General features: G+C 33.6%; 1 protein-coding gene across 3 annotated transcripts; it reads right to left on the minus strand.

Moving 5' to 3' along the window:
• Positions 1 to 18,282: 18,282 nt before the first annotated feature.
• On the minus strand, positions 18,283 to 28,650 carry LOC132278910 (probable dolichyl pyrophosphate Glc1Man9GlcNAc2 alpha-1,3-glucosyltransferase). Of its 3 annotated transcripts, XM_059780813.1 has the most exons (7): positions 28,540 to 28,650; positions 24,950 to 25,002; positions 23,837 to 23,885; positions 22,627 to 23,573; positions 21,737 to 21,943; positions 21,303 to 21,540; positions 18,283 to 19,126 (listed from the first exon to the last, which is right to left on the minus strand). In XM_059780813.1, exons 4-7 carry the CDS (start codon positions 23,389 to 23,391, stop codon positions 18,723 to 18,725), a joined length of 1,614 nt encoding a protein of 537 aa, XP_059636796.1. In that variant the 5' UTR covers positions 23,392 to 23,573; positions 23,837 to 23,885; positions 24,950 to 25,002; positions 28,540 to 28,650; the 3' UTR covers positions 18,283 to 18,722. The 3 variants fall into 3 exon arrangements, with proteins under 3 accessions (XP_059636796.1, XP_059636797.1, XP_059636798.1); XM_059780814.1 differs by lacking the exon at positions 24,950 to 25,002 and having other exon boundaries at positions 28,540 to 28,619; XM_059780815.1 differs by lacking the exons at positions 24,950 to 25,002; positions 28,540 to 28,650 and having other exon boundaries at positions 23,790 to 23,837.
• Positions 28,651 to 72,089: the final 43,439 nt, after the last annotated feature.

Genomic DNA, 72,089 nt, shown 5'->3' on the forward strand with positions numbered 1-72,089 from the left:
TATATTGCCGTTGGGAATTTAATGGATAAATTAAAAAGGTTGGTGAGTAATATAAAGTAGTAGGATTAATGCACCCATTAAAAGGTGGATTTTCATTGTAGCTTAGAATTTAAAGCAGTCTGAAATTTAATGGATAAATTAAAAAGGTTGGTAAGCAATATAAAGTGGTGGGTGAGGGAATAAGAATTTTTTTTTTTTTTAATTTTAAACTTACTAAAAATATAGATAAGAAATTAATGTTCCCATCAAAAGGTGGATGGTGGATTTTCATTGTAGCTTAGAAATTAAAGTAGTCGGAAATTTCATGAAAGGTGGATTTTTTAGCTTAGAAATTAAAGCAGTTGGAAATTTAATGGATAAATTAAAAAGGGAGGCGAGCAATATAAAGTGGTGGGTGAGGTAAACTGATTATTTTTTGTAAACTTATTAAAAGGGTAAGTGAGAAATTAATGTACTCATGAAAGATGAGTTATAAATTTAACTTTTTAAAAAATCAGTGAATTGTCTAACCGAATAATTTTTAATTGGTTATTTATATTAAATACAATTAAGTGGAGGGCTCTACTTATCTGTTATATAATTGACCAATTAAAAGAGTAAGTCTAACAATTCACTGCAACTATTCAAAAATATTGTATTCTTCGGTTAACATCTGTCTTCTCATTATTATTCGGTTGCATCTCAAATTTTATAATTTGGAGTGACTAATTATGTTAGGATTAATAGTTCTTCATGTAAAGAGTAATGTGTTTATCTGCTGTTCCAAAAAAATGTTTTGTAGGTTTAGTAATGTGTTTAAACATGTATAGAAGAAGCTAGAAACCTCACTGAAATGAGTGGAGTGGAATCACTTAGCTTGTTGATATGTTATTATTTTGTTAACCAGTATGTATGATAGAATTGAAAATTTATTAAGCATAAAATTGGTGCAAAATTTAATTCAATTCTTAATGAAGCCTGGTTTGATGCAATTAAATTATTTCTGCTAAAAGGTAATTTTGATGATATAAGATTGTTGATTATTCTTCTTCATCCTTTCTTCTTCTTTTTTTTTTTTTTTAAATTTATTTTATCCACTTAGTTTACTGCTTAAATTCAAACTCTACGATATATTTAAATTGTGTGTTGACGAGTTCAAAATAAAACATCTTACGTATTACTTTCACCCAATTTTGAATTTATTCTTTTTGTACAATCACGCACAGCATAATTGTTCTAAATGCAAGCTCTCTTTTTGAACTTTTGAGTTAGATAGTCAAAGGTAGGTTCTTGAACAAAATGAAGATAATATTGGTTAATTAGTCTGGAGACTAATCTCCCTAAATTCAGGAGCAATGAACTTTGTCCTTTATGCTATGAATTCATTATATATGCAATCAATTAAGTTAGAATCACTGCCTAATAGTAACGATTTCGTTTTTTATTTTTGCAGTCTCAATAAAGTAGCAACATAATTTGGTTTCCTTAAGTGACAATAAAAGTTTTCTGTTTTTGCAGTCTCAAAAAAGCGAAACATAATTTTGTTGTCTTGACTAACAATAAAAATAAAAAATGACATTTATTAACACTTGTTATCACAATTTTAAAAGCAGAAAATAATAATAGTGTCTAATAATACATATTTTTTTTTTACAGATTTACATAATATTTTTTAATTATTTTATTTTAATTTAATTTTTTTATTAGTACAAAAAAAACCTTAAATATGTATGCAATTCAATTATTTCACAAATATTAAAAATATATAATAAAGGATAATAAAATATAATATTAAATTTAAAATTACAAATCATAATAATATTACATAAATAAAAAATAAGATATATCTGAACAAAAGCTTTCATCAATTATGTACATGAGTGCATGCATATGCATCAAAATATATAATATATTTAACCTATATTATATTAAATAATATAACTATAATATAATATAATATAGATATGGTATATAATAATATATATCTGATGCATAATAATTTAATAATATTATATAAAATAAATTATAAATATATAATAAATCATAATTTTTTTTGCCAAAAAAATTATTTACACTATTATATAATATATTATATTTTAAAAATATATTTTTGTTAAATAAAATTCAACTACATTGATATAACAGGCAAAAAGAAGAATTTTAAGAAGAAAAAATGAATGAAAATTGAGATATATTTGAAAGAAAAAAAAAAAATAGAGTATGATTCAATAAAGGGAAATTTGACTTTTTTTTATAAAGAATTTAAAGAACAAAAGAGAGAAAAAGTTAATTTTAGAAATTAAAAATTTAGGGGGGGCTGGGGGCATTTCACACATACTAAAAAAAAAAATTACAAATTAACTATATATATTCTATTGAGCAAGGCCAGGTAGGTCAAGGGGCATCCCCTTAGGCCTTAATTTGAAACGAACAGTGTATATGTAATAATAATAGTAAAAATGTTTTTGTTCAATAGTGTCGAAAACATGATAAATATCTTTTTAATGTTTCCTCCTTTTTTCACAAAAATGAAAAACATTTTGTGTTATAGGAAAATAAAAACATATTATTAAACTTATTTTTTGTTTTGACTTTTTAGGAGTTGACAAAAAAAATAGAAAACGTTTCAGCCTTACAGTGTTCTTGAATGGTCTATCTCAAATTGTTTTGCTTCATTCTTTGTAATTGAAAAAATAATTCAACCACGTCCTGCTCAAAAGTGCACTTTTGACAGAGTTAGAAAACCCAACATTAATTTCAGACTAACCAATCAAAAGAAAATTCTAATATGAGAACTAAAGGAAGTGACATGTATGGTGAAAATTGGGATCCCATCATATATAAGTGTTTGATCATTACTTGACCATTTTGAAACAAAACCTTCAAGTTTTTTCTCGTTTCTTTTCTTTTTTTAATTTAATTTCTCATAACAATTATACTCCCTTTGTCTCGACCAAAATAAATAAATAAATAAATATATATATATATTTTTCAAACGATATATTTTACATCTTTTCATATATGTTTATAGAGTTAAAATTTTAAAATTAAATATTCAAAACTTTAAAGTACGAGTTAGTAATGATCAATCCATGCTCTACATATTTCTTTAAAAAATTTTACTCCCCAAACAAAATAAATTTTTTTTTTTGGAGACGGGGATTATCTAAATTCGCACAAGCAAACAATTTTGATTTTTTTCTTTTCTTTTTTTTTTTTTTTTTTATGTTTTCCTTTTTCTGTTTGGTTCCTTACACGGATCTGCGATGACAGAATTTGGGATAGTGACATGTCGCATTGGGTCCACCATCACATAAAGAATAAATTATTAAATGATTATGGTGCATTAATATTTGGTGAATCACTTAAGCACAAATAAACAAGGGTAAAGTACATTGACACCCCCTGAGGTTTGAGGAAAGGACAAGCAGATGAAAGTTAGCCTGTTTTTGGACAATGACACCCCTTCAAGCTTGAAAAATGGACAAAGAGACCCTGAAGATGGTGAATTGACCTTATTACCCTTTCAAATAAAATTAACATTTTAATTGACTTAAATACCCTTTGATTGAACCCAAACCCAAACCCAAACCCAAACCCGAACCCGCCTTATACAGTTCACCAGAGGAGAGAGAAGGGAGATCAGATGGATGGTGGTTGTGGCTGCGGTTGTAGTGGTGGGTGTAGAGAGAGGGGGAAGAGAGGGGCGGCCTTAGTTGAAGAGATGAGGTGAAGAGGAGAGAGAGGAAGAAGATAGGAGAGAGATTGTGGTGATGGCTGCGACAGTGGGGGTGGGGGTGGCGGCGGCGATGACTGCGACAGTGGCGGCGAAACCCAGAAGCATCGGCGAAAGAAATTATTGGCGAAACCCAGAAGCATCTGTATGTGTAAATACACACACTACATATACTGCCACTGCCATCAACATCACCCCTCCGCCGTCGCAAACATCACACCTCAAACTCTGCCACCGCCGCCACATCATCACACCTCAGTCGTCGGGGTTCACCCTTCACGCTCATCATCATCACACCTTCACGCGCTCCTTCTTCAGCGATGTTTTTTCGAAGCTCACCATCTGTCGCTGGGGTTCACCACATCCTTCATGAAACCCTTGTAAGTTACAGACGAGGTTGTGGTGCTCACCATCTGCCACCGGTGCTAACCACCTCAATTTCTCGGCCTTAGAAACCAACCGAAGCCACCTTTGCTAACCCTTGCTCCGGCTTCACCTCCTACCAACAACGGCCACATCTACAAGCTTTCTCTCACATACAGAGCTCACAGCAACCTTTATCGGCGGCGAAACCACCGATTTCATCCTCAACTGTCCACATCATCCAGATCTAAAGATGACGGAACCAATTGTAGAGTCAAGCCAAACGCCCCTCCTTCAGCAATCACTCCATACTCAAAGCTTCACTCTACACTCAAACATCAACTCTCTGCCGCCGTTAAGAATCAAAGACGCTGGCGTAGGGAATATGTCTCTGTCAATCCTTGATCTGTCCGTTTCACGCCAGAAACTTGCGGCGGCGGCTGAGGAGTTATTTGAGGGGTTCTTGGAGGATGAAGGTGTCGGTGAAAGAAGTAACCAACATGTGAACGAAGGAGATGGTGAACCACTCGTCGGCCGGTGGTTGGAAGGTGTAGAAGTGGTGTCATGGCTGGGTTTGGGTTTGATAGGTTTACAATATACATATAGATATATAAATATATATATATATATATATATATATATATATATATATATATATATATATATGTATTGGTGTAATAAATGTATAAGGGTAAAAGAGTCATTTAAAAGTTTTGATATTTTATAATTTAAATTAATAAAATATTAAAGGGTAATCTTGACTTTTTACAAAATTTAAGGAGCTGTTTGGATCAAGTTTTTGACCAGGGGATGTGATTGTCTAAAAATAAGCTAACTTGTATTTATTTATCCTTATGCCAAACCTCAGGAGGTGTTTGTGTACTTTACCCAAGAAACAAAGACGGGGTCATTGGTGCACAAGTTCGAAAAGGCTTTTGGCAGTTAGAAAAGATTAATGGCTATGCAGAGTTTTTGTAATAAAGCGACATTCATACTCGATGATGTATATCTACGCCGTCCCTATCATGCTTAGCTGTTTTTCGTCACTTAATTGGAATGCATTGAGTGGGTTTGGTTTGGCTGGATTGATGTGCTTCACTATTTTCACCATTTTAGTTAATCTTGCAATAACAACCCAGGCATGAAATCCCACGTCCATTTTGGTGTATAAGTTTATTCCCGCATTAAGTTTAAATTTTTATATTACTAAAATTTGTTCAGTAAATAAATTAATTCCTAGTTAAACTGTTTTATGAAAAACACATAGACAGACTAACAAAAATGGGCATGGAAGGCATTCGTGGAAGACTTTATGCGATTGTTTGGCTTGAATAAAATTGGCATTTACCATGTTCTTCTTTGTTTTCTTTTCTTTTTCCCTCCTTTTTTAATGTTTTTTTTACTGGGTTAGTAGTGCTCGCACACACGTTACTCACTCTAGATGTGGAACCCCTTCCCTCTCTTCAAAGGGATTGGCATTGTTTATTACGCTGTTCATATAGCATTACTTTAACATTTTTTTTTTTTTTTTTCCTATTGTGGTTGAAGACTTTTGGTTTATCTTTAAATTTGGTTTGAGCTTGAATTTTGATCGGAGATCAAATTTCAATGAAAATTACATCCTCATCTATCAAATTTGGCTGACTGAATTTTCATAATGTTATGGTCAGATGAGGAAAACAATGCGGATATGGTTTACTACTGGTGCAATGAATTATATAACCAAGGTTGAGAGTAATGATTTCCATACTAAGGATTCATTTGGATAAACACGCGAGAAAATAAAAGAAAATGATAGCATTTAAAAAAAAAAAAAGTCATAACTTCTATTTGTATTTGGATAAATTATGAAAGAAAAGAAAGAAAATAATAGTATTTATGTTTTAAAAAGGTATATATTGAGTGTGTTGTGACATACACTTCATTAATATGCCTACTTAATAAGAATACTCATTTTACTTAAAAGATATATACTCATTGGGTGAGCATAGCTCGATTAACATAAATAAACTTTCGCCCATCGTGAAATTTTTTATTTTTATTTTTTATCCTTAAAACATAAATAACTTTCAATTATCAGATGATCATTCAAAAATATGTCCATGACATTATGCATATTTGTTGAACTATTCAATTGATAGCAGTCCACCGAGACATGTTGATATTTAAAAGCCATTATTCTATAACCAGTTTATCACTCCTATCAATGGAATTACAATGCAACAATCTGTCATTAGATTATCGAAGGATGAAAAAAAAAAAAAAAAAAAAGACGACTCCCCACGAGCAGCCCAAGATTCCCCACTCTCACACGCGCCTCCAAGCTCTCCCACACGTTTTTGGGATCTAGCACGCGCTGCCACGCGAGCGCATTGGCCCCTGCTGATGCGGCGCCTCTTGGTTCATTGGTTGCATCCGCTCCCTATATGCGCGTCGCACCAGATGGATCTGATGATCATCCATTAATCCTACGGCTACCGATCTGCGTGTACAGTAGTAGCATAGATTGCAATGCACTGGATCCATCTGATTTCCTTAATGGCCAGGATGCGCGTACACACTAACCTACAGTGCATCGCATCACACCGGATTACTCCGGTCATCTCTACCAATGCCGGTGGCCGGAATCCGGCCGGAAAGTTCGCCAAAAATTCCAAAAAATTCCCAAAAAAATTTAAAAAAATCCCCATAGCCTTAATTAATTATTCTAAGCCATATATTAATTACATAAGCCAATATAAAAATATCTAATACCCTAAATAATTAAAAACTCATTATTTTGCTAAACTAAATAATAATTTCATCATAGTCCTGGCATGGTTTCTAACCTCAAAAAAATAGCCAAATAAATTCAATTAATAATTTATGGATTTAAAGGAGAAGAGTAGATAATAACTTGCCTTAAGGATTTAAAACAAATCCGCCCGTTGCGTATAGTCCAGTTAAATCCTCCTCCTTCACCAGTCCGAGCTTAATTCTCACACTTTTTCTCTCTCTCTCTTCTAAGCTAACACTTTTATTTTTTTCTATGTTTCTAACTCCCGTAACTTACTAACTATCCTAACATACTTATAAACTAATATAACATATAAATAATATAAGTATCTAACTTTAATTTAAATATCTAACTTTAAACAAAAATTTAAGAAATTCTATCTAACTATCCTAACTTTAACTAATTCTATTTAACTTTAACAGCAAAAAAATAAAAATAACAATCATGCAATTTTAACTAATCTAACTTTAAATAAACTTAAATTAAATATTAAATTTAATACTAATTTAACATTAAATAAATAATATCATTAAAATTATATCTACATACCTATTCTAACCTTACTTAAAAACACATATTACACATTACTACTAAATTATATAACACAACAAATAATTGTATAATTTAACATTATATGATACACCAAATAACACAAATGATTTACATGCACAAATAATTAATTAATAATTAACATATTCAACTAATAGGTGATTAAATTTACACATTAAATAATTAAACTAATACCAAATTTAATTTAAATAAACTCTTTTAAATATGGGGTATTACAATAATATAATTATAAAGTTGTGTAAAATTTTAAAATTTCATCTATCACTTTTTGATTAAGTTTTCCAAACTGAACTTCTTCATTTTACTCTATTGTATAAGAAAAAAATTAAGAAACTTGGGAAGAGTTTATCAAGGGTTGGAAAGAACTACTATTTGATGAAGGTTGAGAAAATAATAGAATTGTGTGAGAGAGTTGGGGGATTTGGAGAGAGCTACTTGATGAGGTTCAGAGGAGATGTGAGAAAGAGTTAAGGGTTTGGAGAGAGCTACAAGCTACTTGATGTGTGAGAAGAAGAGTTGAGGTTGGAAAATTATAAATATAGACAATTTTATTAAGTATGCATATTAGTAAGATGTTATATATGGTGGCAGTTGGCATAATAAATGTGTTCTCTGGTATATTATTATGTCTATGCATGTATTTTTTTTTTTGGAAGGTAAGTTAGTAGTATATATTAAATACAAAATTACAAAATAATTGTTAATGAGCCCACGATTGTGGACAAGCTAGCAAAAGCAGTAAGGAGCTACAACCCAAAAGAGAACAAAAGTAAAACACCACAGGCCCAAGCCCAACAATATAGCACAAGACATTCCTTGTCTAGGCGAACCCTAGACTATACTGTATCAGCCATATCAACCATCCGGTGAGAAAAATTCGAGGGCTCCTTTGCGCCGCCAAATTACCAATCTGGAGGCTCTGGTGGTGGACGGATGAACGCCGGTAGATCCCATTCCAGCTGAAGCGATCGAGCAAGAGGAGAGTCCTTGACAGATACGGTGAGCAGTTTTTGACGAGCAAGGGTGATTATCTCTCTGTAGATGGAATTCTGTGAAAATTTGCGTGCGTTGAAAATCCGATTATTGCGTTCTAACCAAATTCTGTTGATGGTTGTGGAGAGAAGAAGCTTATTCACGGATGATCTCAGACCTTTTTTCAACCACCAATGTGAAGCTTGATCAACAATTTCATTCCAAGAAGAAGGGGAGAAGCGAAATTTACCCTTGTTTTGCAGCAAAATCCATATGGGTCTCGTGAACGAGCAAGAGAAAAACAGATGGCTTTGGGATTCATTAACCAAATTACAGAGGAGACAGCATCTGGAACCATGGAATGAACTCATACAGCTTCGATCAAGAGTGGGCAATCTGTTCTGCACGGCAAGCCAAAGAGTGAATTTGCAATGTGGGATTGATAGGGCATTCCAGATGAGATGAGTCCATTGCTTTGGTTATTGAGGCAAGCTCAAACAATCAATGGTGTGCTTAAGCGAGAAGGATCCTGATGGTGACGGAGCCCAAACAGATGTATCAACAGGTGAGCTTGGAGGATCAAAATTCGTTAATTCCGGAATGATGTCAATTAGAAATTGAGGAAACTGCCAGTGGCCATCATGGAGAAAGGATGCAAGCTTCTGATCAGGTAAAATGTGAGAGTTTGCAATAAAATCCCTTGAGACTCTTAGGGAGAGAGGACCATCACCAATCCAAACATCATCCCAGAAAAAAATTGTGGACCCATCCCCAACCTTCCACCTGAGCATCGACCTAGCCATTTCTCTAAGGTGTAGAATTTTCTTCCAATTACTAGAGCAAGCCTGTGGGATCCCCAATGTCCAGAAACAACGGTCTCTAATAAGCTGAGCTCGAACCCATTTTGCCCAAAGACTATTTCTGTGATTAACCAATAAAGTCCAAATATGTCTTAATCCTGCAGCCACATTAGCAACCTCCAAATTCCGGAAACCTAGTCCACCACATTCCTTAGGGAAACAACAAGCTGCCCAATTAACCTTGACTCCAGTGTATTTAAAATCCGTGCCAAACCAAAGGAAATTCCTTAGTAGTTTGTTAACATCACAGAGCACTGCCTTGGGTATAATGAATAGGCTAGACCAGTAATTGATCATACTATAGAGCACAGATTGTATCAGTTTGTGACTTATGAGAGCGAAAATGATGTGATTAGACTGGATTGGTATTTTTCACTTCACTGAAGATGTATAATCATGTCCCATGGAAGTATTATGATGTTCTACTATAGGCCCACGCTAGTCCATATATCTATGCCAGTATGCCACCTTTTAAGACATCAATCACAACTCTATTATCCCCAATCAGAATTAACTTTGTAACACCAAATTTTAGTGCTTCTTGGAGACCTATAAAAGCTCCCATAAGTTTTGCTTCAAATGCAGAACGTACAATTGGGAGCTGCACAGTGAACATTTCTACAATGTCATTTAAATTTGTCCAGAAAGTAGCCGCGGCACCCCCAACGCCATACCTAAAGGAATCAATAAATTTAGAGGAATCATCAAATGTTATATATATATATATATATAGTAGGGGAACCGAACCGTACATATACACGTGCATCACACATGCTTTTTCCTTTCATATGTGTGTTCTTTTAGCAAATCTTAAGGGATGTTGTTGTAGTTTACCTCTTTTTTTATCTCTCTCCTGCTAATAAATTATACTTTATATGTTTGACTTTTTCAACAATTACATTTACCATTTCATTAATTTCTCAATTGTTCTTTTTAATAGGTTTACAGAAACAATATTATTTATCTCACCTATCCATTGTACTTTGCCGTGTGGCGTGACTCTCTTTTCTAAAACAGAGCAACCCTTGCACAAATTTGTGCTGCAACACAACCGGCCTTTATTTTAGAAACCTGTACATTTGCTATAAGCCGTATAATTTTTCAAATCTTTCTTTCATGTGTTATAGCTAATTTTTGTTTTTTTTTTTTTTTGTCCTGGCAACCAAAACACCACTACATAACAAGATTACACAAGTTTTCCTTGACTACTGTAAGGATATCAACATACAAATATTCAACAACATAGCATACATGAGGTCAATCTCTGAGGCTTTGATATTAGCCTGGCCAACAGAATTTGCTCGACAACATATAATTGAAAACAGAATGAGATGAAGCTAAGATATTACAGCAAGAGTTATGCTTTCAGGAGCTCCAAATACATCCCTTTCTCCTCGAGCCAAGTTTTGCACAAGACCACCAATATCCACTTTGACCATTCACCATCCCCAGCCAAGGCGTAGTCCAATACCCATTGAAAATTCAGCAACAAGCTGAGCACATTGGAATTTAGCTTCAAGAGTAGTCCAATACCCATTACATAAATTCAACTCCACCAAATAGTCCCCTACTATATCCTCACACATAAAGGTTGAATAAGGAACATAACCCACTAGAAAAGTGGGCTCGATAGAGTCAACCCAATCAGTCAGTGGATTAATATATGCACCTTGGCCCAAGCCCACTATTGGAATGGATATAAAAATCAAGAATATGCCAATAGAGTGAACCATAAGCCCAATGTCCAAGCCCATACTAGAACCTTTCAATAATATGTGATCCAAAAAGTAGGCGTATATAATACGCTAGTCATGCAACGTAAGCAGCACCAGTGATGATGTCATTGCTACAGCTATTTTTTTTATATATATAATATATATATATATATATTGGCAAGAAAAACAGCCAAACAGCTATACGACATCTACAATACAAGGCAAGAACATGAAACCATGATCAAAATTAAATAAACACATGCAGTGCCAACAAACACAAAACCATTCAAAGTGAACACTCCTGAATGTCAAGATATCATTCTTGACAATAACCGACATCAAAACGATGTCAATGAAATTGGGAGTGTAAACATCCACAAGCAGAGCACTAGATTACACAGAAGAGTCAGATTTTGGCCTCACCACAGCATGTACATATCGCTTATCAATTAACACCGTGAGCATCGAAATCTAAAAGTCATAATTTGAGTGAGGCCAGCCACGAAGCGCGATGCCACTAGCAAACACCTTGAGTAATGAAATCCCAAAGTCATGATTAAAGTGAGGGCCAGCTACGAATCACGATGCCACACATGCCCACGTCTCACCATGTTCCACAATGAGGTGTACCAAAGACGCTTATGCAACAGTAATTCCCCGCAGTTTGGACCGCACACCACCGGCCAATGGATCCGAACCACCGACCATACCACAGACTGCGTAAATTGAACCCTATGACTAAAAAGAACCAGTAACAACAACCAATTTTGAGTACCCAACATAAACTATTTACCCCAAAGATCTTCACCACGGCCAACAAAACAAAGAGCGGATCATCCCATATAATCCATAGATCCATCATAACTTTGGACTTTGGATGCTTATTTGGACAGTCAATTATAGAAGCGAAAATTCGAGAATAACCCAGAGTCGCCGGCAATCAAGAAGTAGGAGAAATTAAGTTCGCCGACCAAGCCCGAAACGGTGAATCCTTCACAACAGCGTAACCATGGCAACCCAGACTCGCAACCAAAGCGCCACGGATAGCCCGATGCTCCATCAGACCATGATTTTCCTGGTGACGAAGAGTCACGGCACTCACAGCCAAATCGACTCACCATGGGAATCCAAACTCGGACAGAGAAGGGAGGCAAACTAAGAGATCTGAAAGGCAAAACACACCAAGATAAATTTAACACTAAAATAAAATACAAGAACTTGGAATGATACCCGGATCAAAAGGAAAAGTTGGCACTAATTGGTCATCAATTCCTCCAAAACATAAAACCCCTGGCTGAACATCTTGTTCTGCACTTTGGCCGTTCCGGTAAGGAAAGAAAGAAATACCCATGAACACCAGAGAGGAGACCATCAGGACCAAAAGAACGAGGACAGAAGCACACCAAAAGAAACCCCAAAGAAAACGATCCAAATACTGTCATGAAGACAACGACAACTTTGATGAACAGAGAACATCAACGGGGCGAGGAACACATACTCCCATGCCCCTCATCACCCTCAATTGATACTCAAATTGAACACAGAGAAGGCCCACAAGGCGGTGCATAGAGAGTATCGTAAAGAAAGAAAGAGATGAAAGAGAAAACAGTGGGTGTATGCTTTAAGTATCCTGTTGCTACAGCTATTGATAACTATGATTTCTCAAAATTTTCTTACTTTTTACTTTTATATATGTACATATTCCCCGCTTCATTTTCTGTACATCATTCACTATATTAGTGAAAATTTTGCAATGTGCCACTGTGCTGCACGTTGCTGTTATCTCTTGTCTTTTTGCACGCACACCGTGAATATATATATATATACACACACACACTTACACACTTATATAAAGGTTAAAATCATAAAATTCTCACTATTTTTAATTTTTTATCATAAAATCTCACATCTTTCTAAAAACTCTAACACTATTACAAAGTTATCATATTATCCCAATTCTGTCAATAAATCTTTAAAGAATTGTTAATGAATAAATTACCCTTATGATATACTACTTTATTTAAAAAGAAAATTTTGATATTTTACAAATTACAAAATTACCCCCTGACAAATATTATAATTTAGTTCAAGTTAAATAAAAAAATCTTTTGTAGAATTCGTAATTTGGTAAACAAAAGACTAAATAAGTCATTAAAATATCATTATTTATTTTATATTTTTGAAAAATTGAATCATTTTTACACTTCAAAAAATTGACTAATTACTACACAATTTAAATATAAAAATTAACAACAATTAGGATAGCTAATAATTTCTTTCAAATATCTTTAAATAGCAAACTAATAAATTATAGATAATAATTTCTTATCTATAATTTCTTTCAACTTACCATCTGAACAAAAAATAAATAAAATGAAAGTTCTCATCTATGTTTAATAGGAAATGCATAATTTGATGGTAATTTTTTAAAATATTCTTTTAATGCCTTCAGTCATAAATTATTTAAAATTTTCATTCAAACATTAAAATTCAATCATTTTTGGATGAGCAAACGATGGTTTCTATTATTTAACATGCTTAGGGGCATTTTTGGAATGACAAAAAAATGTAACAACACATGGTTGACACATGTTTTTGCAAGGGTAATTTTGTCATTCAAAATATTTTGCCAATGCAAGTGAGTACTTCAACGCTCACATACTAAAAGAATTGGAGTAATGTGATAACTTTGTAATAGTATTAAAAATTTAAGAAACAAATTAAAATTTTATGATAAAAAATTAAAAGTGGTGGAAATTTTATGATTTTAGTCCCTTATATAATATTAAAGTTCTAGTTCCCTATTTTCTCACTTTTTTAATACAAAATCATATCTTACATGGATATAGAGTTTCGGACGGACCAAATGAGATGGCCCATGTTTTGGGGCTATTGTGGGCCTTGGGCTTCTATACTACAAATGTCTTTTTGCTTCTGTTTTGGGCCATTATAGGCCTTGGGCTTCTAGACTACAAATGTATTTTTCCTTTCTGTTTTGGGCCATCATGGGCCTTTGGTTGGTTTTGTTTGAAAATGTTTTGGGATTCCCCACTATTGTGGTTTGGTCCATTTTTGGCCCAGCCAGTTTGTTCATTCTCTCTTTTATACTAAATAAAAAGAAAATTAACCTTTGCATTATTTGAATAAAATTACTAGAACTCTTAGGCATTGGTTAAATATGATCAATTTTTGTTAAAATATTTTCGGGCCTCAAGCCTTCCTTATCATCTCCTCTTCGTACAGAAAATTCTATTTATTATGTTAACTTTGCGTGCATTATTGTTTCAAAATGAGTGTGTGTACTGTTGAACATTCTATGGTTCAAAAAAATAATTCAATTATATGAAAATATAATTTTTTTGTGCTTAATTTTGTAATTTCTTGCTTACACAAGTACTTCCATCTATCACATTACATACATACATACATACACACGTACGTACGTATATATATATATATATATATAAAAGCGAAAAAATAGATTTCAGAGCCCAAAATTTAAAATAACAGTTGTAAAGTGACTTAAAGTCTAAAAAAGACAAATAGTCACCGATCCTAAAATTAAATTGTTGTTTAGTGACCATCCTAGGGTAATTTTGAAAAATCTATGGGAAATGATTTTTGCAAAGTGAATTATTATACTTACTCTTTTAATTAGTTAATTATGTAACAAACAAGGAAGTGGAGCCCTCCACTTAATTGTATTTAATATAAATAGTCAATTAAAATTTATTCAGTTAGATAATTCACTGCAAATGTTTGGCATCAGTATTCAAAATCTATTTAGGCCCAGTTTAGTTGGAGAGTAATGGAGGGAAATGAAATGTTGTATTTGGTATGAATTTTTAAAGAAAAATAAATAAAATGGAGGGATTTGGAAAGAAACAAATTATACATGGTGTGTTAGTTTTGTAATCCCTCAAAGACTAGGAGAAAATGAAAGTAAATGATAGAAAATGCTAGCTTTTTAAATAAGTTTTGTTAATATTAAATTTACACTAATTTTTATAAGAGACAAAATCTATAAAAAATGTTACTATAATAAATTCACTAAAATACTTAAATTTTATTTAATTTCTTAAATATGATTATTATTATTATTTTTTATTAATCTACCAAATACAATAAGTAATGAACAATATCACCTCATTTTCTTTTTTTTCTTTTCTCTCGTGTCTTACCTACATAACTTCTAGTTAATTATATATCACTTGCTTCATCTATTCTTTGTTACGATCACATCACCACCCCACCTCTCTAGTTTTCTTTACGAAGCCATTTCCATCTCCTTCTCACAAAAATAACTAGAACTCAATACAATTTTATTACAACTAAAATTCAATTCATAATTTTATTTCAACTAAAACTTAAAATAAAAAAAACTTACATTTAAAGTGTTTGTATATATAGATTAAGCAAATTAAGCAAGTCCTTAGGACATTCAAATATAAAATAATAAAAACTTACATTTAAAGTGTTTGTATATATAGATTAAGCAAATTAAGCAAGTCCTTAGGACATTCAAAATATAAGTGATACCATGGAGAAATGCACAAACACAATTCTAAAAAAGGAAAAGCAAATCATTCCAACAATTAAGCTGTTTTCCACATTAACGAAAGCAAATAATCCTTAAGTTGCTTTCCACGATATCAATTTTAACTAAAAGCAAATAATCCCATCAGTCAAGCTGGTTTCAACATGAATAATCTCGTAACAACAACTAACTACAACAAACAAAGTAACCTTAATGATAAACTAATCAAATCTCATAAGGGGCTTGCATAAGAAAATAGTCTTTTGTTCAGCTTTGAACCATGTACCATATAGATCGATCACTCTCGGCGATTTCTTCCATTATATATAGGCTCATCTACAATTACATCGTCCTTGCCACAAGTTGCTAAATAGTCTGCCAAGACGTTGACCTCCCGATTGCCATAGCACACGGTGTGAATTTGCTTTTCAAATCCACAATCATCCTAAAACAAACACCATAATTAGTACTTTTAAGGATAAAAAATTAAAAAAATAAAATAAAAATAGAACAGGAGACATATTTTACTTGTAAACCTTTGCATATTTCATATCCCACTTTTTAGAATCACCGCACAACTTTAAAACTAAGCTTCGACAGTCTGAAACGAGTACTACATTTTTATACCCCTTAAAATAGTTTCTGGTTAGATCGCCATCATCTCATACTCGTAAAAGGTTGCCATATTGTGCAAAGGCCCACATTAATTCTTAGATTTTCTTCTAATTCATATTTGAATTAATTAAAAATTATGTTTGGAGTTTCTATTTAAATTATATAAATTCCCAACACATGCTAGTTTCTTAAAAAGAACAATAACAAAACAAATAATAGATAATTCTACATACAATTGCTTTATACATTTTTAGTGAATTAAATTTGCACCAATTTTATGCGTAACAAAATTTTCAACTTTATCACAAGTACTGGTTAATGTAGCATATAAACAAACTAACTACTCCAATAACCGTGTGACAACTTTATCTAGTGATTGGTTATCTATATACCTAATGTGATGGATAAAAATTAGGCTAGCTGGTGATGGACTTCCTAGAAGAAAAATAGCATTAAAAAGAAAATGAAAAACTTGACTATCTAAGAGTAAATGCATCCTTATGGATTCTGTTTGAAGTTCATAGTTATTACCGTGGCAACAGATTTTACACCTCATCACAATAGTTTTGTTCAGATGGTAAGTTGCAAAGGGTAAAGATTTTGATGGATGTTGTAAAATCATGAAAATTAATAAAATGTACAAAAATTGCGAAATTGTGGTGAGAAAATTCAGAGCTAGTGGCGACGTACTCTTAACAAAATGAAAAAAGGAAAGCGAGATTACAAGGAATCAATGCATGCTTAGTAAAAGAGACGTGCATTGAGATCCTGAATTAAAAAAATAATAAATCAGTTGCAAATGCTTTCGAATAATTTCTTACAATAGGTTAAGTCACAAACTGTTTTGTCCTACAGAAAACCCTGCAAATGATTTTAAACCTGCAATCGGTAATTAACCTGCAAATGAAAATGATCTTGTGGACCTCATCAACAAGAATCGAACAGCTCAAAGGCTTTCGCTACTAAACAACAGTCCTGGTCTTGGGTGCATGGCCTTGCAGTATGCAGAGGAATGCAAAGCCGGGAACTGCACTGCTAACAACATCATAAACCACCGGAAGATGACTTCACAGAGGTTTTTGCTCCCAATTGTGGTGTGCAACTACCCACTTTTGGCATCATATCTCGCCACATTGTTGGGTGTCAACACAAATATCTCGAGCCATCAGAAGCCTTCTCGCATGTCCTTGTTCGAGATACGAAGAAGACTCTATCCCTAGTGAGAAACAAAACACATACTGCAAGTAGGAGTTGGCTATGTTGGGAATCATAAAGGGGCTTACTTTTGGTGTGTTTTGTTCAGTAGTAGTCAGACAAATACTACATTTCAAGCAAAAGAAAGGGTGCTATAGTGGAAGCAGCATTCCTTGCGCAGTGGACAGGAAAAAACCAGTACGTGTGTTTTCGAACAATATTTTTGCCGTGTGTTTTCTATATATTTATCTGTTGGAACACTTGTGCTCCAATTTATTCTTGACAAATTGAAAAAAAAAAAAAAAAAAAAAAAAAAAAACTTTTATTTACATGCTCCAAAGTTTTGTTTCCGACTCTGGAATACTTCCAAGATGCAATTTTCTGGCTCCATTTTTTCCGTGTGGTTTTGAAGATTTGCACTTCTTGATCTTAGCAAGTGCGAGACAGTGTGTATTATTCCCAGTACGACACATCCTAATCTATGAGATATTTGTAGCTTTTATGACACAAGAAGCATCTCATGATATTTGATAAAAAAAAATTCAAAAAACATAAAAAACGATTGCAGGTTCTATAAAATCAGCAAGGAAGGTGATATTTAAGCCGTTCTTGATTTGTTTAGACTTTGTTACAGTGACAAATTCAACATTGTTAACATCAGTTATTTTGTTTAGATGAATGCCATTTACCTAAATTATTCAAATTTAAACGAGGTTAGGAGTTATCACTGTACGTTATTTTCTTTTCCTTTTCTTATTAAATTAATATTACTCCTTCCATTTCCCTACTATTCTGAGTATAAAATCCTAAGCAGCGTGAAGAAAGCCATGTCGGAAGTATTAGACTGAAATTCAAAGAGAACCTGTACATTCCATGAGTGCACTTTATGTCCCATTGAATTAGTTGATGAATTAGTCTGGCTGATTATAAAGAGCTTGGAAAATATTGAAAAATCATGATGAATATAATTGAACGAACTAAATACTTTTGTCCACAAATGAAAATAAACGCCTTTGTCCTCCTTAAACAAGCCCATTATGCCGATAGCCACGACATTCTATTTCAATGCAGAATCTCAAAATATTCTATATCAGTATCTAAACACAATCACCTTCCCTGTTCATTTTATGCTCTTAATGAAGAGGGATTTAAAGATAAATTTTGGAGGTTCCTATTCTCTTCTTGCCTTATTATTCCACACCCGAGTTTCTCAGCAGTCTATAATGTGAGGCTTCCATTGAGTCTCCCAATGTGTCAATGCCTTTTTCCGTTTTTTTGGGGGCAAAACTGTTGTACAAAAACTTTACAATGAACAAAAATGAATAGTTCAGGCATTTAAGCATATAGTCCGTGTAAAGGGCAACTTAAATGTGCCATTTGGTAGCACCTGACCTATTTTATAGAATCAATGGGACCTAAGGATCCATCTTAGTTGCCAAATCCAAGAGTACATCATCCCTAATGAACAATATATAGAAATCATCATGAGGGGTAGGAAGGGAAGCCTGGTACCGAAAACGATAGGATGTAGAAACTGTCCCCATGTCTCAACAGCCAAAAGGCCCAAAAGGTAACACTTTCTGGTCCATCCGATATAAAACCCTTGTTTCTTGGCAGTGCCAGAACTCCCCTTTAATCTCGATTTATCACCTCTTTTCCACCCTGGTACAGTCTCTTCTACCACTATGGTCTTCGAGAAATGCCACAAAAATCCAAACCACATGACAATGAAGTGTAAAAGCAACAGCAATACCTTTATGGGATACTCTTGGGCTTCAAATAAAAGAGGGAAAAGCGAATAGCAGGACACTACAGAGAAAATACAAAAGTTTGTGTTAGCAAAATCCAAACACAAAGAATAAAGTGGATAATAAATGTGGCAAGAGCGCAAGAAGTAATCAACTTTAACACAAAAATAGAAATGGAGTTAATAGGAAAAGGCAGAAACAACAATCTAGCTTAGTTAAAAAGTGAGCAACCCAACAAGAACAATAAGGGGCTGTGCTTGTTTGGGTTTGGAAGCCAAGGGGTTCAATTATGGAGACAATAGTTGTAAGCAGATGATACAGCTCGTGATTTTTACTAAATCTAGGTAATAATGATATAAGTGATATTGCACATTTAATTTTAAGCAATGAAGAATACAGAAACTTAAGCTATGACGTTTAAGAGATAATAATTTAAACAAATAAAATAAACAACGAAATGCAATAAAGAGCTAGAAATGAAGTGTGGCATTAGGTAGTAATGATATACGTGCTTAGCAGAAACTCATATACCCGAAAAAAAAAAAAGGATTTATTGCAAATAAATTCTAGACCTAAAACCTCCCAAAAGGAAAAGGAAAAAAAACAAAAAAAAAAAATGAGGCCTGGCTAGAACTTCATTGCTAAAACTAGTCACTCGACAACCAACTTCAAAATTTCATAGCTAGACTCAAGTTTCAAGCAAAAAGTTTGATGGGCCTAGAGAAAAAAAGGCCTTACCCCGCTTCCTTTTCCTTCCCCTCTCCCTCCAACCAAACAATGGAAACTCTTTCTTTTCCTTCCCTTTTCCCTCTTTTTTTTCTATTTCCCATTTTTAGCTCCAACTAAATGAACGAGTTTTCTCTGGCCATGCTAGCTGAATTTTTACAATTCAGTATAATTATGTTAAGAAAGAGCTCTCTTTATTTTCTTAAATAGCATTCCAATGCATAATATGATCTAATGCTGTTAATCTCAGCCAGCAGAAAGGGGGAAAAGTCTGTAGAGTTCTTCCATGCAAAACTCAGACCATCATTTGTTTGGAACCTAACTATAGCCTTTGAAGGTCATCAAATTTAGGATTTTGAATTTTCAAGTCAATTGCATGTATTGTATGATTTCTGTATAAACAAGCACATGGAAAAGGTTGTGGTGATTTCTAACAATTATGATAAATGCCAGGAGGAATAGAAAGAGAGGGGTTGCTCTAGCAGTTAGGCCAGTTTTGTTACAAAAAGAGTCGTTGGCAAGAGATAATGGAGTGTGTGAAGGAAACAAAATGTATTCAAAGGTGTTCTATAGCATACTGAACACTTCAAACATTTTTTATCCATATGTGCATAGACTAGAGAAGTAGAGAATGGTTGTGTTAGCATGGATGCCAATAAGTATGACAGGTTTGATCTATGAATGCAAGTATAATCGGCACTTGGCAGACTAATTTAAAAATGTGTATATGTATTTTCATAACTCATGTATGAAAGTTAGGCTGAGCTTGTCTCAGAATGCTTCCTTGTTTTATGTTAGGCAAGTATAAAATTTGTCACATATTTACCCATGAACAGCCTAAACTCATTACTAAATATCTTATAATTCATTTTAGGGTTCTTATTGATACTTGATGTAATTGTATCTTTGTAGCAATAGAGAAATAGTAGCTGGTTATCATAAAGAATTAAGTATTATGGCTCATACTTGAGTCTTTTATGTGAAGGATTACCTTGTTTTGGCCTGCTTAATAATTTATTTACTCCCCATAACATAACATGAAATTCCTTTAATCCAAAGTCACCAAATAATATTAACAAGGTGGTAACTCCATGGACTACTTCACAACAAAGGATGACTGCCCCTAGGGGAAAACCTTTATTCCTCAAAATAAAAGATGTTCATCAAGGGATTGACATGCTACTGAAGAAGTGAAGACCAAGGCATAATTTGCATAATTTTCATTAAGAGGGAGAAGGGGAAAAAAAAGTGTCCATCATCAAATTAAATCTATGAACAAAAATAAAGAGTGATTTCTCAGATAAAATTAATGCCAAAATTGCAGTAAATTTCTAACTTCTTTCGATTTATTAATTTATTTACATTTAATTCAAATGCCACTGACCATCATGAAGTTCTTAATGTTCAGTAAAAAAAAAATAAAGTTCTTAGCAAGTCAATTAAGTCATGTGCATTTCAAAGATGAAAATATTAGCTTTTACTAGAGATTAAACAGTGGTTTATCAGCATACCTATCGACAACAAAAGGTAATGCCTGGCATCCTCCACGCTTTGAGCTGCAACAATGGCAAGAGGGATCACAAAGTGGAGTGATGCCTTTTCATGGACATGCCACCCAAATAGGAACCCGCACATGTAAGCATAGGATACCCATCTAGTAATCATCCTTGGTTGGGGATCCTTCCAAGCCTTAATTAGACAAGGAGATAAGGCTACCAGGACCATCATGAAGGTAATCAAAGGAGTGATCTGGAATTTCATCATTTATTCGAGTACAAGATTAGTTCTTAGCTAACATTTGGTATGTTAAGAAAATTGATAAAATGCTGACAAATTTATAAATTGATCAGTCGGTCAGCTAAATTGTGTGCATCGTGAATGGGCTTGTTTACAGCAACAAATATCAAATCCAGCGCAAATTACACAAGTTATTTAATATTATTACCTGAGGTAGCACGGCCAAAGGAGACGAGTCTCCCACTAGTCCGCCAGTAAATGAAGCAGTTGGCGCTTGGATGCTAAATCCCAGTTTTGCAAGCAAGAAAGCGAGCCCTTTATCAAAAATAATATAAAATACCCAAAAATTTGGAGCCCAGTATGCATGGCAGAGTCCCCTGCCAAAAGGGAACATGCGTTGGAAAACTTGTTGTATCTGCAAAATAAGTACAGTAAGGTTACTAAATAAATAAAACAGTGACAGAGCATGGAAATTTGGATGACAAGCAATAAATAGTGTTGTATTTAAGCCTCAAAAAAAAAAAAAAAAATCGGTGGAGGAGCTAGTAATTAGAATGCTAGTTTCGTTTTAAGCTACATATTCAAAATACTATGCATGGTAGAAATATGAATGTTGAGATGGATGTGGCATAAAAAGAAATAAAATAAATAAATACATTTGAGAGATGGTGCAATTAGCATCACTTTGGAAATAAAATGAGAAAAACCAACTACGATGATTTGGCCCTCGAGAGAGGGTTAAGTAACATGGTCCACATTGAGGGGTTATGCTAGAACACAAATGGAAATTAACATAATTGAGATAGAATCATAATAAGAAAAGCACGGAAACGTATAGATTACCTAGAATTATGACCTAATTCTGCAAAAAGTTGGGAAAAAAAATGACCTCAGACAGTTGGGGGGACTGTGAACACTTTCTTGTAATGGATTGTGTATATACGTTCACAATAATTTCAGTTGACATAAATATTCAAGTTGTAATATACAATCAAGTGGTTCAATATAGCAAAACAAGGGAATAAATATACGAGCATTCTCAACAGTAACAAAAAAAAAAACGTACCAAACTTCATACAAATTTGATTGGCAAATTACCTCGCCATAATATACAAATGGCCCATACGCCGCCATGAAAACCGCCACGACGGCTGCCCCCATCATCACCAACCTCCCGAACCCCCTCACCACCCCTCCACTACAGTAGTGCCGCAACAAATAAACAAAGTAAACCGGTGCAGCCACCGCAAACAAGTGCTTAAAACACAACAAGACCGCAAAAACAAACCCACCCATCAAGTCCTTTCCTTCCTCCAACCACGACAGCGAAAGCAACAAAATCCCCAAAAGAAACCCATTATACTGAAAATGCAAATGGTCAACAATGAGGAGTCCAGGCGACCAAACAATCAAAACCCAGATCAAAATTCGCTTTCTGGACTCCAAATTCTGGGTCAGCCGATAAACCCCATAAATCATAACAGTATCGGAGACGATTACTGAGACTCTTTGGAAGATAATGACGGAAGGGGAGGAGTAATTGAGGCCCTTATGTAGGTCGACGATAATGGGGTCGATTAAGTGAGCGAATAGAGAGAGAAAGCGTTCGAAGTAACCGAAGAAAGGAGGGTAATCGAGGGTCCATGGACTGGTTTCGTTGGAGTACCATTGAGAGAAAGGGAGGGTGTGGGTGAGGGCGAGCCAGTGGCGGTGGACCTCGAAGTCGGTGCTGTGGTAGGCTGGGATGAGGAGGAGCTTGACAGTGGCTGCGACAAGGGCGAACCAGGTGAGGTCGGTGATGGGGTTGTGGGGAGTGGGAGTGGTATGGGTTGTGATCTGGGTTTGCTTCGTTGCGGCTTTCATGGTTTGATCTTAGTACACCGAGAAGAAAAAATGTGTAGTTGAGGTGTTTGATTTGAGGCTTGTGTCATGTCACTAATCATGTTGACATGTCATCATGCCACGTTGCACGTTACTAGCGTTGACGTGGCTAGTAAACCTCCGTAACCTGTTTCAGTGAGATTTCTTCTTCTGAAAAACTAAACCTACAAAAAATTCGTTTAAACATATTACTAAACTTACAAAATATTTTTCTTTACATTAATAACTATTTAATATAAATGTCAACAAAAAATTAACAAAATCTTACTTACCAACATCACTTAGAAACTATATATATGTATATATATATGCATGCATATATATAGATATATATAGAAACATGGATGAAAAGGTAAATGGTATAATTGAGCTAGACTTACCATACGCATAATAGAGTAACTATGATGGAACAAGGAGCTAGACTTACCATGCCCTTTTTTTCCTTTTTCTTTTTTTGAAATTCACATCCAACAGATCTGGAAGAATAGAAAAGGCAAAAAAAAAAAAAAAAAATTGAGAGAGAAATAGATTTTCAACAGTAAAAAGATAAGTTTGACAGAGAAAAAAAAAGAAGATAAATCTTGTTGGAAATTAACAACCTTGATTTTGATGGAAGAAGTTGAGAGGTTTTCAAAACAATCATCACGTAATAATCAACAATCTTATATGATCAAAATTACTTATTAGGAGAAATTATTAAATTGCATCAAACCGGGCTTCATTAAGAGTCAACCCTCACATCTGGGAATCAAATCTTAAAGTACTGATAAATAATTTCTTTGTATTGGGCACCAACCAACCCAGGTATGTATGATAAAAAGTAAAATTACTTTAAATAATTCTTGGACTCCATTCTAATTAAAGTGTGAATGAATTAAAACTATGATTTTTAGGTTCTATTTATGCAATTGTAATGGAAACATATTTATTTTTAAACACTCAACAAACAAAATAAAATTACATTAATATTTCAAAGTAGTCAAAATTCAAAAACACTAAAGTATCATGATAACTATGGGCTTTCCCCACTCCAAATTCTTTGTAAAACGTTTTCAAGTTAGTGTTGATTGATTTAGCATTCAGCTCACTTCCTGACTATCTTATAATTACATAATATTTCTCCCATTGATTGCAAGCTTGAGTTGACAATAAAGACCAATTTGAGTACCACATTTTGTGATGACGAGGATGACATACTTGAACTGTTTCACATTTTGAGTGCGTTTGTGCAGTTGACTTAAACCAAATTTAAGAAACAACAAGATAAGCTACTAAAAAATTGTATTTGATATAAGTTAAAAACAAAACACGTGAGATCAACAAAAATCCAGATGTTCAGAATCATCACCATAAATAAAAATTATATTAAATCCCAACACAAGCTAATTTCTTAAATAGAACCAATAACAAAACAAATAATAAACAAATTCTAAATACAATTGCTTCATAGGATTAAATTTTGCACCAATTTTATGTGTAACAAAATTTTCAATTTTATCATACATCTGGTTAACAAAATAATAACATATAAACAAAGCACCTTTTTCCGATTCCACTCATTTCGGTGAGCTTTCATCTTCTCAAAAAGTGAACCTCCAAAAAATATGTTTGAACATATTAGTACTAAACTTACAAAATATATTCTGAAACAGCAGATAAACACTTGGAAGTTTTCACATTAATATCTACTTAACCTAACACAATTAGCCACTCCAAAACTGAACAAGAATGAGAAGACAAAATGTCAACCAAAGAAGAACAAAATCTTAGTTGAGTATATTACTTCAAGGTTCAATAAAATGAATAAGGTTTTAATATCTGCATTAAATTTCACATTGCATTAATTTCTCACCAAACTTCTTAATATCTTAATTAAACTTTCAACTGAAAAAAAATATCAAAAGCTTGCATTCAAAAGTTTAAAACGCCGAATGAACATATCTGCTGTCAAATGAATGCTCTAGCTTCATCGAGCTTTGCCTGCCCAGGATCGAGCTAGAGCTCGAGCTCGGCTGCTCGTTTATTTATACACACAAAAAATAAAATAAAAAAAGATTTGCATATACGATTCTGTGTGTAAACCCACTGATATTGACTTCTATATCAATCTTCGGTGTTTCATATCCAAAGTCTCACCAAAATTTTTACAAAAAAATACTCCCAATTTCAATCATGCCGATACGAAGAGAAGTGAGACCGGATAAGAGAGACGGAGCACTCAACTGAGAGAGAAACATTTTGCAGAAGTCGCTGATCGGTGGTTTGGGGGAAGGGTAGCGAGTAGAGAGAGAAGATTGAGAATGTTGTGTTAGGGTTTAGATAGATTTAAAGGGGGAATAGAATGGGCTTGTATTACTTCATACTTTTATTTTCTATAGGGTCAGAAAGATAATGAGCTGTGATGGTCCTAATGGATATGGGCTGGGGCTGGACTCTTTTATTTTTAAATGGATGTTGTGTTATGAGTTAAAGTTGAGTTGGGCTGCATTGGATTGGATTTGAACTTGGCCTTTATTAATGTGGGTTAAGTAAATACTCCATACTAAATGAACTAAAAAATTATATTATATTATATTATATATATATATATATATAATATAATATAATATAATATAATATATATATATATATATATATATATATATATATATATATATATATATATATTTAGAGTTCAAAATGAGTCTTTAAACGAACTTGTTCACGAACAAGTTCCTGAACAAATAAACTGGACAGTGAGATATTTGAGCTTCGCTAAGAATTTTATTTGAACTTGGACCGTTTATTAAACAAATGAACACAAGCTGATCTCTTAACTAACCGAACTCAAGTTGTTGGTCAACCAACCAAAAAGTGTAGAAGTGGACTAGGTCTAGGCTGCGAATTTGTTTTCCACTAATAAGCTAACTCAACAATCCCAAGTTACTTATATGATAGGTACTATTTTTCCCCATTAAAGAACACCTACTCCAATTTTAATTTTTATTCTCTTTTTTTTTAATTATTTTTTTTGAAGTCATATTGGGAAACTTTATATTGAAAATCGAAATTTTGATACTTGATTTATTATGCCTTTGTAATATTTGTAATTTCAATCATAACCAATATTTTGCATGTCATTTAATATTTTTAAGCTCAATTATGAAAAAAAAAATAAAAAAATTTACTATCTATTTTAAAATTTTAAATTATTAATTTAAAATTGTGTAACATTTTTTTTTTTTTTTTTTTTTTTTTCTTTTTTTTTTTTCACATGTGATCAAATTTTTAGTTCGAACACATGTATACGTAGTTATAAGGAACGCGCGGAGCCAAGAAGGTTTGAGTAGGGGCGGGGCCGGCCTTGAGATTCCAAACAATTTGAAAGAACCTAGGCGAACTTTCAAATGTGAGGCCCTTAAGTTTCACATGTGCAAAAAAAAAAAAAAAAAAGAGTACGAAATTTTAACACGATGTTTTCAAATTCTATAGCTAATATAATTGTGCGCCTGTGCATAAGACAACTAACTAATAACTATAAATTTATCACCACCAACAAATAATTGTGCGTCTGTACCGTGTGCATAAGACAACTAACTAATAACTACTCCCTCTGTCCCAAAAAAAAAATGTCATGCTTTCCTTTTTGATATGTCCCAAAATAATTGTCACTTTCTTTTTTCAAACAATATATTTTACATCTTTCCATATATGTCCTTGGAGTTTAAAATTTCAAACTTGAATATTCAAAACTTAGAAGGGCAAATTAGTAACTTTCTAAGGATACAAGGCATGTCCCACATGTCCCATTAAAAATTCCTACTCCCCAAAAGCAACATCTAAATTGGGACAGAAAGAGGATAAATCTATCACCACCAATAAATAATTGAGCGTTTGTATAGTGTGCTTAAGATAACTAACTAATAACAATAAATTTTTATCACCACCAATAAATAATTGTGCCCCTGTGCATTTTGCATAAGACAACTAACTAATAACTATAAATCTATCATCACAAATAAATAATTCTGCGCGTGTGCAGTATGCATAAGACAGCTAACTAATAACAATAAATTTATCAATTAAAGAGTGCGAAATTTTCACAGGCACAAAATAAAAAATGAACAGAACAGTTTACTAGAGAACAGAAAACTGCAGCTTCTTTTACATTCATTGTTTATATAGCTACCAAAATTTGATGCTTACTTGACAAAATATGTGGAGATGAGGTAACTATATATAAATAGAGGCTGAACTTGTAGCACTGGAGAAGTAGTGGGACTTTTAGGTTATATGTGGCATCCACCATCATATATAGTTTTGTCTTTCACTCTTTATATTAACTACACTACACTTTGTGTGTGTTTTTTTTGGGAGCCAATTACCCCTTTCGGGCCTTTCTTGATTTCAGGATGAGGAATCAACTTTAGTAGCAGTGATTGATTGATCATTGCTACAGAAGACCTGTGCAAATTAATAGAAAAACCATTAACTTTTGTTTTGTTAACGCCTGCTCTTGATTTCCATGTGTTTGTACATTCTGATGGCAAGTGCTTTGACAGTATTATTAACTGAAATTCTAGCTGAGCCAACTTCAAATAACATCAATAATAGTGGTATGTATCTTCATATTAAATTTAACAAAAAAAAAAAAAAAAAAAAAAAAAGGAAAAACCCTTAATTTGGCACTTCTAAGTATGAGCATAATTTAGAGATCGAAAAAGTTAGCTCAACCCACTAGAAGGGATCCTTAATTTTCGTAGGATTGAATGTGAAAATGCAAAAAATTATGAGGAAGGGGTATGGTTGCTGCTGTTGTGAGATTGGAGTGGAATTAGGTTGAAGGAAAAAAAAAAAAAATAAAGTACCTGCCATTGTGGACCCGATCGCCATGAAAGACGCATGTAGAAAGGCACACATTTATCAAAATACTAAGAGAACCATAATATATTCATTCAGCTTTTGATAGCCATCACACACACAAAAAAAAAAAACCCTAGTTTGGAAGCTACTTTTCACTATTGGAACAAAGGTAAAGGCCCGAACAAAAGTTAGAACAAATCAAATGATGAGATTAACGAAATAAAGAAATATATATAAAAGATCGATTCATGCAAAAGGAGAGAGAAGAGAGAGAGAGGATGAACATACCTTGTCACCTGAGGCGATAGCGGAGGCTGCGCCCTGCGGAGTGTCGAAGCAGATTGTGTCGTCTGAAACTTGCTTAATTTTTTTTTTTTTTTTTCCCCATCCCGGGCCGCAAAATTTGAGGCCTCTAAAATTTGAGGCCCAAGGCGACCAAGACTTGTCCTAACTTAAATTTTTTTTTTTTTTGCAATCCCCTATGACTATGAGCCTAAAATTTGAGGCCCAAGGCGACCGCCTTGGGCCAGGTCCGGCCCTAAGTAACGGTGGCTGCCCCCACATAATTTTTTATTTTGTCAAAACTTCAATAATGCCCCTCAAATGTTTTGACAAAACCTCTTATCATACTCCCAAATTCACAACAATCATCTTCTCATCTCCCTCTCCAATGACTAACCTGGCTTTGAAAGCTCTCACTAAACCTATAGCTCTCTTTTTCACTCTCTAAAATATATCTCATGAATTGCACTGACGATTTATAAATTAAGAAGTGATGAAGAGTTTTTCCTTTCTATCTTTTTATTTTTCGCTCCTCTCTCCTTTTTTGAGATTTACATTTTTGCGCAACTTCGAATATTAAATTTTCATCCATGCACATGCTTAGTATGAAATTATCCTTTAAGTTAGAATATTTTATTTATCATTATAGTAAGAATTTTTATTTTTATTTTTTTATTATTTTTTTTTTTATGATTTTTATTTACGGTTCAAGGTCCAGCATCTAAAAATATATTATGGCTCCATCATTGTTTGTGTTGTAATTTGACTTAAGATGTTGCGTAAAAAAAATTGTTATGACCTCTTGAACTACTTAAGTTTCACTTATCTACACATTATTCCGCTCGACTAAGAAAACTTTTCTTCGTTTCATTAATCACATATTACTCTGTCCAATTGAAAAACTCTGCTTGAAATTAATGAAAGTGATACTTTGCATTTATTCACATTGTCTTTGGTGTTATTTAAAAAATAAAAAATAAAAATAATCTAAAATTTGATACTGATGTTATCAGTTTTCTGTGGTTTTTGAGGTGCACACTGTGATTGTATCAGTGGAATTTAACATTGGTTACACGTTTAGTGAAATTTAACCTTATAGAAACTCATTACATTAAACATAATAATAATAATGTATATATAACCCACCATTAATATTATATAGATGTATTTTTTATTGCATGAGTGGATTGTGCAATTGAGGGAAAGATTATAGGAAGATAAAGAGATTATATATATTACAAAAAGATATATGAAATGATTAAGATGTAAACCTAAAAAGAAAATTTAACTACCATATATCACAATAAATATGATCAAATGTTTTTTTTTTTACTAAAATATTTTCAGGCCTCAACCGATCATTTTGACTATACAATGTTTTGGCTTCGTCTAGTTGCAATTTCTATGTCATATAAAAAAGGTTTATTGTAATCTAAAAATTAGGACATGAATTTAATTATATTAATACGTAACCTATATTTTTGTTCTTGATTTGATAACTTGGATGCTTTAGACAAGTAGTGGTTTCATACATTGTACCATCATATAGACCTGGCTACTCCATTAAATTTAGGGGTGGGATTTGGGCGTGGATTAGTCCACACCAAATTTGAACACATTTATCCATGCCATACCTTATATGTTTAATGAGCTTTTTGGTTTCTCGAGTTATTCCAAAATTTAATAATTTATTACCATTTTTTTTTTTTCGTAATTGATACTTAGGCACATATATAAGTGTTTCATTAGAAAATTAATTCTTATTTATTTGTTATTTGGCGTATATATGAAATGCTTTAATATACGCCATAAAGCCAAGCTTTAATAAGAATATTTCACTCTCCACATATACAAATGTTGGATTAACCGACGACTAAGAAAGAGATGAATCTGCTTCAATTACTCGAGTATTTTGAACCTTCATTGTACACGATTAAATCATTAGACTGAGACTATTTAAATTGAGACTGCAAATGGAATGAATTATTGATGAACAATTTAGATCTTGATATCCTCTTTAGCAAACAAAAGCAAGCTATTAGGTTTGAATTACTTGAATTAATTCCACTGCGCTCTTTTAAAATGAGTGAACTGCAAACAAATATTCTATAATTTGAAAAGCGTGCAAATAATAATATTCGTGTTCAAATCACATCCCTTTAATATGATAAGTCAACAAATAAATATTTCTGACATCAAAAAATGACAAGTACAACCAAAAAGCCTCTTTAATACCAACACTGCCTTTTTGAACTTTCCAAAATTACCTTTCACTCATTTATATATATAATACCCATATTTCTATTAATATTTAATTTATTTTTTCACTCTCACAGACTATTTATTTCTATTTATATATATACACACATATATATAATTGCACACGCATTTTTTGTTATTACTAGTATTAGTATTTTTTTTAGGGAAAATTACATATAAATGGAGTCAAAGTTCCATATTTACTTAGAGGCTGAGTCAAAGTTCCATATTTCTCTAAAATGGATTGCTGAGGTGGCACATGGTTTTTTACTGTTTAGAAATTGTGGTGCCTAAAATACCCTTCCGCGAAGGTACTACTTTTTCTTCGAAGGTACTACTTTTTTGAACTGAAGGTACTACTTTTTAGTGTCCAGGTACCATGTTTTTTAAACACTCGCGAAGGTACTACTTTTTCTTCGAAGGTACTACTTTTTTGAACTGAAGGTACTACTTTTTTGAACTGAAGGTACTACATTTTGTTAGGGAAGGACATTTTAGGCACCACAATTTTCTAAACAGTAAAAAACCATGTGCCACCTCAGCAATCCATTTTAGAGAAATATGGAACTTTGACTCAGTCTCTAAGTAAATATGAAACTTTAACTCCATTTATATGTAATTTTCCCTTTTTTTTACTCAATTTTTGTTCAGTTGCGTACAATCCTCTCTTTAGAAAATTTGATTTACTCAAAAAAACAAAGAAAAACACTCTCTCGGCTAAGCAGAGGCCAAACAGGGCCTTAGCAAAATAGATGATGGCCCTCACATACATACGGCATCACAATGAGGGGAGTCGCAGTGGACAAAGAACAATCAAAGACGGAACGGAGAGTTGAAGAGCTGGTCGACCTACGAAGATATTTGTGTGGACCCACAGGAAATTCTTTAAACAGAGTTTAGTTACCGACGTTTAGACCTAGCCCACCTGTAATCTTTTGTTTGATTTTTGATTCATGGTCGATTATTAAAGGAAAACAACCTTTAATAAATTTTCAATCTTGTCTACTTTATGAGAAAAAAGTAACTAAATATCTTTATCCCGTCACTTTTTAAATTTTACTCAATCTTCTCATAATATAATAATTTTCAAATTTATATTATTAAGGTTTTCATTAATGTTATAATATGTTTTGGTGGAAAAAAAATAAAAATAGACATATTTAAAAATTGGATCAATCTTTAATACAGTATTTTTTTTAAAAAAAAAAAAAAAGATTAATGTCAAAATGTATATAAAATGATGATGTTTAAATAAAAAAATAAAAAAAATAAAAATAAAAAAACCTTAGATCAAACATCAGAAAAAAAAAAAAAAAAAATCAGTTTCACAATCCAACTAACAATAATTTTTTTAAACGTATAGTAGTTGATTGTATAAACGTATGAATTTGCAGGTGACTCCTCAGGACAAAGTGAGATTAGTAAATTTTTCTTCACCTCCCTACTCTTTTCTTTTCTTCAAGTACTACTTTTGGATTAATGTTGACATCCAAGAATTGCGCCTGCCTTCTCACAAAAATCTGTCCTATCTGGGCGCTAATAAACTCTAAAATATCACCCTACCTTTTAGCCTTCAATTTAACACCGGACTGCCATAGTTTACTGCTTAAGATTTTTATCAGCTATGTCTCGACAATCTAACAGCCTATCACTTCCCAAACCAAGCTAATTCTGACTCCTTTCATCTATAAACCCTATACATATTCCTCTACCTTGCAAAGCCATGGTTCTATATGCTTTTGTTGATAAAAGAACACCATAAAATTACTTGTACGCACATAATACTAAGTTTACTAAGTTGTGGCATCATGAGTGCAATATTGGTACATCTTTTAATGGTGAGATCAACTTCTACAATTAGTGAATTTTTATGGTGATATATGAGCACCAAAAGTTGTGTGTGTTGCTTTATCTGCAAGCTCATTCAATCCCAAGGTTCCAAGCTCATTTACTTATTTTTTGTAATTTTTAACAGAGTCCAGTTGCATACGGAATGGAGGTTTGGAGGTCTGAGTTGACATTAGCCTTCTTGCTCAGGACATGAGCTACAACATTACCACTACGAGGAACTCAGGAGAGAGACGAGCCCACACACTCTAAAAGAAGAGAAGAGACATCGCTGAACACCACCAACTGAGCAGCCACCGAGACCTTTAACGGCATAACCGGCTGACTTGGAGTGGTGCATCTAGCCCTCGTGGCTGTTGCAGTTACTTCTTCCTGATTGTATTTCGGGTTCTTATCAATGATATTCGGTTTGTTTGGTAAAAAAAAAAAAAAATTATACTTTGTTTTTCATCATTCGATGGGGGTCATACGCTATATCAAAAGTCATAGATAGAGTATTCCATGGGAACCTTATTTTTCTAGTAGACCCCAGCAATGAGAATATTTGCGGCATATCTTCTATCAAGAAATCGATTTACCTCCTTTGCATTTGCAATCAAGAAGGGAATAACTCATAAATGATTGACTAACAATCTTTGAAGGTACTGAAGATTGCTAATCCAACCCTTCCAAATTATCTATTCATTTAAAATTTATTCCTTTGGAGTTTCATTTGTTGATCAACATATTCTTCTTGTTGCATTGCATGATTGATAAATCAATTTTGGCATATCCTCTTGCTCTTATCTTCAGCTCTTACAAATAATTATGCTGTAACATACTTTGATATTGATTAATGCTGATAATTTATTTATGTGCATGTGGAACTTTTGTAGATTGAACTATTAACTGTTGGGATTGGATCTTTATACTATCATGTCTTGTTGTACACTAGGGACTCATCTTTGCTTGACTGCACTAGGGGTAGACTTGGCCATTGGTTGAATTGTAAATGAAGCTATTACAAGAGCCCTGAAGGCCATGCGTATTCTTAAAATTTTGTCCTCTTATCACTGGAATTTTCAATTTTGTTATATTTAATTTTGCTTTCAACAGAGATGATACAAATGCCAGTGTGGTTATCTAGCGAGCTGTGAGATACCTTAGTGTTTCATTGAACAGTTCTAACTTCTTAAAAAAAAAAAAAAATTCTAACTACTCAATTGAAATGCAATTTATGAAGATTATGTGAAATGACTCGGTGTTTAATTGAAGTGAACAACTCTAGCGACTCAATGGTGGACATTTTTATATACAATCTGTTGGTCCATTAGCTGCATGCAAGAATTTTTTATTTTCTTTTCAATTTTTTTATTTTTTATTTTTTCATTTCAATTTTTTTATTTTCTTCATGATCCAAAATGCATTGCATGGGAAGGTGGGAAAGTCAAAAACTTCAATAAATCTGGGTAAAGGTTGCATGTCAGCCATATGTCAGTAACCATTCAATCTACATCAACCACAACTTTACACCATATAAATGATATACACCACCAGTTCAACAACTTGCTTTATCCATTATGAACCAAACCAGCTTTATTCATTGTGAACTACAGTTCTGTTTACGGTTATATATATCTCTCTCTAAATATATATATATATATGTGCAGATGTCACTGTTATCACCAAAATAACAATTAGTACAAAGTACTCGAAAAAACCGAAATTTAGAAAAGCAAAGAGCAGTAATTACCTACTTCTCAACAGGTCCCGCTATCATCAACTGTTTACATAATTTTTATAAACCTAGTTGATTAGTTAATAGAATAAGAAAGAGGAAAAAGAGAGAGAATATGATAATGTGCATGTGTAAAAAGATGGTGTAAAATACACAAAAACCTTAACAAGTAATTTTTTCTCCTTTCTTATATCCCTTCCATCCAATTATTTTCTTCTCTACCGAACAGAGCATTAAGCAACAATTAATAGATACCCTAATAAGCAAAATGAAATTGAAAGGATAATTTGATGGAATTTTTTTTGGAGCGATTAGTTAATCAGTAATGGTATACATTCAAAAAATTAAGGACAAAATCACAACCAAACAAGAAATTACACCTTCATGAACATGAATTTTGAATTGGAGTAGAGAGTTTAGTCTCTGGAATACAATTTAGTATAATCTTCATTTTGTTCAAGAACCTGCACATTGATTGCATGCTTGAGTTGACACTAAGCTCTCTTTGAGGAACACTTTTTGAGATGATAACCATGAGATACTTAAATTATACTCTCTTCATGCCAAAATGACTGTTTTAGAAAGTGTAACTCACGTACCAAAATTTATGACCACTTTAAAAACTGTGAGTCACAATTTCCAAAGCGACCTTATATTTTGGGACACAGAGTGTATCATATTTTAAGTGTGTTTATGCAGTTGACTTGAACCAAATTTACATAACAAAAATAAACTACGAAAAACTTGTACTTGATACAAATTAGAAGCTAAACACATGAAATCAAAACAAATGCAGACCTTTAGAATCATCATCAAAAATAAAAAATTATATAAATTCTCAACACATATACTAGTTTCTTAAATAGAAACAATAGCAAAACAAATAATAGATAAATTCTAAATACAATTGCTTCATAAATTCTTAGTTAGTGAATTAATTCTTGCAACAATTATATGTGTAACAGAAATTTCAATTTTATTACAAATACTTGTTAATAAAATAATAACATATAAACAAACTACGTACATTTTTTCGATTCCACTCATTTCAAAGTTTTCATCTTCTCAAAAAGTGAACTTATAAAAAATAAGCCTTCACATTAAAAACTATTTATCCTAACACAAATAGTCACCCTAAATTACAAAGCTTGAGATGCAACCGAACAAGAATGTGTTTAATCCCATCCAAATATGCCCGGAGAATAGCCGCCGCACCCCAATACAATGCACAAGGGAATCAATAAATTTATAGAAACCATCAAAAATTAGTACATCGTAACCATGTTCAATCTCGGTTAGCGAATTAATAGGGCTACTGAATATTATAGCCAAGTTTCTTCTGATGCTTCACATATGTATATTGGACTTTGACGAATATATAGATATACGATGTCTTAATTGCTGACATCAGCTCTTGTACTCTGTGGTTTAACAAGTAAAGTAAATTAATTTTATCCAAAAAAAAAAAGTAAAGTAAATTAATTTATTTACTGGACAAAATTTTAGTAATATAAAAATTTAAAACTAATGCGAAAATAAACTTATTGTTGGGTTTTCCAACCGTGTCAAGAGCAAAATGTTACTTTGGAGTAAAGCTTTTCATAGCATCAAGTAAAATAAATTAGTAACAGTACATTGAAGAAATTAACCTAATATGCAAAACAGTAGGAGGAACTTGCATAGTCAAAATGACTTTTAGGAGAAATTATTGAATTGCAGCTAGGAATCAAATCTCAAAGTACAAATATAAATGTTTTCTCTGCAGTAGGCACCAACCAACCAAAGTATGGACGATAAAAAGTAAAATAACTTTATATAATTCTTGGACTTTCTTGTTGATTACAAATATGATTTGTAGACTCTATTTTTGCAATTGTAATGGTGACAGATTTTATTTTAAACATTCAACAAATTAAATAAAATTACATAAATTTTTCAAAGTAGTCAAAACCACTCAAGTATCCTAATTACTATGGTTTTTCCAATCTAAATTCATTGTAGAACATTTTCAGGTTAGGTAGTGAGTGATTTAACAAAATAAGCTACGTACTAAAAAACTTGTATTTGATACAAATTGGAAGCTAAACAAATTCCCAACACATGCTAGTTTCTTAAATAGAACCAATAACAAAACAAATAATAGATAAATTATACATACAATTGCTTTATAAATTCTTAGTGAATTAAATTTTGCACCAAACTAAGTACCTTTTCCGATACCACTCGTTGCGGTGAGCTTTCATCTTCTCAAAAAGTTAACCTACAAAAAATAAGTCTTCACATTAATAACTACGAGTGCTGCGTGATTTTCTAACTATGGGACATCTTAAAACCCATATATCAACACTGTTCATCTTCATCTTTACAAGAAGCATCGGCAACCATTCATCTCCATCTTCATGTTTATTGCATTTAAAAAACAAGGACTTGCAGGAATTTTGAAATACGCAATTCTTTATAGCCATTTTTTCCCTTCCAATTTGCATATCTCACAGTTCGTCGATCAAGTTAGGGTTAGGGTTTCTGAATCAATCATTATTTATCCATATATTTTACAGAATATTGTCAATATCCTATCTTGTTGCCATAGATATAGACTTTCTGCAAAAATTTCTATTTCAATATGCCCTGTTCACGGAAAACACTGAAATGGAGTGAGAGAGAGAACAAGATTAATATGTTGGGTTTTATTTCAAATTAATCCATGTAGAAATCAAGAATACTTTAATTAATTAAAGAGTAATTTAGACTCATACCTGATTGCTGATTAACGCACATATACCTTTAGAATATCCATGTAATGCTCTATCAATTCCTGCAAAATATTAGAGCGCTTTACCCCCTTCTGAAAGTTATCGGACTAAATAAGGGTTTTAAAACCCTTATTTATAACAACAACAAAGGGGACGGCTTCTTTATAAACAAACATATCTAAGTCTCCTTTCCTATCATGGAAACTTAGATATCAATGGTTAGAATTAAATCAAGCGCTCTAATATTTTGCAGGAATTGACAGAGCATTACATGGATATTCTAAAGGTATATGTGCTTTAATCAGCAATCAGGTACGAGTCTAAATTACTCTTTAATTAATTAAAGTATTCTTGATTTCTACATGGATTAATTTGAAATAAAACCCAACAATTGATATCAGAGTCAGGTTAGGGTTAAAGTTTTTTCTTATAGAAATCAAGATGAAATAATTGAAAGTATATTATATATTATATATTATTTGAATTTGTGGGCACGAAGGAATCCTACTGAACTGGGGGCACGATAATTTTTATTTTTATTTATTTTTTTAGTCAGTGCCCACTGATTTTATTGCTGTGGTTGGTTGATTAGAAACTTGCTAACATGAGTAGTAATATTCAAGATTGATAGTATGAACAGACCCACTTGTGTTACCTTGTTAATCAATCAGGTATGCATGAAAGTTTATTGATGTTAAATTGAATTGTTAATGTGATATCTCCAATGATGACTGTGTATACAAGTACATAATATACGATTGACACATAAAATGAACCTGTGCATCTCAATTTTGTTCATGATTTGGATTGTAAAGTATCTTATGGGTATGAATTAAATATTGAATGAAATCATGTGACAAGACTAAAGCTTTATTATATAATGGAGACCACACGGTTCCATGTGTCTACAATGTGTCTACAATTTAAGAACCAAAAGCTTTTAGAGACAAAGATTTGAAAAATTGAAAACTATATATCTTGTATGTATCATATTGGTAAATTCAATTAGTTTCAGATTTCTATTGTAAGACATATTATTTTATATTGGGGTTGGTTTTAATTGCCTTATAGTGCACGGGAATATAAATCTTTGAATACCCAATGTTTGTGTGGTTGATTGATCGACTTTGCCAAGTAATATTCATATATTGATATATATGCAAGATTACATAAACAATGGAGTGCGATTATGTGCTTTCATGATTTTAAAGTGTGCTTAATTATTTGAATGTTTTTAAACATACATCAAATGCACACATGTACATTGAGATTGAAATTCTTTTCAAATTAATGTACACTGAGGCAATAAACTTGTTTTGCATGCACAATTATATACATGCTTCTTGAAATATTATTTGAGATATTTGTTATGAGGTATATTTGAGATATTTGTTATGAGATATATAACTTGAATTACATGCACAAGTGATTTTTTAGTTTAATGTGAAGTTGTATGGTGGTTAGCCATACTTGTTTAATTTTAAATTGAATAACTTATGGGGCTTGAGCTACATAAGCGAGTATTATTAATCTGATTTATTTAAAGATTCAAGTTTTAATTGTTTAATTTTAGGTTGAAAACCTTATAGGGCTTGCATGGCATAAACAAGCAGTATTAACTTGATTGATTTAAAGAATCAAGTATTTTAAATTGTTTACTGAATATATAATTTACATGCATTAAGTATTTATAATTCTTTTTTAATTAAAATATGTAAAGAATTGAGATTTTAAATCTTGATTGATGTGCATGTTATTATTATATTATTCACTGTAATTTCTTAAGATGTATGAGGAGGCTTTATTTTATTTGAATTAAAGTTATTTATATTACAGTGAAATTAAATATTCCATAATTTTGGGTTTGGCTTATGTGCACTAAATAAATATGAACATAAATAAAATAGAACATCTACAGTTTAGGTCTTTCCTTGGGGTTTAGGAAGATCGGTAAAGTGACCGTTTCAAAGGTAATACCTAAAGTGGGTGATGCCTGCCAAAAGGTGACACGCTCACGGAGGTTGTTATTATTATTATTATTATTATTAATTTTTTTTAAATTTTTTTTTAAGACATTGGTCTTATTGAGGTCTCACAGTGCATTTACCTACATGAAAGCATTAATTCTGCCAAAAGGTGATCAATGTCTTAGTATAGGATAAGTGAGTAGAATATTTGAGAGTGCTTGGATTATAACTAAATAACCCTCTTGCCAAAAGGTAGTGGAAGTGTTTAGCAATAATTCAAGTATAATCAAATAGGTCTATGTGCGATTTGATTGCAGGTTTAGGGGTAAAATAAAATCTAAAATTATGCCAAAAGGTAATTTTTAGATGGCATTTTATTTGTTCCCGCGGGTTAGATGGTTTTGCACATAGTAAAACACCCTGATAAATTCGGCTTAAAACCCTAAGCACGAATTAAAGTTATAATCCCTAAAGCTGAGATATATTAATATATGTTGTTTATGTGATGTTATTCAATATAACATTTATTCAGGTTACAAACGCTTCCGCAATTTAAAGATATCTTATAGGGATTGAACCATTAAATGGTTAAAATTATACTGCCTAAAAGACAGGTTTTGATATAATATTATATTGGATTTCTTGGACTACATGTCTGTTGTTTTAAAAAGAAACCCATATGCCCAGTGCATTATCTTCTTAGGTGGAAAAGTTGTTGTATTTTTTAAGTGAACTAAAGGTACTACCATGTCATTAGATTAATTTATGTTTCTATTGGTGATACTATTCATGGTAGTATTCTAGTTTTGATACTGCCAAGGAGCTTCTTGATTTTATCAAGAAAGAGTTAATGGGCATTAAGAAGCAACTATAATACTATTATCTGACATGGTTTATGTTAGTCGGATATAATGGCAATGGTTCAGTGACGGAGTACATCTATAAGATGTGTAAGCTAGTTTTGACGGAGCATTTTTTCTGATTGAAGGGAGCGACTCAAAAGTATTAAAACTGAGTCAGCTTGTCTTGTCGTGACATCAAGAATAGTTTCAAGAAGAAATTAGGCGGCAAGAAAGTGTATAAGGCTAAACAGAATAAAGAAATACAGAACGATACATGAAAGACATTGATCATAGAATGATAATTGTTGGTTCTGTAGAAAATAAAAGGGCATAAAAGAAAAGATTATTGTGGTGAAAGAGAAAAACAAACCACGAAAGAAAATTGCCATGTTAATAGTTGAGCCTAACTTGGTAAAAGTATAGATATAGATATGGTGGATGGATTTGGGTGTGATCCTACTTGTTTCTTATTTTTCTATAGACTCGATACCTTCTGAATAAAATTGTGCTTTGGTTAGAGAAGATTCATCTATGCTATGCATAGGATATTTGGGGTCTCTTTAAAGAGACTTGAACGCTTGGTCAAGGATGAGATTATTAGGCACAAAATTTTATGCGTTGGTTGTATCAAATGACAGATGTAGAGAAACACAATTTTGAGGCTAGTCGGTCATTTGGTTTTTAGACTATATTTATATTGACATTTGTGGTCCATTTCTTATTGTAGCTCGTTTGCAGTAAAGGTATTTCATTGTCTTCATTGATTGGTTCTCAAGGTATGATTGTGTACTTAATCCATCAGAAGTCCGAAGCACTTGATGTGTGTAAAATCTACTAGACTAAAGTTGAAAGTAGTTGGTATAAAGATTATGGTTTTAAGATCAGACTAAGGTGGTGAGTTTTAATAGGAGAATGATAAGGAGGGTGTAAATAGTAGTATTTTCAATACATACTTAAAGAGTAGGGCATTGTGCCACAATACACCATTCCTAGTTATCTTGAACAGAATAAAGTTGCAGAAAATAGAAAGTGTAGGGATATCTTATAGAGATATAGTTATAAAATGCAGATATTAAGGAGCTTAATACTCACATTACCAATGATTATTTTAGTAGACATCTTGAAAGATTAAAGAATTCGAGATTTTACTGTCCTGTAGACCTATGGAGATTATTGGAACATATCATGCATATTTAATGAGAGTGGTGAATCCAGTGGGAGTTTAAGATATTGTAGTTTCTTTTTGCAGAAAGGTATTTTCAGCATCTATTCTATTTATTACAGGCTTCATTCCACTTTCTTTAGTGGTTTCAGTTAAAGCTCATATTCCTACTCTTTCAGTTATTTCTCCTTTGCAGACCTTTCTTTCAGTTTCCAATCTAGTTCCTAAGTCAGTTTAGCTTAGGAGATCTTCTAGAGCTTGGAAGTATGCTGTAGTTGGTGATTTTGAGGTGTTTGATGAATATAAGACAAAAATGGATGGTCAAGTGCTTAAGCAAATGTTAAGTGTTGATTTTTTTGAGATTTTCTCCAGCTTCTTTAAAAGACTCTATAAGAGTCATTTTTTCATTATCACTCATTTATGGCTTAAATAAGTTTTACAGCAGTAGTATCCAAAATTTTGATACAATGGTTACTAATTGTAAGTTCAAAGAGAATGTTATGGATAAATACATATACCTCAAGTTCAGTGGGAGTCATTTTTGTTTTCCTTCTCCTATATGTTGATGATATTTTGCATGGTAGCAATGACCTTCATGTGATACATGATATTAAGAATTTTATGTAAAGTTTTGACATAAAGGACATGAGTATACAAAGTATCTCCTTGGCATTAGGATCCATAGAGATCACGCTACAGGAATACTTGGACTTTCTCTAAAGGCTTATATTAATTAAGTATATGGAAACAATTTAAGGGTGACCAAGCGTAGTAAGTCCATTGACATAAAGTACATTTTCAAGCGTGAGAAGGTTAAGGTTTAAGTGTCATTAAGATTTCCCTATATGGTTACAGAAAGATTGTTGCAAATCCTCTTACTAAAGTCTTCAGCCAAAGATAATAAAGTATTTAAAGAGCACATGATTCGGATAGGTGTTCGAGAGTCATTATGTTATGATGTCCGGTATTTCTTTTATATATGCTACATTGCAGTTAGTTTCTTTACGCCTTGTGATGACAGTTATTTTTCTTCCAGTTTACGCCTTATGGTGACAGTTATTTACATCCAAAATAAAGTTATGATGCATAATTATTATTATCTTGATATATATGGTTTATGCACGTGCTTTTATGTTTGCCTGGAGTGATATTTCACTCATGAGGTTGTTTGGGTTAGATGTGAGATTGGCACCACATCGATAAATCCAAAATAATTATTAAAGGTTGTCTGAGAGTGATAATTCACTCATATGGTTGTTTGGGCTAGATATGAGATTGACGCCATATCGGTAAATCCAAATATAAGATTTGTCTGGGAGTGGTATTTCACTCATAAGGTTGTTTGGATTAGATGCGAGATTGACACCACATTGGTAAATCCAAATATAAATATTAAATTTTGCCTGTGGGAGTTTTTTTTTCACACTCCATGAGGATAGCTTGGGCTAGATATGGGATTGGCTCCATATCGATAAACCTTCACACTGAACAGAAGGTTGGTAGTTTGCTGTAATATGTTCAGGTGACATACCGCGATGGTATGAAGTAGGATGGATAGCTTGGACTAGATATGGGTTTGGCTCCATATCGGTAAACCCTCACACTGAACAGAAGATTGGCGGTTTGCTGTAATATGTTCAGGTGACATATCGCGATGGTATGAAGTAGGACGGATAGTGAGGTGTGCGTTTAGACCCCATGCAGTTTGCACATCTCATGAAATACGGTAAAACCACTATATTTACTTAAATCCTAGATGGAATCAGTTTTGAGACCATGGAACTGTTTAGACTAATATATTACTTGTCTACGCATTCATGATCCACTATTGAGGAAATTTATGGAGGAGTATGTTCTAAAGTTTCAATCCATCAATTTCGATAATTGTGTTTTCTAAATAAAAATGAGTGGCCACTCAACTTTTATAAAGTGTGTTGCAATCCATAGTGTCATTTTATAAAACTTAGAGTGCATGAACCAAGTGGGAGATTGTTAGAATTTATATATATATATTTAAATAATAAAAATTATTTTATGGTCCTATGTACTACGGTTTCTAAAATAGGATTGCAATGTGATTATTGATACTTGATGGATTGGGTTGTACTTTCCAATTTGGTGGTCTAATTGGGAGTATGATTTTATACCGTTGGATTGTGATTTTCCAACTTATTTGGTGTGATTTAATTTTAACCATTGATATCTAATTTTTCATGATAGGAAGGGAGACTTAAATATCAATGGTTAGAATTAAATCAGACCAAATAAGTTGGAAAACAACAATCCAACGGTATAAAACCATACTCCCAATTAGACCACCAAATTGAAAAGTACAACCCAATCCATCAAGTATCAATAATCACATTGCAATCCTATTTTAGAAACCGTAGTACATAGGACTATAAAATAATTTTTATTATTTAAATATATATATATATAAATTCTAACATAATATTCATGTGGAACTTCATTTGAAAGCACAAAATAAAAAAATTGATTTTTGGGGCCGGTAATCCAAAGAAAACATATCAGATCTTTTTCAAAATTTCAATTAAGAAGAAAAAGGATGAGCTCAAAATTAGAAAAGAGAGCAGAAGGTTGTGCAAAGGAGTGAGAGAAAGTTTGAAAAAATTGAAAATTTGAAGATGTAGGAGTGAGAGAGGAAGCAGACGATAGAGAGAGCCACGGGCACATCGTTGCCGTAAAAATTAAGAATGCAGGGAGAAAGTTTGGTCAAAGAAAACTAATAGCTTAGTGCCACGTGGATGTAAGATTTTTGTCGGTATAAACTTGTCGTCAAAAATATCATTTTCCACACACACACATATATATATATTAACTAAAAAATGAAAAGGAAAATGAGATATATTTACCATGTTGTAGTAGGATGTAGCTGAGATGACTGTGCGAGTAAGAGAGAGAGGCGTGGGAGACTATGGGGACATTAGAGAGCTTGAAAGACCAAGCCAAACATCTGCTATACGATGGGGACATTAAATATATATATATATATATATATATATATATATATATATATATATATATTAACTAAAAAATGAAAAGGAAAATGAGATATATTTACCATGTTGTAGTAGGATGTAGCTGAGATGGCTGTGCGAGTAAGAGAGAGAGGCGTAGGAGACTATGGGGACATTAGAGAGCTTGAAAGACCAATGAGATATATTTACCATGTTGTAGTAGGATGTAGCTGAGATGGCTGTGCGAGTAAGAGAGAGAGGCGTAGGAGACTATGGGGACATTAGAGAGCTTGAAAGACCAAGCCAAATATCTGCTATACGATGGGGACATTATATATATATATATATATATATATATATATATATAAACTAAAAAATGAAAAGGAAAATGAGATATATTTACCATGTTGTAGTAGGATGTAGCTGAGATGGCTGTGCGAGTAAGAGAGAGAGGCGTAGGAGACTATGGGGACATTAGAGAGCTTGAAAGACCAAGCCAAACATCTGCTATACGATGGGGACATTAGAGAGTTTGAAATACCAAGCCAAACATTTGCTATTTAAAGACATTTTTGACCTACAATTTGATGTGTGCATTTATTTTTCCCCTATACTAATTTCTTACCTACCTTTTTAATAGGCTTAAAATATTAATTAATACCTCACCCACAACACTTTATTTTGCATGTTGGTATTTTTGGTTCCTGTTTTGCCAAAGTCAATTTTTTTCTTTTCTTTTCTTGATGATCATGGGAAGCCGTGAAAGATAGAGACTTCAATGATTCTGAGTATAGATATTTCAAGATGAAAAATAGCAAGAAGCAAAAGGGGTGTGAGTAAAATTATTCCTAATTTTTAAATGGATGTAGTGTTATGAGTTAAAGTTGAGTTGGGCTGTATTGGATTGGATTTGAACTTTATTAAGGTGGGTTAAGTAAATATTAAATGAATTAAAAAATATGTGAGTGTTAGTATATATATAGAGAAAGTAATGCTATTGCTTTTTTTAGGATTTGGGAGAAAAAATTAATTAAGAAATAATCATTTGCAAAAACAAAACAAATAATCTTTTTTTTCTCTCTCTTCTCTCCACGTTCTGTCTTTCTCTTTCTTGGTTAACACCCTCAACCAATCTGTCTCTTTCTCTTTCATGGTTAACCCTTTGTCTTTATGTCAAAGAGTCTTTCCACCTGCATTCTATCATTGGTTTCTCTGTCTCTATCCATTCCACCCCTCGTTCATTTCTATCGTAATTTCTTTTTCATCAAGAGATAATGGAAACGACCCAATCTGTTTAAGGATCTTTTGATTCATAACTTTCGATAACTGGATTGATGGCATAGAGAGAGAAAAACCAAGGATAGAATGCAGGTGGAGAGACTCTTTGACAGATAGACAAAGGGTTAATTATGAGAGATAAAAGAGACAGATTGGTTGAGGGTGAGAGAAAAAGAGACGTGGAGAGAGAGAGAGAAAAAAAAAGGATTATTTGTTTCTTTATTGTAAATGATTCTTTCTTAATTAATTATCTCTCTCAAATTCCTAAAAGAAAATTATCTGATTTATAAGCGGGAACTTTTACTCTAGAGAGAGAGAGAGAGAGTTCAAAACAAGCCTTTAAACGAACTTGTTCGTGAACAAATAAATCGGACAACGAGATATTGGTGTTTTGCTAAGAATTTTGTTTAAGTTTGTTTTGTTTTTTTGTTTTTAAATAGATTTTCTTGTACTCCACTAACAAATAAAATGTCCCATCAAACCAGGCGTAAATGGACAAAATAGTTTCCCATTCCGTTAACTGCCTAGCTTTGTTGCTTTTTTTTTTTGAGAAAATTACATATAAATGGAGTCAAAGTTTCATATTTACTTAAAGGCTGAGTCAAAGTTTCATATTTCTCTAAAATGGATTGCTGAGGTGGCACATGGTTTTTTACTGTTTAGAAATTGTGGTGCCTAAAATACCCTTCCGTGAAGGTACTACTTTTTCTTCAAAGGTACCACTTTTTTGAACTGAAGGTACTACTTTTTGGTGTCCAGGTACCATGTTTTTTAAACACCCGCGAAGGTACTACTTTTTCTCCAGAGATACTACTTTTTTGAACTGAAGGTACTACTTTTTTGAACTGAAGGTACTACTTTTTTGTTAGGGAAGGGCATTTTAGGCACCACAATTTTTTAAACAGTAAAAAACCATGTGCCACCTCAGCAATCCATTTTAGAGAAATATGAAACTTTGACTCAGTCTCTAAGTAAATATGAAACTTTAACTCCATTTATATGTAATTTTCACTTTTTTTTTTTTTTTTTGCCTCTCTCTCCTGACAATAGATTCTACTTTCTATGTTTGACTACTTTGGTGTGTGGTGTGACTCCCTTTTCTAAAACAGAGTAACCCTTGCACCAATTTGTGTTGCAACACGTACAGCCAGCCTCAATTTCAGAAACCTGCACATTTGCTATAACCCATAAGTTATTGTAACAAATAATTTTTCAAATCTCTCTTTCGTGTGTTACCGCTATTGACAACCATGATTTCTCAACAGATTCCCGCGCTTCATTTTCTGTACATCATTTACTATATTAGTGAAAATTTTGTAATGCGCCAGTGTGCTGCACTGGTGCTATCTCTTGTCTTTTTGCAGACACGCCAAGAATATATTCATATTTTCTGTACATCATTTACTATATTAGTGAAAATTTTGTAATGTGCCAGTGTGCTGCACTGGTGCTATCTCTTGTCTTTTTGCAGACACGCCAAGAATATATTCATAAATATATATATATATATATATATATATATATATAATCAATATCTATATCAATATTATTTTATTATTAAAAGTGTATAGAGTTCCAATATTTCACTATTTATTTATTAATATAAAAAATTATTTATTAATTAATATAAAAACAATTTCTATAAAACTCTAACACAAATTACCTATTTATCTATTTATTATGAGTTTTTATTTATTTTAATTAGTATAAGGTGTTTAGAAGAGTTTCTCAAATTACCTAATGAGTTTTTTAGTAGATAGAAATAAGGCACTTAGATATTATGAGTTTTTTAATAAATAAAATCTAGTTAGACAAGCAAATATTTAAAGAAAAATAAAAATAATAAGAGTTTCTATAAAACTCAAATTACTTATTTATTATGACTAAATATTTAAAGAAAATAAAAATAAGAGTTTTTATAAAACTTTAACACATATTTACAGAAAATAAAAATAATAAGACTTTCTATAAAAATAAAATTACCTATTTATTATGAGGAAATATTTAAAGAAAATAAAAATAATAAGAGTTTCTATAAAATTCAAATTACCTATTTATTATGAGTTTTATATGAGTTTTTTTAATAAATAAAATCTAATTAGACAAGGAAATATTTAAAGAAAATAATAATAATAAGAGTTTCTATAAAACTCAAATTACCTATATATTATGAGTTTTTTTTTAATAAAAAGAAATAAGGTGTGATATTATAAGTTTTTTAATAAAAGGAAATCTAATTAGAGAAGGAAATATTTAAAGAAAATTAATTTCTATAAAACTCTACCACAAATTACCTATTTTATTTTCTATAAAACTCTATCATATATAACCTATATATATATATATATATATATATTGGATCAGGCTTGTGGTGCAATTGTAAAAAAATCCCCCTTTACTATTACCCACGAAAAACCCTTATGAATATTTTTGGCAAAAAATCCCCCTCAATTATTCGAAGGGGGTGTTTTTTAACTAATATTCGTTTAAGTGGTTGTCTAAGGAAATTTTTTGGACAATATTACCCCTTAATAGATTATTCTTCAAACAATTTATTTATTTATTTCTCTCTTATCTCTCCGTGTCAAGCAAGCCTTCTCATTCCTTCAAACACAAAGCTAACAGCAGATCGAGAAATCCAATTGTGGAATCAAAACAATTTTCGAGTATTAGGTGGTGGAATCAAAAAAATATATATTGAGATGATAAATGCATTTCTCTCAAACGAAATTACTTAAATATCATTTATAATTAGATTATTGTGAATTGAATAAAGGACATCGATGTCCTTTCACATTAAAAACTTTCATATTTTTAGGTCTTTAACTTGAGTACATCAATTACAACAATTTCGTCTCAAAAAGTTTCTTTGGGGTATTTCGTGTTCTCGATGTACGTAAATTTAAAAAAAAAAAAAAAAAATCAGATTTGAAAAAGAAATTATGTTACTTTTTAATTGCCAATTTTAGTCCGACTTACCTTACAGTAGCATAATTCAATTAAGGAAAAGAACGAAATGAAACTAAGGAAACATGACAAATTATTAATTGAACTAAAGAAACATGGCAAATTATTAATTATTTTCCTCTGCTAAAGATCAAGTGCACTGAATGAGTTATTGAGCTGCTTAATTTTTTCATCTTCTATTCCAACGTCATGGTGAATCTTCTCTCTCCTGTGGGGGTTGTACTCAATTTTATTTTATTAATTATACATAGCTTAAATATGCTTCACATACCTTACTTAATCAAGAGAGAAAATAAATAAATAAATAGTTCTAGGGGGTAATTTCGTCCAAATTTTTTTTTCAAATAATCACTTAAACGGATATCAATTAAAAACACCTCCTTAGATAGTTGAAAGTAGTTTTTTGCCAAAAATATTCATAAGAATTTTTTTCACAACTCGCTAATAATTGAGGGGGATTTTTTGCAATTTGCCCTATTTTTTCTCTTTATAATTGGTGTCTTTATAATTGCTATTGAGAAGGCAACAATTGTTGTTGTTGATCTGGTAAGTTTAACTTGATTGTTAATTTTTTTCTTTACTTTTTCCTTTTAGAAGCATTATTATTTTTATTTTTTTTCTCTTTCTAATTGATGTTTATAAATAATTGATTTGTTTTATTTTTATTTTTCTTTTTCTAATTGATGTTTAGAAAATTTGGCAAAGTTTACTTTGAATTGTTATTTTTTTTCTTCATTTTTATATTTTTTGTTCATTCTTAATTTATTATTATTTTTAGTTTATTTTTTTTCTTTACTTTTTATCTTTCAAAAGTATCATTCTTCTTTTTAATTTAATATTTTTTTTTTTTTTTTTTTTTAATTTTACAAGCCATTAAAGGAATATAGCTTACTGTCTTTATGGCAACTACGGAATTTAAAGGAAAGAAGCTCGATCAACCCCATAATTGCCTATTCGCGTCATCCCCACCCACATAAACTCATGATAGTCACTTGAATTCTTTAGGGAATTTGGTTCTCAATTACATAGTTAGAACATAGAAATACTTTTTTATTTTCTTGTTATAGTCCTCAAAATCAAAACATTTACAAGTAACCATTGGAAGGAAACTTGACCAAAAATCCCAGGTAAAACATCCAATACATCAATAGAAAATTTGATCTTATTACAAGTAAACTCTTTGGGCGACCGGTCTCACCTTTCACATTAGGTGAGTGTGGTGGTTATTTTGCAATTAAGGCTAGGTTCTTGAATCCGTTACAAGTGAAAAACTATTATCACATTGTGCAAATGTTTTTCAATGGTACAAATTTGTTTCTATGGTCAGTTGAATTTCTAGTAAACACAAAATTTCCTTCTAGCATATTCTGAGAGCCGTGTCATCTACTGAGTTCTCTAGTATTTTTTTTTTTTTTTGTTTTGGCACTACTATTAATCAATTATGTGACAAGTTTTAAGTTACACATGAGGGAACTGCTGTTATTGATATATCTAAATTTTTACATGCCCATAACTTATTTTTAGAGAAAAAAATAAAAAATAAAAAAAATAAAAAAAAAAACCGAAGACCACTCAGTTGTAAGGGATGTGAATCCGCCTGTCCAACGGGTTTTTTTTTTTGAGTGTTTTAGTTTGAGGTCGTTTCTCCCATCTAGTCAATTCTCTAACAATTTATTTTATTTTTATTTATTTCTTTAGTTTTTTTGGGCAATACTATTAATCAAGAATTTGACCTGTTTTGAAGTCACATAAGAAGGAATTAATGCTGTTGAGATCTCTAAATGATTCAAAGACTGTCGGTTGTAGATGTGAATGCGCGGTTTGTTTGATGTTGTTGCTCCCTTGGATTTTAAGTTTAAGGTTACTGGTGACTGCAATAGAAGATAAAATAAACAAAGTTGAAGCTGATGGTTGGATGTTTAGATTTCATAAGACTGAAAAAATAAAATAAAAAGAATGAATAATGAAAAATAAAATAAAATAAAAGAAGAAATTGGATGTCTGTCCTGTTGAAGACAATAATGGTCTCCTATTTTGCACTTGTGTGTTCGCTAATGCTGTTTGGAAGTGGTTATTTGAGAGCTTGAAGATTTTTGTTCAGAATTTTCAGTCTATGAATCACCTTTTGCTATGAATCACATTTTTTATGTTCTTTATTCTCTAATGCTATTGGGAGGATTTGGTGTTGAAAGAAATGCAGCTTTGCATTATGGGACATCAGCCTTCTGACTTGCTTGCTATTTTTCATTTTTTATGTTAGTTGCTAGTGGTATTGGTTTTAGGTTTTGGGGTTAATGGTATTGGGCTTTTCCCATTCCAGCTTTGTAATTTAGGGGGTATGCCTCCTTGTGCCGTACTTTAATTTTTGATTTTATAAAATCATTCCATTGAGGAAAAATAAAAAAAGAAGATGAAATTGGCTCCAGTCCCTTCTTTCCATCATATTTATGTGTGTGGGCTTGTCTAATTGTTTATATTAGATTGAGTTTATTTTTGCTTTTGTTTCCATTGAGATTGTATATTAGGTTAAGTTTTTTTTTGCTTTTGTTTCCATTGAGATGACTAACGTCCAGAATTGTGGTTCAGAACCCTACTTTTTTTTTTTTTTTTTTGGGTCAAAATTCAGAACCCTACTGTTGCTTTCTTTTATTGTTTGGTTTTGGTACTAATTTTTAAGATCCGTTGAAATATCTTTGGTTCTGATTTAGTTTGGATTCAGACCAAACCGAACCTGAATTGGCTTTAGTTTCTTTGTCATATGTATATGTGTGTGTTGTGTAACCGTATATAAATTATATTCTATTTTATTTTTCTTATATTTCATTGAGAATGTACTATTTTATAGTGTACCTATCCGGTCTCGGTTTGGTTTGGTTTGATCTGGTCTTAGAGGAGAACAATTGGAACAATTGGAAATGTGGAACGTAACCATTGTTCCTTTTGGTTCAATTCCAAGCTAAATCAGAACCATAAAGGTGGGATCCTTTTGGTTTGGTTCTGAACCATTGAACCAGTTTGGAACCATGGTTCAATTTAGTCAGCAATATGGGTTTTATTTTACAAAAAAGGGTGTGTATATATACCCCCTCCGTCCTACTTTAAATGTCAGTTTCGGGAACCATGACACGAAGGGAGTATATACACGATGGGTTCCCGAAGCCGACATTTAAAGTAGGACGGAGGGAGTATATACACACACCCTAAAGAGAAATATTACGTGTATATCTATATATACACACACCTAAAGAGAAAATGTAAATGTATATAAAAAGCAAATTGAGAGGGAAAATGTAAATGTATATAAAAAGCAAATTGAGAGGGTTAGGGTTCATACCCCTATTGAGTTACAGTTTTCTCCCCAAGTCCGTCCTAATGAAATTCTTCTCAGTCGTCTCCACCCCAAAACCCTACTGATCCCTTGGTCACAGATTTCTTGTCTTAGTGAAATTCTTCTCAGTCGTCTCCACCCCAAAACTCCTACTGATCCCTTGGTCATAGATTTCTCCCCAAATCTTCTCAGTCGTCTCCACCCTAAAACCTAACTAGATTTGTCCCAAAGCTTTTCTTCTCAACCGTCTTTCAATCTTCCGAGTCTGATTGAAGAAACTCTCTCTCATCTAGCCGAAGCCGAGTTGATTGAAGAAACTCTCTCTTGATTAGTTAAGTGAAATTCATATAAGATCAAGATATTTGCAATTAGGAAGACCTCAATCTTTTTTAATCATTATCCTAAAATTTTAATCTCCTATAAGCCTCTTTTGTGGGGTTTGTCCAAGCCCAATTCCCCTAAAATTGTGGAAAAAAGAGCGGTTTAAGGATGAGTGGTTGGACAAGAGGTATATTCACTCAAAACTTTATCTTCTTTTGTTCTTTGACAGTTAGTTATATGATGTTATGTTTGGGAGTTAGTTATATAAAAGGAAAAGGCATGTGCGATATATGTATGGTTCCATTTCACGGTTCCCCTAATATATATATATATATATATATATATATATATATATATATATATATATATAATACATAAAAGTGAGTATGGAAAGAAAATGTAAGTTTCTTAAAAGCAAATTGAGAGGGTTAGGGTTCACCCCCCTACTGAGTTACAGTTTTTTCCCCAAGTTTGTCTTAGTTAAATTCTTCTCGGCCGTCTCCACCCTAAAACCTCTACTGATCCCTTGGTCACAAATTTCTTGTCTTAGTGAAATTCTTCTCAGCCATCTCCACCCCAAAACCCCTACTGATCCCTTGGTCACAAATTTCTCCCCAAGTCTTCTCAGCCGTCTCCACCCTAAAACCTAACCAGATTTGAACCCAAGCTTTTCTTCTCAGCCGTCCTTCAATCTTCCGAGTCTGATTGAAGAAACTCTCTCTCATCTAGCCGAAGCCGAGTTGATTGAAGAAACTCTCTCTCAATTAGTTAAGTGAAATTCAGATCAAATCAAGATGTTTGCAATTAGGATGACCTCAATCTTTTTCAATCCTTATCCTAAAATTTTAATCTCCTATAGGCCTCTTTTGTGGGGTTTGTCTAATCCCAATTCCCCTGAAATTGTGGAAGAAAGAATGGTTTACGGAGTGGTTGGACAAGAGGTATATTAACTCAAAACTTTATCTTCTTTTGTTCAGTTAGTTATATAAAAGGAAAAGGTACGTGTGATGAACGTGCGATATATGTGTATATGGTACAGTTTAGCCAACAATATGTGTTTTATTTTACAAAAAGGGATGTATACACTCTCTTAAATAGAAATATTACATGTATATTGATATAAATATAAATGTATATCTATACACACACTCCTAAAGAGAATATATAAAATACAAATTGAGTTTAGGGTTAGGGTTCATACTCTCTACAGATTTCTCCCCAATCTATTACAGGTTTTAGAGCCTCTAACTATGACCCTTAGTAAAATTCTTCTCAGCCCAGTCTGTATATTTCTCCCCAAATCCCCTACTGCCCCTTGGTGGTTGATTGGATTCTTTTGTGCCCAATAATAGTGCTTGTGGCCATCTTTCAATCTTCGGTCTGAATATGCTAATCTTCACATCTTTTCTCTCATACTATCTTGTATCCAACGCTTGATGACGCCAAGAGGTATTTCAGAGCAGATATTCCATCTGGGAGCTAGGATCCAAGTCACTCTCATCTAGCCCATTCTGTTGATTGAAGAGGTAAAGCCAGCGAAAGCCTTTATTAGTTCGATTTTTTAAAAAATAGTATGTGCAGCAAATGGAAAACCCAGTTTACTTAAGAAATTCAGATTAGATCTAAAGATATTTGCAATTAGGAAGGGCTCAATCTTCTTCAATCCTTATTCTAAATTTTTAAACTCCTATAGGCCTCTTTTGTGGGGTTTATCCAAGCCAAATTTCCCTGAAATTGTAGAAGAATGAGTAGTTTATAAACCCAATTTTCTTGAAATTATGGAAAGAGGAGGGTTCATACTCACTACAAATTTCTCCCCAATCTATTACATGTTTGAGAGCCGCTAACTGTGACCCTTAGTGAAATTCTTCATAGCCCAGTCTGTATATTTCTCCCCAAATCCCCTACTAACCCTTGATGGTTGATTGGATTCTTCTCTGCCCAATAATAGTGTATTTGAACATCTTTCAATCTTCGGTCTGAATATGCTACTCTCCCCATCTTTTCTCTCCTATTATCTTGTATCCAACGCTTGATAACGCCAAGAGGTATTTCAGAACAAATATTCCATCTGGGAACAATTACGAAAATAATACCTCAATTTGAACCATGGTTCATGGTCCTTCTCTCCTTAAGATTGATCACAACAATAGATCAGAAGTTGGGACTTTCACGTCCTCTTTAGGGTTCATACTCTCTACAAAGTTGATTTCTCCGTCTATCAGAGTTTATTTCTCCCAAATCCCCTATACATTCTATTATAAGCTTGAGATTGCTAGCCACCTGTGACCCTTGATTGTTGACCCCTATCAGAGCCGATTTCTTCCAAATCTCCTACACATTCTATTACAGGCTTAAGATTTCTAGCCACCTGTGACCTTTGGTTGTTGATTTAAGAAGCAAATGCAGAGAACCGAGGCTAGACAATTGAGAAAGAAGTGAAAGTCTGAAGTTGGCTTATTCCGCCAAAGGATTTCAAGTGTTTCACTTAAGAAATTCAGATCTGAATATGTTTGCAATTATGAGGGCCTCAATCTTCAATCCTTATCCTAGATTTTTAATCTCTTATCTGCCCTTTTTGTGGGGTTTGTCTAAACCCAATTCACCTAAAATTGTGGACGGAGGAGTGGCTTACAAACCCAATTCCCCTGAAATTGTGGAAAAGGAGTCGTGGGACATAGTTATTTTTTAAAGATGTTTGAGGGTGAAAAAAGGTCAAACCTGAGGGGGTTCGAGTGAAATTAACCCTAGTATATAAAAGGAAGAGGCAAGTATGATGTATGTGTATATGTATAGTTTGGTTCAACAGTTCCCCTACTGTGTGTGTGTGTATATATATATATCACAAAAGCAATACCTTGGTTTGAACCATTGAACTAGTTAAGAACCATGGTTTAGTTTATTAGCAATATGGGTTTTATTTTACAGAAAGGGATATATATATACACACACACACGCACGCATACCCCTAAAGAGAAAATGTAACACAAATTAAGTTTAGGGTTCATACTCTTTACAAAGCTGATTTCTCCTCCTATCAGAGCCGATTTCTCCCAAAATTTCCTATACATTTTATTACAGGCTTAAGACGGCTAGCCACCTGTGACCCTTGGTTGTAGATTCAAGAAGCAAGTGCAGAGAATCTAGGCCAGGCAACATGTGACCCTTGGTTGTTGATTCGAGAAGCAAGTGCAGGGAACCGAGACAGACAACTGAAAAAGAAGCGAAAGTCTGAAGTTGGCTTCTTCCGCCAAGGGATTTCAAGTGATTCACTTAAGAAATTCAGATGTGAAGATATTTGCAATTAGGAGGGCCCTAATCTTCGATCCTTATCTTAGATTTTTAATCTTCTATTGGCCCCTTTTGTGAATTTCTGTCCAAGCCCAATGACATATGTTTTTATTTATCAATAATAAAATACCACTCGTAATAGAACGAATCCTTGTAAGATAGGGTTATATTGAGGGTGTTGAACCTCAAGGATTTTGGTGGTTTATCAAGTCTTCAATTAATTCCTATTTTAATTTATAAAGAGGATTTGATTTGTGTTGTGATACAATTTAATAATATAAAAGAAAATAAACAAAATAAAAGGATTAAGATCAAGAGAAGAAATACTTAGGAATTGACTTCACCACAAACCTCATACTATGGTCAATTGTTCGACCTTGGGATTTTGATAATTATGTATCATATGTAATTAAACTCAATAACATTCGTTTAACTTAGATTTAAAGAAAGATGTTCCATGAATTTAAATTAACTATAACCTATTTTTGGTTGGCACGAATTATCTACCTACCTACTTCTAACTAATTTTGCAGTATAACTCGTCTTCCCTAGACATAGACTATGAAAACATTCATTCATGAAAAACGTTTGAACACCATTGCATGATATCCATTTTTCTGTCGGATAAGCCTCCACCAAATATCGTCCAATAAGAATGGGTCGAATATAATTTAAGAACAATTAAATCTAAGACAAGGTATTAATCATTCAAAAACTATTTAATCATTAAAATCCAATTGAATTAAGTCAATTGCCCATAATCATGCAATCAAAATACATAATATATTAAATTCCTAAAGCACAGAATAATCAAACCATAGTATTCGGATTCGGGCTACATCAATGCCTTAAGTGTAATGACTCGGTCATTTTCCTTCTTTTCCTTTCTCTCAGATTTTCACGGATATATATATATTTTTTTCCGTTGTTGTTTTCCTTTCTGAGCTCAGTTTTTCGTCACATAGTGTCATCTCGAGTGTTCGGAAATAGTTTCTGAGACTCTTTTATTTGGATTGACAACTTCCTTTGAGGACCGTGTCATTTCCACATTTTCATTTTTCTGGCACTATTCATTTTCGTCCTTTTCCCTATTTTGTTTTTTCCCCGTTTGTCACTTTGTTGGCATAACCACACTTCTTTTGTTCTGAGTTGGTTTTTGACTCTACGTATCTTCATTCTAAGTAGTTTCCATGAAATACGTATCTTTACCTTTGCAGAAAGATACTCTGGTTGCTCCCGGTGTCCATAGGGGCATGGATGCACAGTTCTTCAGAAACTTATTCTTTTCTTGAGGTATTTTTCATAAATATCTTTTAAAGATATTTTATTTTAGGGGTTTCTAAGAAAATATCTTTTGGAAAATATTTTCATTATGGGGCAGTTTCGCAGTTTTCACTTTTTGGAGGGGCCATTGTGCAATTAACGAAAGTTATTACAAAATGCCTCGTTTTGAGCCTGGATCCTCGTGTGGGATTCATTTTCACTTTTCGTCGAGTCATGTACTCTTGGAATTTCCTTCTGGTGGTTTTTCTTCAGTTTCAGGGTTTCTGGCCCCAATTACTGCCAAACTTGTTTAGGGCATATCTTTCTGCTCGGGACTCATTTTTTTATGTCGTTTCTTTTGTTGTTCATATTTTCTCATTTTGGTTCTTTTTTGTTCACGTTATTTTGCCGTTTGAGCGCGTCTGCTCAAATTCCACTTTTCCAGACCGGGCGGGGCCCGTTCAAGACACTTTTAGAGTTTTTCTATAAATAGGAGGTCTTAAGATGAAAAATAAGATTATTTTTCTCTCTCTCTCTCCTCTCTCTTGGCCGGCAGCCATGGGGCTACCACCCTTCTTCTTCATTTTCCGGCCACTTCCCTTTAGTAAAAAGGTGTAGTGCCTTAGCGTTTTATGTTCGTCTTGCCGTGCTCTACCTTTCCCCCTTATTAGAATCCGTTTTTGGCCAAATTTTAAGTTCGGGTTTGAGATCAAGTTGTGATTTTGATGGGGCTTCTTTGGGATTCTTATTCACCGTGTTGTCCTCGACAAAACCTAGAAGTTTCGTCGGATTTGGAACCATTTCATTTCGGTGAGGATTTGAGATTTCATCTCAAATGGAGGTAGGGGATGTTTTAGGATTTTGTATGTGTTGTATTGAATGTTTTTCATGATTATACAACTTGTATGCATACTTTGGTTTAAGTCCTAGAATTTAATTTAATTAATTTCTATGGTTATGATTTAATTCTCATGATGATATATAACTTAGAATTAAATTATGGCATGCTAGAAAGTTTTGATTTGATATGTTTGTTAACATATATTAAATTGGAATTATTTGGAGAAGAATTACACTTTTTATTTAATAATTACCTCTGGTAAAAGTTTAATTCTCATGGACATACCTTGCACGAAATTAACTTGTAACATGCTTTTAAATTAACTCATGGCATGTTGTTTAACATACTTTAATTTGAGAGCATTTAGATGAGTATGAAATTCTAGAGTTTTTAATTAAAAGAATTAATTAAAATCTATTTAATGGGTCCATTGGCTTAAATTGAGTTTTTAACTTGATATTTGTGATAACTATGACTTGTACACTAGCATAAGTTAAATTAGGACCATTCGATATTGTATTAGAATCTAGGAATTTAATTATCATGTTTTAATTAAATTCCATCATATTGTTTTAATGACCTAATTAAGTTTTTCATGTGGTATATGTAATGACCATGCTATGCTGTATAACATGTGTTAATTAGGGATCAAATCGAGACTTGAAATTTAGAGAAATTAATTAGGTTATGTAATTAATTTCCGTTTCTATTACGTTGAAGATTTAATAATGTATATAACATTGGTAGTATGTTTGAAGTATGATTTTAGACTTGTAATGGATTTATAAGTTATGCTTTCAATATTGAATTATATTGTTGTAGCGTGTAATGAATCGCACACTGAAGGTTCGATATGTGATGTTATTATAGCGCGTAACGAATCGCGTTCTGAAGATTCGACATTTGTTATCCTATAGTAGTTATGGATTTAGAGCATGTATTGTGTGGTTTCAACCTACTTGTACATGAAGATAGTTTCGTGTACTATTTAATAAGTATATAAGTTGTTAACTTATCTATTTTGGAGTCACTTGGGACATTGTTACTATGATATGGCTAGAGTTTGGCTCTAGTGCAGGAGGTATGAGTTCTCCTCTTTTAGATAGTGCGCACTAAAGTGGTCTTCCCAACGGGTTAATACCCGAAATAACCGTTGAGGTCTCGGCAGAATTCTAAGCGTGATGTCTAAGTCTCCCACTTTTTGATTTCACACTTTTAGATTTCAAATTGATAACTTTGAGAATCTATGTCTTAATGTGTGGTATTATGATTTTTAATTATACTAAATTGATATATTTAGTTGATTTCGCACTTTTAGATTTCTAGTTGATAACTTAGAGAATCTATATTTTGATGTGTGGTATTAGAAATTCTAATTATACTAAATTGCTATATTTAGTTGATTTCGCACTTTTAGATTTCTAGTTTATAACTTGGAGAATCTATGTTTTGATGTGTGGTATTAGAAATTCTAATTGTACTAAATTGCTATGTTTAGTTGTTTTCGTATTTTAGATTTCAAGTCGATAACTTTGAGAATCTATATCTTGTTGTTTTGCATAGCATGCCTCTATGTTGGTTAGATTACATAGATATTGTGATTGTGTTTTGTTGTTCAAATGTAGCTTAAGAATGATCCTATAGATTCATTTGGAACATAGACGTTAGGTGGTATGAGCCCTTTGACATGTTTCACCTTAAGATGATAAAATTGTAAAACGCTAGGTCGATGCATGCTCATTTCCTACGAGTAGCTTTATGTTGCTCACCCACGTAGTGGGGACATTTTTCAGGTACAGGAATCAAGGTTGAGATTCACATTATGCTTGGATGATTCGAGGACTTGAAGGGTTCAATTCTTGTGTAGGTTGGCTTGAAATGCCATTTGTAACTTTATATGTCAAAGGTGTAAATTTTGCTTCTAAACTTGTAATGTATGCCTAATGTCATGCCTTGCCTATGGAGGTTATGCCACGTAGGCGACACGCAGGCGCTTAGTAGGACGTTGTATGGCAACTGCATGACAAGTGGAGTTTCTAGAGTCTTCCGGAGTTGTTTAGTGTTGTGTGGAAGATTCTAGTTATGTGTAGTATATTCTAGAGTTCTCCAGAATTTTGTAGAGTAGTATGGAGAGTTCTAGAATGTTGTAGATACTTGTGGATAAGTATGGAAGTGTGAATAAGGTGGGAGAAGATTCTAGAGAATCGATCTCCACCGTCTGTTAGAATGTATCCTAGTCGTCCATTAGGGATGGGGATGCCTATAAATAGGAGTATGACTTCATTTTGTATCCAACAACCTAGAGTGAGTCTTGAGAGCCTTGTAGAGAGTTTGAGTGCTAGCCTTGTACAAAACATTCTTTGAAGTAATAGAAGTGTTCTTTCCTTGCCAACTTAAGTGCTTTAGTGTGTGTGAGTGTGTAAGCCGAGTGAGGAGAGAGGCGAGGGCCACTACAACACTAGTAAGCGCACGAGTGGAGTGTGTTGGCTAAGGTGTGCGTGGGAGTTAGGTTGACTAAGCATTTGCAAGAGTAGAAGCAGCGTCTTGGTGCCGCACGAAAGTAGCTAGAGTGGTACTGAAACTCTAAGCCCGTGACAGTTGGTATCAGAGCAGGTTCGTCAAGGGAGCTTTGTTGGAGTAGACATGGCTAGCAGAGGAGACCACCAAGTCCACGTCTTGGAGCAGAGCTTGAAGGAGAAGCTTGCCACACACTTGGTCTACACGGAGACCAAGTTTAATAGGCTCGAGAGAAGGATAGCGGAGCTCTACGAGCTGATTGATGGTATCGCTAACAAGGCGCAAGAGAAGGAAAAGGGACTTGGATGATCGGGTAGATGACTTGCGCATGGAGAAAACCGAGTGTAAGAAGGAGTTCTCTCAGGCGCGCGAGGTCATGGTGAAGCCAATGAAGAAGAAAGCGCCAGAACCCAAAGAGTATGATGAGGCAAGGAATGCGCGCCAGATTGATAACTTTTTCTAGTACATGGAGCGGTACTTCGAGTTTATAAAGGTTGAAGATGATGAAGAGAAGGTGCAGATAGGCACTATGTACCTCACGGACACTGTCATTTTATGGTGGAGGCAACGCTTCACTGGTAGGGGCGCAAGAGCGGTTGACACATGGGAGGAGTTCAAAAGGTGGTTCTACCCTAAGTGCGTCAAGGACCTCGCTATAATTAACCTAAGGCGCCTGAAGCAGAAAGGCAGCATAAGGGAGTATGTGAAGGAGTACTCCAACTTGATGCTAGAGATCCCAGAGATGTCGGAGCGGTAACGCATGTGCTTGTTCATTGATGGGTTGTAGTCTTGGGTGGCTACGGAGCTAAGGAGGAAGAAGCCTAGAGACTTGGCGTCCGCAATGGCTATAGCGGAGCGCCTTGAAGACTTTAGGTGCGATGACAAGAGGGCCACGTCCCCCAGGAGGGACCACGGCAAAGGTGGGGGAGACCGACGCTTCAAAAAAGGGGGCTCGCCCAAGTTCAGCCATGATGAGCACAGCGATGAGGAGAGACGCCCACGCCATAACAAGGGCAAGGACCATGGAGAGAGGTCAAAGGCTAGTGGCAAAGGGGAGCGCCGCGACAAGGGCAAGTGGGAGCCGCCAAAGTGCTACTTGTGCAAAAGGCCGCACATATTGCGACACTGCCCCAACAAGAAGACCATGAGTGCCCTTGTAAATGATAAGGGCAAGGGTAAGATGGACGATGTGGGCAGCAATGAAGACAGGTCCATGGGGGCTATGCAGATGCTAAATAGCATGGCACATGAAACCAAGAAGAAGGGTAAGGCAAAGAAGGTAGCTGGAGTGCATTATGTGGATGTGCAGGTTGGTAGCAAAGCCGTGCAAACGTTGGTGGACACGGGCGCCACACACAACTTCATTACCCCTGAGGAGATGCAATGACTTGGCTTGGAGATACGCAAAACGGAGGGCTGGATCAAGGCCGTCAACTCCGAGGAGGCACGTGTGAGTAGAGTGTGCAAGGAGGTGGAGTTATGTATGCAAGGATGGAAGGGCAAGGCCGACTTCCAGGTTGCAGAGATGGACGATCACGATATGGTGTTGGGGCTGGAGTTCATGGACAGGAACAACATCGCGCCACTACCATGCCTTAGTGCGTTGATGATACTTAGAGGCGAGGAAGGCAAGGCCGCTTGCATGGTGCCGCTCGTGGGTAGGAAGGAGAGTCCAGAGGTGGCAGTCAACACGATGGAGCTCGTGAGGACCTCTCATCTCCCGAAGGGGGCGCATATGTTTGGGCCAAGGACATATGCGCAAGTGCTGATAACTTGCGAGAGGCTGGGTCAGTTGAAGAAACCGTGACGAGGGTGTCACGGAAATGGGTAGGGGAGAATGTCACGCCCCGCCTATGGAGGTTACGACACGCAGGCGCTTAGTAGGAAGCTGTATGGCAACTGCATGGCAAGTGGAGTTTCTAGAGTCTTCCGGAGTTGTCTAGTGTTGTGTGGAAGATTCTAGTTATGTATAGTATATTCTAGAGTTCTCTAGAATTGTGTGGAGTAGTATGGAGAGTTCTAGAATGTTGTAGATACTTGTGGATAAGTATGGAAGTGTGAATAAGGTGGGAGAAGATTCTAGAGAATCAATCTCCATCATCAGTTAGAATGCATCCTAGTCGTCCATTAGGGATGGGGATGCCTATAAATAGGAGTATGACTTCATTTTGTATCCAACAAGTCCTAGAGTGTGTCTTGAGAGCCTTGTAGAAAATTTGAGTGCTAGCCTTGTACAAAACATTCTTTGAAGTAATAGAAGTGTTCTTTCCTTGCCAACTTAAGTGCCTTAGTGTGTGTGAGTGTGCAAGCCAAGTGAGCAGAGAGGAGAGGGCCACTACAACACTAGTAAGTGCACGAGGGGAATGTGTTGGCTAAGGTGTGTGCGGGAGTTAGGCTGACCAAGCACTTACAAGAGTAGAAGCAACGTCTTGGTGCCGCACGGTAGTAACTAGAGTGGTACTGAAACTCTAAGCCCCTGACACTAAGCACACTTTTTGATTCTCATTTCATGTGTATGATAGGAGGCCAAGGGCCAAGCATGTTTATAATAGTACTTGTACTCATTGGTTCTACATTTTTGTTTAAAATTGTATTTTTGCCAACTTTGGAGGTTTGGTATGTCAAATTTTGTAAACGAGTTATAATGAGGCCGTAGGCCATCGTAGCATGTTTTAAATGTCATTTTACACTTGCGTGTATGTTCACATCATCACACAATAGCATATGGTATAAATTGATCATATTATGGCGGATTCCAAATAGACTTTCAGCCTTGGGTGCATAACAGGTGGTTTTTGCACTTTCTCGAGCCATTTCGGCCGACCAAAATGCCACTTCAGTCGACCGATAGCCTTTGAGAACTTCAATGAACAGTAAAACATGCATTCCAGTAGCCAAATTCGAGTTTCAGGTCCATTTCGGTCGACCGAAGTGATTTTTCTTCACCTTCAGGATTTTAGGTGAGTTTTTGGTCATTTTGGTCTACCGAAATGGCTATTTCGGTCGACCTAAATAGCTTCCATACACAGCACTCTTCAGTTTTATTTCAGCACTATTGTTACGACTTCAAATGGCCATATCTCCTTCATTTCTAACCCAATTGGGGTGATTCTTGAGCCTAAACTCAAGGATTTTGAGTCAGATTTCCAATGGTACCTATGCCATTCTCATATTCTAATCACAGTGGGAGTTATTCATATTTTAGTAAGGTAAGGTCAGTTTTTGCTCAAACCAGGAAAGGGCATTTTGTGGGATTCTTGTCCAAAGTTCTTAGAACCTCTTGGAAAGTTGTGAAATGATTAGATTATGTTTTATTTATCTTATTTGGCCTGTTTAGAGCCAAGTTTCTCTTTTTATTTGAGAATTGACCATTTTGCCATTGGTTAATAGTTTTTGCCCGTTTTGACCTTTATTTTTGCTTTTGCTTTCTTTGAATTCCGTGACTTCAGGGTAGGTCACATTGGTGTCTTGTGGATGATTTTTATCTCTATAGACTTTGGTTTTATCTTTTGCTTTCGTATTTCGGGTCCATTATCTGATCAACTTTTGGTTCATCATTGACGCACCGGGTTGAAAAACCCGGGTCGTTACATTAAGAGAGGAATTAGCTACTCATGACGATGCAAGATATCATTTATGTTGTTATGATCTTCATCGCCATGGATCGCCAAAACTCCTTTTGGATCTTCTTTTTCAAAACCTTAAAAGCCGCAGTGAGAGAGAGATATATGATAGACCCCTCAATGTATCTTTTCCTCTTCTTTTTTAGTGGAGAACAAGTCCCAATCCCCTTTGGGTTAGTTTTACAGCTTTTGGTAACAATTGGGCCCATAAGGAAACAAAGATGAGTCAAATTATATAATTCCCGCATGTATTTTTAACCTCCAGGACGTCAGAGCTCGAGCTCTGGAGTTAAGGCTTGAGCTTAACCTATCAGCAACTTGTTATAACGTTGTAACGCGATTTTGACATATTTAGAGCACAAATATCGAGATGGCTATTAGAGACAAAAACATCGGGCTTCGAGTCTTCTTTCCAGAGCAGCTAAGTTTGCTCAATTTGGAGTTTTGAGTCAAAATTTATGCCTAAAATACTGAAGCAGTTCTAGAGTTTTTAGCAATACTCGAGCCCTGAATGGTTGTGCTCGAGCTTTCTGAGTTAGGCTCGAGCTTTGAAGTTTGGGCTCGAGATTTGAAGCTTAGGCTCAAGCTCTGGGAGTAAAATTTGTCCGAAACGTCTTTTTATTGATGGTGCTCGATCCTCTTTTCATAGTGCTCGATCCCAAGGTGTTGGGCTCGAGCTCTGGGCTGTGGATTTGAGCTCTAGCTGTTAGTGCTCGATCCCTGAGGCTTGGCATGAGGTCCTGGGAGCTTAGATCAATTTTTCAATTCCAACGCATCATATGCTCGAGCTTTTAGGCAAATGCTCGAGCACCCTATGGTTGGGCTCGAGCTCTGAGGGTCAGGGCTCGAGCTTTCTTGCCTTTGGAATATCTTATCTTTTTCTGCTGAGCTCGAGCCATATAACTAAAGCTTGAGCTTCTAAACTTGAAACTCCCCAAAATTCACCATTTTGGCTCTCAGCTTGCTTTGAATGACCGGCAACGACTCGGTAAACTTCTTTATCATTTTTTTTATTATAAAAGCTCGGTTTTAACCGTTTCTTTGGGAAAGTACCTAAAAACACAAAATACACAAAAATCAGCTTAACAATAGATAGAAGTATCACTTTAGATCTTAACATACGTATATTTAGGGGCTTAAATATGCAATATTCAGTGTTCATCACCCAAATTGTGGAGGAGGAGTGGTTGGACATAGTTATTTTAGAAAGATGTTTAAGGGTGAAAAATGGCCAAACCTGAGGGAGTGTGAGTAAAATTAACCCTAGTATATAAAAGGAAAAGACACGTGCGATGTATGTATATATGTACAATTCGATTCCATGATTCCCTACTATATATATATATATATATATATATATATGTAATGCATAAAAACACGAAATGAATACATCAGTTTGAACCATTGAACCGGTTTAGAACCATGGTTCAGTTTAGTCAAAAATATAGATTTTATTTTACAGAAAAGGATGTATATCTATACACACACACACACACACACACACACCCTTAAAGAAATTTTTTACAAAAAGTGGTACACACACACACACACACACACACACCCACCCCTAAAGAGAAAATGTAAAACAAATTGAGTTTAGAGTTCATACTCTCTGCAAAACTGATATATCCCCCTATCAGAGCCAATTTCTCGTAAATCCCTTACATATTCTATTACAAGCTTAAGACGGCTTGCCACCTGTGACCCTTAGTTGTTGAACCCTATCAGAGCCGATTTCTCCCAAATCCCCTACACATTCTATTACAAGTTTGAGACGGCTAGCCACCTGTTACCCTTGGTTGTTGATTCGAGAAGCAAGTGCGAAGAACCGAGGCCAGACAACCTGTGACCCTTAGTTGTTGATTTGAAAAACAAGTGCAGATAATCGAGGCCAGGCAATTGAGAAAGAAACGAAGGTCTGAAGTTAACTTATTCCGCCAAAGGATTTCAAGTGTTTCACTTAATAAATTCAGATCTGAAGATGTTTGTAATAGGATGGCCTCAATCTTCAATCTTTGTCCTAGATTTTTAATCTCCTATCGCCCCTTTTGTAGGGTTTGTCTAAACCCAATTCCCCTGAAATTGTGAAAGAATGAGTAATTTACAAACCCAATTCTCCTGAGTGGTTAGACAAGAGGTATATTTTCTCTAAATTTGTTGGTGTTTGTTTTATTTTGCTTTTATCTTCTTTTGTTCTTTGAGAGTTGCTTATATGATGTTATGTTTGGGGGTGATTGCAATGGAATAACAGGTTCATTTTTGTTCAATTATCAATTGGAACCACAGGTTTCAACAAACTTCAAAGTAATTGATGGCTCAAAAATTTAATCTATAATAAACATTTTGAAGAAACCAAACCTAGTGGATAACAGCTTTTTGTATAGATGCATATTGATATTGATTATTGATGCATGTAATAAACTTGAAACAGAAACAGAATAAATTAAACGGAAGTAGAACAGAACGAAACATTCAAAATAAACGTGTAATATTGAGTAATGTGTGCTCAATTGTAATTAGCAAAATACACCAAGATCCAGATGAGTCAATTCTTTAAAACAATGTAATAGGACATATTTTATGAAAAATATAATTTTTTTATTTTTTATTTTTTCACCTCCCAAACCTTTTTCCTAAAACTAACACTTACACCTAAAGCTTTTAATTATTGGGCTAATTTTGTTTTTAAGCAAAATGGGCAAAAATGAATTAGCCCATTTAATTACCCTTGGGTGGTTTAAAATTCATGTTATACTTAGTAGTGTCAGAAATTGAAGGTGGAAATAAATTGGCAGATCAAGGCCAGCTAAGATAGTTTTCTCTTCCACTTTCACTTTTCACTTCATCCTTTTTACTACGACCTAATTACAAAGCTAGCAATGAGTGTTCATTGTGGTGATTTACACACAAAACAACTCAACTTACTGTAATACCCCTACTTTCAAAAGGATAGTCTCGGTATTTTTTTTAATTATCTTAATTGCATTTTAATTATTTATTTGATTTCTTGGCTAATTGTTTAGTTGTTTAATTGATTTAATTATTTATGTGTTAATTGAATTATTTATTTAAATAAAATTGTGTGCTAAAATATGTATTCGATTTCTTTATTTAAATAAAATTGTGTGTGATGATGTGTATTTGTTTAGAAATTTAATTATTCCGTTTTATTTTTATTTTTATATATATATATATTTTTTTGAGGAATTGGATATGGATAGTAGTAATGGACCAACTAATTAGGTCCCATGGACTACTTGGATAAGAGGTTTAATGGGTACGAATAATTACCCATAGATAGTTGTATATGTATATATAAATAAATAAATATATATATATATATATAAGGAAAGTCCTTTAATAATAATCTGATATATATTTATATATTATATATAAAAAGGGATATACATATATTATACGTAACATATATTTTAGTTACCTTTTTAGTTTTTAAATTTTATTTTTATTGTTATTCTTATTAATTTGACTTGGATTGAGAAAAGGAGTAGGGTTATTATTTAGCATATAAATATATAATTATATGGTTGGAAAAGGGGGTTAGAAATATATCACGTACTATATTTTAGAGAGAGAGAGAAGGAAGAAAAAGAGGAAGAAGGAGGCTAGGGTTTTTATCAAACCCCTAAAGGCAAATTTTAATTCTTCTCTTCTCCTTTGATTTGTACTCTATGCATGCTAGATTAATTATAGGTTCTTTAAATAAATTAATTGGATTAAATTTTATGGATTAATTTGAAAATTTTAGTTCATGTTTTAATAATGGGTTTAATTATTCTCTCCTGGTGGGCATTGTTGGTGGCCTTAGTTTTAATTTATTTTATTTTATTTATTTATTTTTATATGAATTGTTTTCTAAGCACGCCGAATGAGGAGTTCAATGAAAATTGCTTTATGGGCATTGTTGGTGGCGGATTCTTTATTGTTTTTTTTTTAAAAACATAAAATGCTTAGAAGGAATTAGTTTGTGCATATGTGAGGGAAATTAGCATTTTGTTCTTCATAAATTTGGCATGCCGAACGAGGAAGCAACCATCAGTTTGGTAAATTTTTGTATTCTAGAATTTTACGAATTGAATTGTAAGCAACAATCAGTTTGGTTTATTTCCTTCATGGATGGTGCATGCCGAACGAGGAAAAGCAAGATAATGACTTTAAAATAAATTAGTTTGTAATATAATTCAAATTGGAATTTGTTTTATTCATAAAGTGTACACGCAGAACGAAATTTGTATAAAGTATAAGTCAGTTTGATACAACAGTATTAGTTTTGCATTAAATAAATTTGTATGTGAATCTGATTAATGCAAGAATATTAAATTAATATTTATTGTTTTTGATTAATGGATCTGAATTAACTATTTATTTAATTTAATTAGATTCATAAAGAATTGGAATGCATGATTTAAGTTTACATGCTAAGTATGGAATTTAATTAATTTTAAAATGATAAATTAATTAAATATTATTGGATTAAATTATTTTAATCAATTGTTTAGATTTAAATTAATTTAATCAGACCGTGGAGATGTACAATTTAGTTGAGATGCATGTTAATGTCTTGTGATGTAAATTAAATGCATGCTACTTAGAATTGATATTTTTTGCTCAAGTAAATGCAAATGATGTGTATATGACTTATATTATGTTTATTTAGATTATTAAATGTAAATATTATTTACATTATCTTTGGATTGGAAACTTTTATTTGGTTATGATATGGATTAATGCACTATTATGGAATGGGGGCATATTAGGGACAGATTAACTTAAGAGTTAAGTCTTACCTATTTATAATAAGGGAATGGCTTAACCATGGTGTTAAATCCTACTTATTCGTGTCAGGTCAACGGAACAGTTGGATAACATATTATTAAAATAATAATTGAATAGTTTATTTTGATGGTTGGATAAGACGGATTTTACATATATAATTATACGTCATGATATGAGCTTGAGTCTCAGGATCAGTGGTTAGGGTGCGTATATTGCCAGGGATGTGTAAGTAGATATAGTGTAGTTGTGTACCCTGGTAGGTCTAGGTATTCATGCCCACTATATGTGCGTTTTGCATGTTACCTACTATTCAGGTTGAGACAACTTTATAGTCTAATGAGGTTCCTTTAGTGTGTATATATATATAAACGGACTATTTAGTTATTGTTGAATTAATTAGGATGTGTACGTGTATCGGGTCTCTGTTTGGGATGTAGTAGATTACAACTTGTTTGTGGGCCGGACCCATCATTGTTTTTCAAGTGTTCGTCAGTTCCAGTCTTAAAGATTGTTCCTGCCGAGCAGAGACAGTCATTCACTCTTCCGCCTCTACGTAGGACTCTTCTTCATGTTTTAGTTATTAGTTTTATTTCAGTTCAGTTTTTTCAGTTAGGATATTATTAGGGGTCCACAATATGGATTCCCGAGTTGTAGTTTAATTAAGTACTAGTATCGGAGAATTGGAGAATTTTATTATTGAATTTTTAATTATTATTTATTTGAGGATTTTTAAATAAGAATTTATTATTTAGTTTCCTTCAGCTTATTATTTATTTATATCTTTATTATTTTGTATTCAAATACTTGTTTAAATATTAATTGTTTGATATCCTTCGTATTCTGTGCTCGGACTTGATCACCCATGGCTTTAGAATCGAGGGGTATCACAGTTGGTATCAGAGCACTCCAGGTTCAAGTGTCTCTAGGGTTATTTCGTATTAAGACTTCCACGTAGCGTATTCTCTTGTTTAGAGCTTAAGTTTTGGATTCGTTGTATTCCTTTACGGTCCGTTTAAATCATACTGATGTCTATCTCTCTGTGTAAGGAAACAGGAAGCAAAGGACAGCGGCACATAGGTAGCAATATCTCCTACGACGTCAGCAAATGGAGGAAAAGTATCAATTACCTGGGTTTCTGGACAATGGTGGTCAGTTGTAGGAAAAGTAAGAGGAAGTTCAGTAGATTCAAGATTAGGTCAGAGATCCAGAGCATCATTCTCGTCTCAATGACCTCATTGCTCAGGCTATAGAAGTAGGGGTAACAACTACACTTCAAAATCAGCCTCAGTTACAACCAGTACTTATACCAGCACCAGTGGTTCAGACTGATCATTGGGAAAAGGCTAGGAGTTCTTTTACAAAGGGGAGCCCACCTAAGTTCTCAGGCTCAACCGATGCGAAAGCAGCTCACCAGTGTAAAAAGGACATCGAGCGACATCTTCGCATGGTTCAGTGCACAGAGGTTCAGAAGTAGATGCTTGCTACTTTCAAGCTTGTCGGGGATGCACTCCAGTGGTGGGAGTCAGTTACTTCCGCAGAAGTGAGGACTTCATTGACCTATGAGCAGTTTAGTACTCGCTTCAATGAGATGTACTTTCCATATACGGTCAGGATAGCTATGAAGACCGAGTTCCTTAATTTACAGCAGGGGAACATGACAGTGGCAGAGTATGAGCAGCAGTTCACACATTTATCTCTTATTGCTCCAGAGGAGGTGGATACATAGGAGAAGAAACGTAATAGTTTCGCAAAGGGACTTATGTGATCTATTAAGCGAGCTATTACAGGTAGTCCAGCCTACACTACTTATACTCAGATGGTAGATGCCGCTTTACAGCAGTATCAGTTGACCGTAGACTTCAGACAGGCTAGGGTTGAGAAGCTAGGTGACAGAGATTCTGTTAATCAGTCAGCTGAGAAAGGGAATGGCAATGGACACTGACACAATGATAAGGGCAAATTCCAGGGACAATAGTCATGAAAGAAGCACAAAGGTGGTTTAGATGCTCACAGAAATGGGGCACCTGTTTAGAAGCAGTAAGATGGAGGATCACAGGTAGGACGGGATCAGCCACAGGCTAATCAGCAGAGAAGGCCGTTTGGTACTGTAACACCCCTAGTTTCCAAAAGGATATAATGGGAATTTAATTTTGATAATTTTGAGTTTTATTGCATTTTTAATATGTGAGCTATGTGTTTTGTGTTTGTTTAATTAATTTTATTAATATTTGTGTGTATTTAATTTACATGTTAATTGAGATTGATTTAATTATATTATTTGAATTTATTTAAATTGATTGCTTTAGTAATATGTAACTTGGATTTATTACCTATTTAATTACTATACTTATTGAATTGTTTTATTTAATTAATGTAATGTTTATTTATTTTTTGTATGGTAACTTAGAGTTACAGTTATATTTTTTTTGGCTTATTTTTCACGTATAGGTGAGCCACCGTAGGTTAGAACTGAGATAGTTTCATGGGTCGGTTAGGATAGGGATTAGGGCTTAGTCTCTGATTATTCATGGACTAGGGTATTAATATACACCTATAAATATAAAGCAATACATGGTTTAGGGTTTGGAGAATAGAATAAATATATGTTCTATAAACTACAAACAGAGTCCTAAATTGGTAGTGAAAACCAGAAAGTTACAGAGAGAACCGGAGTGGGGGTTTGGGTGGTTCACAAAACAGAATCAAGGACGGAAGTTTGGTGTGTATTACTGGACTGTAGTAGGAGCAGCAAGGGTGGTTTAACACTCAGAGACGTGGAATTAGCTTTGCAAGTCTGGGTTTCAAAGGCAAGTCTCTGTTCTATTCTTTCCCCTTAATTCGTGTTCTGTGCATGCCTGGTTAGACTTCAGGGTTTTAATAAAAGATAAAACGGATTGACACAAACATAATAACATGTTTTCCATGCAGATATGAATTTATTTGATCTCAGTGAGTTAACTGTTTTGCATACTGGTTGATTTTCTGCTATCTGTGTCTTTTACGTTTAAGCCTGTTTTACTGAGATTAGTAACATGGTTGGATGCCTTACAATTATTCTGAGAATGAGTTTAATCCCTAGAACAAGATTTTAGAACAGTATTTAATTGCATCAAATTAATCTGAACTAAATCTGTCGTAGCTTGCTTAAAATTGGTTAACAGAGGTGTTGTAGTTGGTGCTTTAGAACTTGTGTTCCTACACATGTTAGGGTTGGATCTCAGTGGTTTAAACTTGTTTAGGACTAATATTGAACCTAGAATAAGAATTAGAACATACCACAGAGGCTCTGTAATCACCGGAGTTGGAGAAGAAGACGCAAAAATAGACGACGGCATCTAAGAGAGGAAGAGCAGGCTCCTCCTACTCTTAGAGCCAGCTCCCAAGGATGGGGGAGCCGGCTCTTGCAGCCCTAGAGTCGGCTCTTTGAGCCTAGAGCCGGCTCTCCCTTTAAATAGAGCAGGCTCTCAAATTTTGGAGCCTGCTCTTGCCCAGAAATTGCATTACTGTGTGATTTTGTGCGTGGTTTTGACTGTGCAGTGTATTAGGACTTCGTTTAAATTATTCTAAACACTGTATGGAACTATTTTAAACCTAAACTTAGTCTTTAGGAACATTAATTTAAACTGGGATTAATTGAGGGAGAAATACAAAGTCTAAGGGAAACTTAGTGTAGTGTACACTGTTGTATCCACTGGAACTTAACAAGTCGTATGGATGATTTAATTGGGTAAAATTGTATTTTTCCACAGTGTTAAGTATGGTGAATTAATTAGAAATCAACTATACTTAGGTTGGGTTTAATTGATA

The sequence above is a fragment of the Cornus florida genome, unplaced genomic scaffold (assembly GCF_030987335.1).
Source record: "Cornus florida cultivar Cherokee Brave unplaced genomic scaffold, ASM3098733v1 CherokeeBrave_3.0.0_Hap2_Chr10, whole genome shotgun sequence".
In the NCBI taxonomy this organism is placed as follows: Eukaryota; Viridiplantae; Streptophyta; class Magnoliopsida; order Cornales; family Cornaceae; genus Cornus; species Cornus florida.

Bases quoted from the DNA above. Each gene is read 5' to 3' on its own strand.
- LOC132278910 (XM_059780813.1), bottom strand. From the start codon at position 23,391: ATGAAAGCCGCAACGAAGCAAACCCAGATCACAACCCATACCACTCCC. The intron at 21,944-22,626 runs GTAATTTGCCAA...CTTATTTTGCAG, and splicing joins CATTTGTATATTATGGCGAG to ATACAACAAGTTTTCCAACG. The intron at 19,127-21,302 runs GTATGCTGATAA...TTTTCTCTGTAG, and splicing joins TTACCTTTTGTTGTCGATAG to TGTCCTGCTATTCGCTTTTC.